We start from the raw sequence: 70253 nt of genomic DNA, 5'->3' as shown, positions 1-70253 counted from the left end.
CTGGAAACCTGCGTTGATGGTGGGGTGTTTAAATAAACTTCTGACACATCAAAAAAGGCAGGGGAAAAAAAAAAAAAAAAAAGACACACAATAACATAAAGGGATGAATAGGTAAGAGAATCCCTTGCAGGCCTGGAAGTGGTGACTGAAATGGCTGTGAAGGGATAGGAGATGCAGAGGTCATGCTGTGCCCCTGGCTGATGTTACAGCACTTAGACTGCAGTCTCTGCTCATTGCTGCAGCAACCACGGCAGTTTAGCATGTGACCAGAAAGCAAGGTTGTTGAGAAATACCGAGCACAAAAAGTAGAGAAGATTGCTGAGTAGGAGATAGCTTGTTTTCCTGTGGAGAGGAAGAACCCGATGGAACAACGCATGGTCTTGTTTGAAGAGGGACTCGGGTTGATCAAGTGATTTCATTGTAGGTTCTGTTCTCTGTTAAATTAGTATAAGCCTTGTAGAGCCATTCTAGAGAGCTGCTGTTATAAATTAAAACCCCCCTTAATTATCTAGTAGTATACCAGGAGATTTATTTGCATGTGTATGTGGAGGAGGTTTTTCCACTTTCTGTAGAGAGGTGAAAATGAGTGTTGTGTAACAACTTAGGCATTTTTCAGGGAATTATGCTCTTGACAACATAAGTATATTAAAAAGATTTTGGTTTTGTTCATGTTAGTACATTCTTTTAGAGCACAAGATTACTTACCCAGCAGGTAAAGTCTTCAGTCACTTAAAACCCAAACAACATACTTGCATTTATGCATAACATTTTTGTGTATTTAATATGGAATCTGGTGGTGTAGTACACAGCACAGGTACAAATACTGGACTATTTGGTGTGCAGTATCAGTAATATCCTAAGTAACGCTGTTTATTTTGAGATTCAGTTGCTGCTTCTGTAGAAATACTAAAAGTGAAGTCCTGAAAAACATAATGCTATTGAATTTCCTGCTGTGTTTTAATCTTTGAATGAGGCCCACCTGCACCTTGTTTTATAGCTGTGCTTGTACACAGAAAAGGCAGTAATTCCTCTTTTTAGTGTTTTCCAGGTTATTCAGAATTAATTCTCATGTCAGCAGAAAACTCAACTGTCACAGTTCGTCTTGTTCGCTCTTTTGAACACCGGAATTTCAGACCTGTGGTGTATCATGGAGTTAACTTGGATCAGACAGTAAAGCAGTTCATTACTTTTGTGCGGGAGGGTAAGAGGCTGTTGTCTTACTCATTTGCTTCAGTCCCATGTGTTACTGTCTGCGCAAGAAAGTGGAAGGGAGCAAATGAATCGGAATTCTGTGGCTTTCGTAAAGATGCCAGATTTGTTTTCACATCGCCTGCATGCTCTCCTCCCTTGGAGGAGCGGTCTGGAGTTAATAAGAGCTTCCATGGTCAGTGTGCCATGCCTAAATTTGGATAGACTGCTCCCCTGCCCCAATCCCCATGTTTAGTCAAAAAGAGCCAGGGGCATTGCTGCGTTTGGCTCAGTGCCTCAGGCTCCTTGAGAGGTGCTGTCAGGCAGCTATTCATAAATTAACAGGAGTAAATTAATAGAATGTAGAGAGCCTTTGATCCTTAGGAGCTACACCAATATATGGAATGTGGGGATGCAAGTCTGTTTGCTATTTGTGAGAAGAGAGGCTCTTGAAAAATTATTTTTGACACTGTGCATTGTTTGCTTCTGAGTTTCTGTCTCCATCTTGAGCTTTGTGGTGTGGATTTGCTCATCTACAGGCTTTATGTTGTAGAAGCCTGGTTGAAAGTGACACTGTATCTAAAGATAATTATTGAAGACCAGCCCACGCAGCACCTCAGCAGTGAGGGTGTTACCCTAATCTTGCAGGTGTGTTTCTACACATGTAAATGGAGACATTAAAAGGGTGCAGAATAACGTAATTTGTTTCATTTTTTTTTTTTTTTTTTTGCGTGAAATCAGGTCATCTTAAACAAGTCTGAAACTGTTACAGCTGATAACATTTGAGCAACTCCTAGGACACTGCCCTGGGCCTTATGGCTGTATTGTGTTCTCAGCAACTTCCATGCTTCTAGACAGTGATAGTCATGGCAAGATCTTAGGATGCTTTTAGAAAACTACAAGCACTTTCAGAACATATAGAATCGTAACTATAGAATCTGAGCCAAGGGTTGTGTTTTAGTATTTTATACTCAGACAAGTCTCCTGTGTTGAGGATTTATTTTAGTGCAAAGGATGTCCAGGATGCATACATTGCACAATAATGGAAAATAAAATATTGGAAATTAAAAAGGACAACTTTGTTTTCACTTGGTGTTTTTATTTTAATAGATGTGTCTTCAAGAACAGGACTTCCTCCCCCTTTTAAAAATTACAAGTATGGTAGGTGGTTTTTTCTCTTGTTTTAATTCCTGTAAAATGCAGACATTTTATACCAGTTTTTATGCAATTTAGAAGATAACTACTGTAGAATACTCAAGCTGGTGGCAGTTCCTGCAACTCTCTCTGGCTCTTGTAGCTGGGGTTATGCTGCCAGGATCACGTCTACAGAACTTGACCGTTATTTTGAAGTTCTGTATTAATCTTTGAATTAGGCTTCATGTTATACATTATTTGCTGATTCGTACCAGTGGTTTTTGGTATTAATTTTGTATTTCTTTTATAAGTACCTTTTAACTCTGTTTTTACTCTAGTGAGCTGTTTGTGGTCTCGGACAGTTTGAAATTGTAGTTCTCTATGTGCTTATGTGTTTCACTATCTATTTACTAATTGTGAAGTCAGAAATGATGGTGAAGTGGGAGCTGAAGGCAGTAAATAGAAAATGCTTAAGGCTTCTATACTTAAATAGTTTACATGATATAAGAGAAGCAGGGGAACTTTGCTCAAAGTAGATATGAAAGCTTTTAAATGCAAGCTGACAGTGAAATAGCCTGGTGTGAAATTCAGGCTGACTTCATCCTCCAGTGTAAAGCTATGTGTATATTTCTTTTTTGTGAAGATTGGCATGAACATGTGCAATTCATCTGTTTGGGAGAGAATATACTTCAAAATAGACTAAATTCCTTCCTTTCTTGGAGTTTAACTCGGATGTCAGTAACGTATCTTTTCTTAAATTTGGCAATTCTGAAAGTTCCCTTGGAGTTTTGCTGCAAGTGACCCTCTGTCTCCCATGTTCTTGAAGTTGACGAACTCCTTGCTCTACAGTGATTCAGAGTTCAATGAGGAACCTACTTAATACATGTGAATGGTAATAGACATTATTTGCCTATTCAAAAAAAAAAAAAAAGCCAAGCATTTAATTCTGTGTTCTTGCTGATGGTGAAACAGATAGTGCAAAATGAAAGAAGAAAGAGTAAGGGATTAAGATTTATGATATGTCAGTGGCAAGGACTTGAATGTTACTATTATTTTCAATATATTACTTAAGGTATTTAAATCTGGGTAGCTGTATGTTTGAATTTGGAGGTGCCCTTCCTCCCTCTAATATCTGTGGCTTTGGCTAGATGAGGGGGTCCTATCTAGAACTGCTGCTATCAGTGGTATTCCTGGTGTTGCCTATCCCTGCTGCTAGTTCTTTCATCACTTAGAGCATCAGTTTATTTTTTCCCAAGGCATATGTTGTGGCTGAGCACCTGATTGTGATGTGTAGGACTGAGCATAACATGGGTGAAAAACACTGCAGAACTTTAAAACCTGTTACACCAGTTAGTGGGGGCCTACTTTTAGTGGGATGGTGCTAGCTGCATGGAAATTTTCACACAGAAAAATCAAAGTCAAGTTCCTCACCTTCCCCTCAGGCTGTGAATCATCCAGGTTCATGTTTTTGGCATCTCTTGTGTGCTCTACTGTCTTTCTTGTATTTTGATGATGAAAGGGCAGTGAGACTTCTGCATGAATAGTACTAGTAGGAGTCAGATTTCTCCTCTGCTTTGTTTGGTAGTGCCAGAAATCTCAGCTGGACCTCGCTGTCTCTCACCTTGCCTGTTTCAGCTCCCTTCTTTCCAGAATTCTGCACCACTTTGTTCTCTCAATATCATAGATAATGCCATCACGTTTTTCCACTGGGCTTGGTGCTCCAACTCACATCTCAAAGCTTGTGACTTTCATTTTCTCATCATTCTTGTCCATGGTCTAGAACTCTTCTTTGCCAATACTCTTCCTACCTTGCAAAAACTCTTCCTACCTTGTCATTGCCATCTTTTCACTGATGATGGCAGCCTGGGTGCCAACTTGTCTCATAAGCTGCTTCTCAATTTATTTATTTTTTTTTTTCCTTCATGAATGTGGACCAATATTGTAGATACTTAACAGAATCAGACTTGGAAAATGATTTCTCATCTGTCGTCATGAGAGACCTATTACCAGAAAAGGAAAGATAAAAATTTGGGAATATGATTCGGTGGGACTAAATGGGGGTGAAATAGCAAAGGCTATTGAGAGGACATAAGGCTTTAGCTAGGATGAGAAGAGAATGCAGTTTCATATCTGTAACAGTTGGAGAAGCCATTTGATAGCTCAGATGAAGATACAAGAAACTGCTAGATGCCAGTGGTGGAGTTGTGAACAAGCAAAATTGAGACTGGGCAAAGACTAGAGAAAAGGGAATGTGACAAAGTAGATGGAGACTCTTAAAACTAACAGGCTGGGTTGTATTTACTGCCGTAGAAAGGTTTCATGATTGCAGTATATTTTTGCTGTGATAGCTTGGTCTTTTTTCAGTGCTTCTATGCAAGATGGATCCTGGCAATTGCAATTTAAAATGTATCTTGCTCCTAATACTGCAATTATCACAGCATGCTAAGGCTGCCTTCTCGGTGACCTCTGCAGTGGGAATACAGAATAGTTTTTACCTTATGTAATGTTTTAAATAAAATGTTCAAAGTGGGCCAGAGTGATAGGAAAGCAAACTTCTGAATGGGCATGTGACCTCTGTTATTCTGAACATCTGAATACTGAAGTGATGCTGTATATCTCAATACTAGCTTGAAAGTTGTTTTAGGCCGTATTTAACTTTCTTGCATCCTTCTCTTATGAGATTATTTCAACATATAGTGTTCTGCTAACGCACAAAACCAAACTAGAACAGAAAATGAGCAGAGAAGCAGAACTGGTTTTTGCTTCTTTTTGGGGAACGGATTGATGCGTTACTCTGAATTTGTTCAAACACAGAGGCTTTGGAGTTATATTTATTTATTTATTTATTTAAGCACTGCATGGGCATCTTCTGACTTCCATTCCCTCTGGATCTTTGTACCCATCTGGTTCCTTTAGTGACCACAGTATTTTCCCCTGTTTTTCCCTCCTGTTAAAGCCCTGCCCATGTTGTCAGAGGAAAGCAGTATTTCTTTTTTCTGTATAGCATAATTTCTTAAAGTGCTACACTACACAAACATAGCAGAGGTAAATATTATTGGAGAGGGTATAGCATTAAAGAGAGAAGAGGCTGTGCATATTCATTGAAGATGGACTTGCTTAACAAAATTTCTACTGCGGCATGGGTACCTCCTTCATGAGAAGGAAAATTTCAAGGAATGATCTGAAGTGGTCAGGTTACTGTGTCTTAGTCACTTGCTGTCTATCAATTTAAGTGTAGTAGTTGACAGTGCATAAATGCTGTTTGTCCTGCCCCAACTGCATGTGTAAAACCTGTTAGGTTAAAACACCCTAAGTGGCATTTAAATTGATGTGTTTTGACTGGCAATTGGGATGGTCATTAGTTAGTTATTGTAATTCAGCCAGCAGACAGAAGCCCAGTAGGATGTGGTACCTTAATGCTGGATTGACTGGTTTAAGAGTGTGGCTGCAGGACTGGGAAATTAAGATGTTTTCTCCTCTTTTAGGTTGAATACACAAAATTGTTCATAAGAAAAGATTTTGCACCTTACCCCTTTGTTTGTCTCTCTTTCCCCAAGTACTTCATTCAGTGTTACCTGCTTATTAAGGAAAACACTGCATTTTCTTTCAGATACAATGAAGATTATTCACCAAGCACACAAATCTAAGGTATGATTATTAGCTCTATTATTCCCCTTTGCATGCTTTAATGCAGGCAGATCTCTGCACTGTCAAACAAGACTGGGGCAGAGACAGTAAATTGTTATTCTCTTCTTTGTATTCTGGTTCTCTGGTTTGTAGACTGGTGAACTTGTAGTGAGTTTGGAAGATGATGACAAACTGATTTTGGAAGAAGACAGTACGCTGAAAGCAGCTGGAGTAGGTAGGAGAACATTTGTATTGACTGAAGGTGCTGTTCATTGTGATTGTCATTAAACTGATAACTGGCTGATTATGTTTGGATAGCCTGCTGAAAAGTAAATGCTATTCCTGATGCTCTTTACACTATTTGGTAATTATTCAGGGAAGAAGGGGGGATAATGTACATTCAGATCATTGGACTGAGGGCAGCAGGTATCTGCACTCAAAATGTTCAGAATGCAAATTGTGATTTTTAGAGGGTATGCTTATAATTCTGCTGAGAGTAATTTTAAATGATTGACAGATAGGTTATTAGTACCGTGTCTGCTTAGTCTTATCAGTAACATTTAAACTGATGTTTTGGTTAGAAATGTAAGTAGTGGAACCAGCATGGAATAATGAAATAAGATTAGATTTGTTTAATGTGCAGCATACAGTGCCTGATAGCCAGATTGCTCAGGAAATCTCAAGCAATATCATTTAGAGAATGTGCTGAACATTGCAAAGAGTTGAAACTTGACCTGATTTCTCACATTTTGACAGGGGACTACATATAGGGCATGTCTTTTGGTAGTGTAAAGAAATGTCTGTCATGATAAAATTGATGGTCTCTGGATGTCCTTTGGGCTTCTCATAAATGTGGCTGAGTGACTTTGTGGCAGCAGGGTACTTCAGGGATGTAGTTGCATTCCATCTTGATATGGACATTCACTCATTTGAATCTGATTTGCCTAGCTGGAATGCATAACTGCCTGGCTATAAGTGCAGGATTTTCACAGAGAAAGCTCCCTCCTGTTCCTGATGCCCTCTGATTGCTCCCTAGCTAGTGAATGGGATTTCTTTTTCATAGGTTTCTTGTCTCTTTTGTTTCTTTCCGTTTAATTTCTGGTTTTAAGTGACTTGGGATGTCTTTTTAATATTTTTCTCTGGGGTGCACTGCAATTGGCCTCAGTACACCTTTCCTAAAGGTCTTTGGGTATTCCTATAGTAAGATAGTTATTATCTGGCTGTTTGTACTAAGCCAGGTCCTTTTGTCTGGGGAAAAAAAAAAAAGGTTCCTCAGGAAGGAAGACTACTGGCACTTAAGTGTTATAGATTTGTAATTTAGTTAGCAGAGGATTCATTTAAGCATGATTTTTCATCTACCTGAGGTATAAGAGGCAACACAGTTCAGGAGAGGGACTGATGACAGTGCTAAATGTTGAATTAGAAATTACATTGTCCAGAGCTGCCTTCAAAGGTATTGATAAATATTTGTACATATTACCCATCTTTGAAACTAGGTTTGTAGCTACAGCAGTAGAACAGTTGGATGTGGTCTTGAAAATGGTGTCAAAGCATCAGAGTAAATGTTACAGTGAAAGGAATTTGGAATAGACCAGCCTGTTCTGTGTGTCTCCGTACAAACAGAGGGGTAGCTTATTCAGGGCAGAAAACAATTTAAAGCTGCTTTTTATTTTTTCAAAAACAACTAACAGCAGTTAGTCATTAGTATATAGTGGGTATTTGTGATAGAAAAGAAAAACTTTTGCTTTGTAAAATACAGTATGCCATTTTGAATTTTGATATGTTCCAGCATATCTTGATATGAAAATAAGCTAAATAAGGAGTGGGGTCTTTGTAGTAAAATCTTGAAGATTTTACTCTTCTTCAACAAGAAGTGGAAAACAGTAAACTAAGAAAGTAAAGTGTGATTGTATATACCACTAGTCCTCATATTGTAGGGTTTCATTTACATCAGTAGGAAGATTTGAAATCTCCTACTGACATATTACATTTTTCAGTATCTAGTCTGGACAAGACTTACTAGAATAAAGCAGAGAGTTGTTGTTAGAAAATCTGGGAAATTCTGAGACACACTGAACATTTTTTCTAAGCTGCAGTTGATTGCCCTTGGCACTTTGCAGGGTTGGGCTAGAGAGTTATAAATTATGAGGACATTAGATAAGTATCCTCGGGAAAGCCTCTGTGGTAGTGATTATTATTACAGTTATTATGTAGTCAGCAAAGTTAATGCTTGCCTGTTTTTTCTTAAGAGCAGGGTGTATGTTAATAAAGTGTTCAGTATTCATTGCAAACAGTCTTGTCTGTTTCCTAGTTGAAATTCTAAAACCCCTTCTGCTTTTTTTTTTTCTTTTTTACAAGACAGGCAGACTTCATTAACTTCAGGTTTAATTTAAAAAACGAATGTGGAACTTATTGGCTCAGCACCTTAAAGAATTCCATGTTTAATAATTGTGAAGGCTTTCCATCAGATTTGACTCTGTTCTGAATTAGTAATGTTGCTGACTTATTGTTTTAGAAGAGGAAGTCCTTGACCTACTGGGTTGAAAGAATTGTGACTGCTCTGAACCTTTGTGGGTCCTTTAGCTCTGCCATATCCCCTGTGAATAATTAGAGGTATTTGAAGGTATTGCTGGAGAAGCCAATTTGTGTCTTTCACTTTGCATATTGTTGAAGCCTCATGAATTAATCATCAGCAGGGCAAAAAAATTAACTTCTTCAGACACATATTTTGATGGGTCATGAGGGAGAATGTAAAGTGATCTGTAAAATATTCTACTGATCCTCTAAGTATTAAATTATTATACCTATAGGCTAATTTAATGGAAAAAACAGTTTATTCTTTTCTCTCCTAACAGAAAAATGCATAAAAAAAAAAAGAGAAAATCAAGCTTCATTATTTTTCCAGCATTTGAAGGAGTTAGATATACAATCACTTAATTTTCTGAATGCATATACAAACAATTCTGAAGGCTGCATTAAACAAATCTTGAGGGGTCTTGTGTACATATTTGCTTCTATATATTAAGGTTCCTGGGGTTTGTTTTGTTTTGTTTTAACAAGGTTAAATGACATCGTTAATACTGGATTTTTTTTTGCAAAAATATGAGGGGGGGGAAGGGGGGGAAGTGTGTGGTGATTTATAATCATCGTTGACCAAAAAGTTGCCAGTTGTCTTCTGAGATTCTAAATAGCTGACTGTTGAGCGATTCATTTACTAGTGTGCTAAATACTTAATTTTTTTATTCATTCTAGCAAATGAGACCGAATTAGCATTCTTCTGTGAGGAAGATTACAGAAACTACAAAGCTAATCCTGTTTCAGCCTGGTGAAGATCCCGAGAGATTGTTTTGTTTTCCCACACCTGTTGTAAATTTTACTTATTCTGCTTAATGAGATTTTTCTTAAAGATCAATAAATCCTAGAGGATTGCTTTGCAAACAGTGCAATTCCCTTCCTATAGAAATTTATTTCTGTCAATATGCTAAGACTGAGGGAAGGAAAACAGGGGGACATAAATGACTTCTTGCTCACATTTCTTTTTCCTTTGCTTGCCTCTTATGATGCAGAGAGTGCAATGTCTGACCTGTGACACATGTTCTTGGCGTGATCCTACAGCAGACATTAGCTACATATGAAGATTGTACAATGCACAGTAAGATCCCATCACTTCTAATGAAAATGGAAACATTTTATGACCAAATAACTGGGTATTTTAGAGAGCTTGAGAAGAGAGTCTCTCTGTTTCAAGGCATAGCTTCTCTCATTTTATGTTTGGTCTCTTTTGTTTAAATGGTGCAGACTGGCAAGTTTTTCATGCTCTTCACTGGTGAATGCCTTCCTTTATACTCTTGTCCAGCTCCCTTTAGCATGCTGAAAGGGACAAATGACTGTTGGGAGGCTTTTGTGTTCAAGGACCAGCTTGCCTGTTTCTAGCTTTACTTCATGGAGACACCTTCACGTAAGAGGTAGCAACCTAAGTTCTGCCACGACACTTGTGTGCATAAGTAGGAGTTGGGCATTTTTCCAAATGGAGTGAAAGCTCATGGTTTCAGTTTTATGAATAAAACCTGAATGATTGCATTTTTCTGAAGAGAGGCCACATGTCATCAAGACTGGAATTGATTCTTTCCTGCTTTCCAAGAGCCAAATACTCTGTTGCTATTTGTTAGTTCTTGGCAATTCCAAGCTTTCCTACTACATTAACAAAATCAAGAATATGAAAAAATAATCATGTATTCAGTAGAGTACGTTTAGATAGATACTGCTTATGAAACTGCTTTTCAGGGAGCACCAGGATGGGACACTGTGCCTTTAAGCCTCTCTTCTGAAATAGAAGTGATGCTGGCTCTCTGCCTTTTCAGGCTTTTTGAGCATAGGCTCTGCTAAATCAAATGGACCTTATGTGCAATTGCTTTTAGACCCACACATCTACCCTCAGCTCTGGGTGAGAGCTGACAACACCATTTCCACAGAGATTTTCCAGAAAAGTAAGCTTACCATTTCCCAGAGCTTTGATTTTTTTTTTTTCCTTTTTATTGACATGATAGTGAAAGCAGATGTGTGATTTTCAAAATATATAAATAAAAGTTCTCTTTACTTTAGAAGTAGAGCCAAAGAAACCTCTACGTATTGTTACCACCTCATTTTCTTCATCCTTCCTCACAACTCTTTGGTTTAGGCTGGTTTTGGTAGCTGGTGTTACTCAACCACAACTTTGCTTCAAACAGAGTTTTATTCTCTTGTGAAAGTAGTCTGCCACTTTGTCATCTGTGACTAAAAGGGTGATTTATCTTTATCTTGTAAGGAGGAGTCCTGTGCCACTGAAGTCACCTGTGTTGTCTTGGGATATAGATGCTGTTATGAATGCTCTGATGAATTTGTGAGGAGAACTTACTACTTGTCTCCTCTTTCTGTCCAAGCTGCCTTTCTGTTGCTGGTACCTTCTCTCCAAACATGGGCCCATGTCTCAGCTACCTTCGTACAGAGTCTGTCATGTTTACAGATTAATCTGGCTAATATGAGTTTGTAGTCATCTGCAAAGCAAATGCATTGCACTCCAGAATACACCAGCTTTGTTCAGCCAAACTTACAACAATGAAGGTAACTCTGTAAGAAGTAGATGGCACATCAGAGAGATCAATGGCTTAGACTGTCCTACCAAGGCATCTAGATGACATCTGTCAGCACGCTCAGGCTCTCAGACTGAGCAAACACTGTAATTCTTTTCCTCCTGTTCTGGGGATTTAAATTTGGTCTCTAGCCCTTTCAGACAGATTTGGATTGATTTTATGATCCCTCTTCTACAAGGCATTTGTGTTTGAAAGAGTCACCAAATTTTAACAACTATCCGTTCTGGGCTAGCTTGGTTACAAATATTCCGTGCCACATCGAGCGTGGCACAGTGAAAGAGCAATTCTACAGCATCAACAAGAAAACGGTAAATGTTTTAATGCAAATATTCAAGAATGATGTGTCTGGCATTCCAGATGAGCTCCTCTTTCCAAGGGAAGAATTAAACTACTGCTTTGTGAGCTCAGTTCACTCTGGCAATGGCACTTCATTGGCTCCTTTCTGCAGCAGCACAGTACAGCCTTTTGTAATGCTCTCAATGGCCATACTTGTAAACTGGTTTCTTCCTAAAGTGTTTTTCTACTGTGTGTTTCTTTAAATTGGACCTTTAATAATGCTTCTCTCAAATAAACCCCACAAAGCCTTAGATAATAATTGAGAGCTTAAGATAGATGCTGTCCCAACATTTTTTGGTGGGATATGTTATAGCCTTGTGTCAAAGTAGGTTTGATTCCAGGGTTGTTGAGTACTGAATGAAATCTATGAATACTGGCTAGTAAATTACTGAAGATTGAGACGTCTTTGTCCATGTTGTTACGAAATCCTCTTTCTATTGAAGGAAACCACCTGCAGAGTTGGTACTATGGTTTGTTATCCTAGCAGAGGTCGTGAACTGCATCTGCTTACAACTGCTGTTAATCAAAGGTGGCTTCTCCATAAAGTGTAGTGGAGTGAGTCATATAGCTTTGCTAGTGTTTGTAGACATCATGGGGTTAATAAGGATTCATCTTTCACTATGATGTCCTTGGAGTCTTTCACCAGCCTTCTTTTTTTTTAAACAAAAAGAAGCATCCAGAGTGGATGCTGAAATAAGATACAACTTCTCCTGGGTTATGGCACTGTGTCAGAAAAAGGCGGTCAAACTGGAAGCTGGGGGTGTGTGCAGGGCTTGTGCATTTCTTGGAGAAAAAGTCACTTCAGAGAGGCCAGAGTTTTGGTTAGGAGATGTGGAAGAATAGCTACTAAAGGAGAAGAGATTAGGAAAGGAATTGTCATGAAGACGAAGAAGAGGTAATTGTAACTGAATAAACATGAAAAATCTTGAATGTTCAATACTCTTGGCACAGAAATACTGTAGCGCTGCTTTTTACAGCACTGCAGGTATGAAAATGGTTCATTTTAATAATTTTTTTTAATTGAACTCATAAACTGCTGGAATAGGCATCTTGTGTTTTCTGACTTTGTCATGTTACGCCTTCTGCATGCAACAGTTTTTGTGTATTTTTCTGTCCAGAGGTAGTTATGTTGCCTTTTGAAGAAGCAAGAGCTAAGAAAACTGCTGACACGGGTAGCTGAGTTAAATGTTGATAGCTACCAATGGCATAAAGGAGATGTCAGAGGTCTGATATGCACCACCCTTAAAGCTGGGGAACTGCTTTATCTGATGTAAACATTCTGTCTTAAAAATGATCCAGAGATACAATGTAAGCTGTGGTGTTTCTCTTTCACCCCCTGGGAATATCCACCACATCCCCTGACAGATCATTTACTTAAAAATGAGCTTGCAAGTAACAGTCCAAGAGTTACCATAGCCATGACAGGACATCCATGGGTCCGGTCCTTGGAAACTAACAGCCACAGAAATCATAAGTGTCCAGAGATCAAGAATTCGAGGTCTCATAGGATCCTGGCTTCAGAGCAATGGCAGCCAGCTAGAGGCGTTGTAAATGCTTACGCCAAGTGCACACTTTTGCTTATTGAACGAATTGGACTGAGCTTACTGTTCCTGGTTGGCACCTGGTCCTCTTTCCATGGCTTCCTTTGTGTAGTACTACTTGGCACAGATTTGGAAATGATTAATGAGCCAAACAACAATGCCCAGTAGACAGCTTTGCTACTTTTCACAGTACCAGGACGTTGACTTTTCCCTACTACCTACTTTCCTATTGAGTTAGAGAAACAGACGCACCTTGGCGTGTTTTCCCAGCCACTTCCCTTTGCTTCTTGCTGCCACCTTTGCTGATTTGCAGTGCTTTAATGGTTAGGTTTGTACCTCATCTGATATGAAATAGCAGCATTTCCTGTGGCAGTGAATGTACATGTTTTTTCCTTTGTATTTATGGAGAAATATGCTTTGAAATAAAGAGGAGGCCTTTCCTACACAGTTACTAATAGTGCACAACAAAGGAGCCTTTCTTGCTTTACAGGAGGATTTGCATAGGATAGCACTGTCTGCTGGTCGTTGGAAACAAAAATACTTTATCGTAATGCTTTCTATCTTAGAAGGAAACAAGAGAAGTTACATCAGGAATACAAAAAAAAAAAAAAAAAAGCAGTAAAAAGCTAAGACCTATTGCCATAAACTCTCTTTGTCTGCAGAGAAAGCCACCAGATGTCAGCACAGCCTGTTCTTTCATTCTCCAGAACCTGTGTAAGCCAAGAAATATGTAATGTTTATGAAAAATGCTTATCTGTGAATTTGTTTAGCCTGCAAACTATGTACTAGGGTTTTGGTGATGAAAGCTGAATCTTTCCTTGCAGAAAGTATTTCTTTTTGTATTAAAATCAAAAAGCGGCAAATTGAACTGGTATCAGTGCTTAAATTCCTCTTGTTAGAGAGCATCCCTTGTGGAGCCAGTTTCAGCGTATCTAAATCTTTGCATGCTGTGAGGAGGCATTTGCAGACCATTCATTTGAAGAATGACTGTCTGGAAAAGATCAGAGTTAATTTGCTGAGGTTTTGTAAAGTAGATTTTAAGTATGCCTATTTTTTTTAAACACAAGGAAACCCACCCAGAACAGACGCACACGCAAAGCAGAGCAAAGCATCTTCAGCAACACAGCTTAAACACACAATAAATGTATCCTCCATGCTTCAGACCCTAAGCTCCTAATATTTCTTCCTTGTAGTGCAAATGCTGAGGAGAACCCAGTGCTGCGTTCTCTGGGCCATGCTTTCTGAACTGTGGTGAGCTGAGCTGGGATATGGGTTTCAGAGCCCAAACCCAAGCACTGTGCACAGCTTTATGCTGTCAGTGATTGAAGTGTGCATAGATGCTGCCTGGTTAAGAGGGTAAATTTGAACTGTTGCACAGGGACAAGGTATAAGGGAGCTTTCTGCTGACATTGCCGTCACTTTTCTTGCAGCAGCATGCAGATGCCAGGGAGACTATTGAAGAGAGGGAAGTTAAGTGGCAGGTAGAGCCTGAGCGACCTAAATTCTTCCTACCGTTTTGGGCTGGTTCTTTAGTTCCTTTCTTCTAGCCTCATAGCACTGGTGTCATGCTAGGGGTTTACCACAGCTTGCTGTGTATGAGAACTGCTTATGGATTCCAAACAATCACTATAACCCTCAAACACCGCTCACAATCTGGAGGTGATGCATGGGAGACTGCAGCTGTGCAGCTTGCGCTGTCTGCAGGGGAAGACTACTGTGTGCGTGGGTGCAGGTCGTTTGGAAGGTGCTATTCTTGTTTATCTTCCTTCTGCACAGCACCTGGTTCTGCTTTGCTGGGGACCAGGATCTTGTCTTGAAGTATGGCATGTGTGGCAGATAGCTGAGAGGTGGGTGATGCGGTGGGGGGAGAGGATGGGAGATAGAGCTTTCATCTTCCTGTAGATATATTTTTGATCAGGTATGGATTGTACCTTTTGTTTGCTAGCATCCTCTCTGACAGCAGTTGATTGTTTCCATTGTAGTGGGCCAAAAGCAGGTAGCCAAGAAGAGTTGGAGTTTCAACTGATAGTGAATACATTCAAGAGCTCAGTATGACAGATTAATATATGAATTTACCTTTGTATGTCCATTTCTGTTCTCTGGCAGGTGACTTATGATGTTGTGTACCAGGAATGTCAGCAAGTACTGTAAGAACTGCTGCTGCCTGCTCTCATTCCACTTGGGAAGATTTAATTCTGCTTTCTAACCTGAAACCCAGGGAACATATTCTTTAAGGCTAGTTTGGGAAGCCCCTTTTCTTCAGTGAACTGAGAATTTTTTAAATGGAAGGTGTGCTATCAGTCTGTTTTTCACACTACTTTGAGGTCACATCTTTGGATCTGTGCATGTATTTGTGTCTATGCACCTGGAGGACATCAGTTGGTTTTAGAGTCAAAGCAGCACTCTAGAAATGAAAGCTTTATGTCCTAGCAGTTAGTATCGTGGCCATTTCTTTACACTACTCCCCTGCTCCATCCCTCCCAAATCAAATAAACCTGTTTTTGAAGAAAGCAGGCTTGAATCTTGCACAGCAACTTTGTTTTCTAGAGCACTGAATGAGACGGCTACTTAAATGCAGACATCTCATTGTAGGTACCTCTTTAAGCCAGCAGGCTGGCTTGCAGCAGCACCTGAAGCTAGCTAATTGCAGATCAGATAAGGGAAACAGATAGCAAGAATAACTAACCAGCTGAACAGCAGCAGTAATGGATCCTTCAGTGCTGAGGTTTCTAAACCTAAAGCAGATTATCTTGGTAGGAGGACTGCAGTAGTGCCACTTTAAGTGTTTGAAAGGTTCTAGTAGTACTATGGCTTGTAATACGTGCTTCTCCTGACTGGCCACTCACAACAGTTATTTTTGGACTTTGATTATGAAAGTCCTGCACACGCTCTGCTAACAAGAACTGTCCCTAATCACAGTTGGTAACTTTCTGCTGCGTATTGTATGCTCTGCTTTAAAACAAACATGGTTCTGGCTTGCACTAAAAAACCTCATGCAGAAATTCTGCAAAACTGATGCTGTTTATTAAGGCACAATAAACAGATAAAATAAAACTAAAACTGTCCTGGTGTAACAAATCTCATTCCTCAAACCTGAGGCACAGTCGGCAGATCCCACTAGCTCAGCGTGTGAAATTTTGAGCTCAAGGATAATGCCAGACTTCTGTGGCTGATTGTAGCAGGTCATGCAGCTGCACTGGCCAACTTGGAGAGTCTGGAAGAAATATATTTCATAGAGGTGCTGAAGCAAGTGCATCCCCCTAAAGATTTAACTGTAGTTTGATATATCACTTTGTAAGTAAATCCCTGAAGAGCAAGAAACTAATTGCCCTGTTAAAAGCCTTGTATTATAAAACAGAAGGAATGAGAGAACTGTACCTGCAGAGGTTAATCTTCAGCACAGGAATTTAAATGAACTCATTAAAATCAACTTACAAATTAGCTTATTAAAATGCAATGCTGAAGATCCAGAAGTTGGTTGATCTGGCATGCCACTTCTGTGAAGAAGTGACTTAAGAAACAGAGAACAAAATGACAGTATTAAAACTCCATTTTTCTTTCCAGTCCCATAAACCCTCATCTGGAACTCTCTCTTCCTTGAACTCTGTGTCAACAGCACTTTTTGTTTAGTGAATTAAGCTTGTTTGATCCTGTGCTACAAGTCCTGTGTAATGTCACTAGCCTCTTGTAATGAAATTTATGTCAGTACACACTTGTGCCCTCCCACATGCATAGGAACTCTGTAATTGAGGCCCTGGCACTGTGGGTCACAGCAATTATTATTTTCACTTATTACCTTGATAACGAGACTCTACCAGATGCTGACTGTAGTGAGTTTTATTTCCTAGTGGTTAATTTCTAGATAATCACACTTCTACTGTCATTAAAGTAATAGTATCGTTTAGGCAGAGGAAGGAAAAAAAAGACTCAAATAAGTTCTGATATAATTATATAGACCCATTCAGAATATATTTTATATAATTATAGATGCAAATGGTTAGAACTGGCTTTACTCTTACAGCTTTTAAGTTGGTTCTTATGTATCCCAGAGGCACATAGTAGGCAATACAGAAAATAAAAATATAAAGAATTTACATTCCAGCCATATATTCTGCAATAATGTATATATGTGCCCATGTACATATGTACAGAGAGATAAACTTGAAGTACAAAACCAGTTAATTGATAAATTTTAAGCTAACCTCACTGAATCCCTTATCCACATCAAAAACTGCATAGGGAAAAGATAATTGAAAAATTCCTCAAACTACTTTCTGGCATTTCAGAATCAGAAGGAATTACTCAAACTGTTGTGTCAAAGGTTTTAAGGACCAGATGCCTACAGAGGGCACCATTTGAAATGCTTTCCTGCATTTATAGGAATTGGTTTGAGTCTTTAGGAGGGATGGTGACTGACTGGACAGTATGTTGGCACAGGTGTTGCCTGGAGACACTAGACCAGCCTTTTTTTAGATGCTGTGGAGCTGCAGTAGCTGTGGGGATTTTGAGCTGGCTCGTCTGTCCATCTGGGCTTGTGTCCATCTGAAGAGCACCATGCTGACTCATTAATGGAGCCAGCTCCTCGGGTAGGTCTGGTTGCCTGACTCTGCTTCTGCTTGTGAAAATTGTCCCTTTGCCATTGATGGGAAAGGGTGTATGAGCATGAAAGTCATGTAAGCAAAGCAAAGGTGCAAACCTTACTTCTGCTGGGCAGAAAGGTGAGTCTTTAGCCTTGCAGTGACTCACAAGAAAACCACACCTTTCCCCTTGAAGACAAAGTGTGCAATCCTGTGTAATGTTCTTTTCCTGCCTTCTAATCCCTTTTATTTTTTGCCACTAGGCAGTAGTCTTGCCTGACCTAAAGATGTGAAGAGGACTTTAGGTGGGATAAATACGCTATTGTAACCAGAAAATGTGTAAACCGGTGCTTTTATGTTGACTTTGCTTGATGATGAAATGTAAGAGAAGACTAACAGAACAAGCTTGCTGCATCCAGTTTCCCTCAAGGGTGAGTTAAACTGGAGAGGGTGGAATTATACTCAGGTGAAACTGTCTCAAATTCACGTGGAAACTTAACATACCATTCAAACAAAAAAAAAAAATAGTGCTGGGTAATCAATCTGCTTGGTGAGTGATTTGATCAGGTGCCGATCTGCGCTAGGTTGTGGAGATGGATGGGGAAATGTGAGTAACCACAGCTTTCTGATGGGAGAGTGGAAAAGAATGGTGCCCTCCCCATGTTGCCAAAAAAAAACAAAATAAAAAAATCAGCTGATTATGAAATCTAGGCATTTCCCTCATGTTGATTGCTTTCTATTCATTGAAAGGAAGTGGTGTTTGGAGACTTTACTGTAAGCCTTAAGCAAGAATTGAAATCCCTCAATATCATCACTGGCACCATGAGGAATATTTGGAGAATATTATGGTAGTTATTTGAGGCTAGACAGGGAATTCTTGAGATTCTCCGTCTGTAGAGAAATCATCCAGGTTACAGAAATGATGTTGGCTTGTAGAAGGGCCTATGTGCTTCAAAGTTGATGATTTCCCTCCCCATTTATATTAACTGGCCTAGTAACAAGTACTTTCTTGTCCCACAAACGGTACCTCATTTGTAGCTGGCAGATGTTGTTTGTCAAAGCAATACTGAAGACTGAGTGGTGTATTTTACTTAACTGTAGAAAATGAGGCTATTCTAGCCATGTCCTTGTGTCTGACCTTACTGAGGTAGTTTTCTTGTGTCATCCCGATCGCTTGCTTTTAAATGAGCTTTTGTGAATGCCTGTCCATTCTCTGTTTGGTGATTCGGATGTCTAAAATCTAAAGAATTATTCCGATAAAGAGCAAGAGCTTGAAGGGATAGAAAGTGACAGGTGGAAAATTAAATTAGGACAGAAATCTTCATTGCTCTGTACCTTGTCCAAAGTGGGCGTGAAGTCAGAAGAGCATTTGATATCTGCTTTGTAATCTTGCAAGTGACTTTTTAAGGTGCAAGGCAATGAAGGGCTGTGCCCAAAATGTACAGCTGCTGTATTTTCAGTCTGTGGTCAAGACTTGCTGCTCCCTTTGCAAGAGTGTTTGAAGTTCTTATTACTGCTAGTGAAACCGGTGGATTTAGAGCTGCTGTTTTGTCTGCATAAATGGGCATGTTCAGGTAACAATGATTTCTAAAAGCTTCACCCTATTATTTGATGTAAGGCCAGCTGGGAGGCCTTGGTTTTCTCCACGTAATTTTGTGAAGCAGCAGGTCTTTCCAAGAATTATCTTCACTCTATTTCCATCAAAAACTGATTGAAACTTTGGCTTAGTAAAACAGAGAACATGCAGCAGCAGCAGCTGTCATCTCAGAGCTAGCAGTGCAGACCAGATGTGTGATGTCAGGGACATCCCTCTCTTCAAATGCTTTTATACTGCTGGAAAAGGTGCTTTATTTCTGTAGCTTATAAACACGCACCAGGCACACCATACAGGACCAGAAGTGCTGTCTGTATTTGAGAGAACGGGGATACTTGGACTTGCTGTCAGGTTTGGACCTGCAGACACTACATAACATGGATATTGCTGTTCTTTTTTGTCCATAGAGTTCATTGAGGAGATCAAAACTAGAGACAATTCATCTTTCTAAACCTCACTTCCTTGATTGATCCAGACACTCAAGAGACAGGATATCTTTGCTGTCATAAAACCCAGAAAATCTGTGCTACTTCATATTAAAAAAAAAAAAAAAAAGAAAAAATGCATTGAAATTTATGAGAGCAGCTAGGAAAGCAACCAAGTGCTGGTCTGGGGAGCTGCCAGCCAGCACCTCAAGTAACTGATCTGACTAGCAGAGTCCATCAGTTTCCCATGTATATTAGTGCTGCTAGCGTGGCTTTCCTGTTCATTTTTAAGGCAATAATTGTCCTAGCAAATCAGCAATTTAATTTAACTACTATTGTCTAAACTAGTTTCATGGTCATCCATTTTTTAATGTCACCAAATTTTATTATTTACCCACAATATAATTATACCAAAACATACATATGTTTAAGAAAAAGAAACACCTTTATAGAAATGTTGATAGTGCTTTGAAATTCTCTGTCACAGCTGGGGCTCTATTAGACATTGCTAGAGGTCTCCCCGCTTGAATATTCCCCCGTTGCACTGGGCAGAACAAACTTCACGTATCTCCCCTTCTCCCAGCCCCTCCTGATTCGCAGAAGTCTTTGCTGGATGCAGGGCAAAATGAAGATGACTTTTGCTAGGATCACAGTACATGGGACGAGCAGTGTGAGGGTATAGGTTGGAGGCAGGTAGAATTTGTACTGGTTCTCATCGAAGGCCCTTGACCATCCGTATGTGAGTGTGTGCAGGGTGCTGATTACCAAGGCAATAAATCCAAGGGTGGACTAAAAGGAAGAGAAACACACACCTGTTAGCAGAGGACCTTGTGCCCGTCTATTTTCCTGTATGTTTTACACTATTTTTTAAGCGTACGTAGCACAAAGAAAGCAATGAGTATTCCTGCGTTTCTTGAACAGAACAAAACACCACTGGAAGCCTTTTGTGGGTAGCGCGCCAGACTGCATTTTTCTTTTTCTAATCGGAGGTTAAGTGTGATATTAGAAACCCAGCAGGACTCTCCCGGAAGATGCTGCCAACTCGGCTGAGGGGTGGGCTCCTGCCTCCGTGCGAAGCAGCAGCCCCCAGCCCCTGCCGAGCGCGTAGCGGCGGGCAGCTCACAAATGCTCCTCCCGAGCTGCAGCTGCCAGCCCCGCTGCTTGCCAGCCCCACTGCTTGCCAGCCCCACTGCTTGCCGGCCCCGCTGCTTGCCGGCCCACGGCGGGCGAGGGGCTGCTGGCCGGCGCGGGGAAGCGTCGGCGGCGTGGCTCCGGACCAGCAGCTGGCACCGTCAGAACTTGGTGAAGCCGCAGCTTCGCACAGAGCAAAGACACCTTCAGGTAAGCGCCATCCTCTACAGGAAAATGAGACTGTGGAGACAGAAGTGCTCTGCGCTGGAGTGAGCGACAGCCCCAAAGGGTTTTCTTCTTTGTTCTGGAGGTCTGTGTTGGTTCCTGAGCCAGACCGTCGGGCTGTACGATGGACTAAGTCCTTGAAATGGGGTGTCAAGAGCCCTCTATCCACTTAGGGAGGCAGCAAGAACCCAGCTCCTGTTCTGCAGACAAGAACTTCCCTCATTTTCAGCCAAGATCACGGCTCTCAAGAACCCAGAGAGTGGCATATTTCCAGCTCCTTCTGAGGGCTGCTCTCAAGAGGGGTTTTAGACTGTGGTCCCCTCACTGCCAGCATCAGAGGTGGTGGCTCCTGACCTTGCCAGCTCCCAGGGCCCGCTGGCACTCCGCAGGAGCTGGGTGCTCACTCCCGGAGGCATCTCAAGTCCAAGCCTTTGCTGCTGTATTTTCAAAGAACAGCGCAGGTGTAGCATATTGCTCTGCTGCCCTTTGAATGCTTGGTCTAAGCCTGCAATAACAACCAAATTTTAAGATGCCTAGACAGGGAAAATTTTGCTGCAGATGTCTCTAACTTAGGGAATGAATCCTTTACAAGTCAAAATAATATCAGGCTTGGTGCAGATGGTCAGAGATAAGCAAGAAGCAGTCTTCCTGAAAGTATGTACAGGGAAGAGGGCACAGCAGGGAAATAAAAGATCAGGGCAAGATGGGAGGAAGGACTCATCATATTCTCTTGAAAAAATAACTGCAGCTGGAATACTACTCAATTCAAAGCATCCCTATTTTTGATTGCTGGGAAACTTTAAAAACCCAGATGACTTTTAAAAATATACCATGTTGTCACCAACAAACTCGACCAACACCCCTCTATTGTTTAGAGCTAATCATTTAGGATCTGAGAGGACTGGGCAGGGGAGGGAAGGAGAGCTCTAAAACATGCTACCAGACCTAGGTATTTCATTTCTACAGCCCCTATCAGGTGTTCATGTGGGTGTCCCTGAGTCCTGCCAAGATTTCAGCCATATGACCCCCTGCCAAGGTAGGGAACTCTTCTCTGTGTTACAGCTGAACATTAACTCAAGGTTGTGCCAGGAGTTGGGAGCAGATCTGTGAACCGAACCTTGGTCCTACATGCATCCCCACACCCATCCTTTCTTTCAGGCACAGCCATCCTTCTTATCAGAAGCCGTGTCCAATTCCTAAACCAAAGTGGCAACAAGCAGCAGACCCGAACAGGGTCAACATCTTTGTTGGTGATGTGGACAGTGGGATCAAGGGCACCCTCAGCAAGTTCACCGACAGCATTGAGCTGTGTGGTGCGGTGACACGCCGGAGGGCAGGGATGCCATCCACAGGGACCTGGAGAGGCTGGAGAGGTCAAACCTCCAGGCAAACCCCACAAGGTTCAACAAGGCCAAGTGCAAGGTCCTGGCCATGGGTTGGGGAAATCCTAAGCACAAATCCAGGCTGGACAATGTGTGGATGGAGAGCAGCCCTGGGGAGAAGGACTTGGGGGTGTTAGTGGATGGAAAACTGTCTGTGAGCCAGCAATGTGCGCTCACAGCCCAGAAACCACCCGTGTGCTGGGCTGCAGCCAGAGCAGTGTGGGCAGCAGGGCGAGGGAGGGGATTCTCCCCCTCTGCTCTGCTCTTGTGAGACCCCAACTGCAGTGCTGTGTCCAGCTCTGGGGCCACCAACATCAGAAGGACACGGACCTGCTTGAGTGGGTCCAGAGGAGGCCACGAAGATGATGAGGGGGCTGGGGCACCTCCCTTACGAGGCCAGGCTGAGAGAGTTGGAGGTGTTCAGCCTCGAGAAGAGAAGGCTCTGGGGAGACCTTATAGGGGCCTTCCAGTGCTTAAAGGGGACCTACAGTAAAGGTGGGGAGGGACTCTTTATCAGGAAGTGTAGTGACGGGATGATGGGTAATGGTTTTAAATTGAAAGGTGGTAGATTTAGATTAGATGTAAGGAAGAAATTATTCCCTGTGAGGGTGGTGAGACACTGGCACAGGGTGCCCAGAGAAGCTGTGGCTGCCCCCTCCCTGGAAGGGTTCAAGGCTGGGTTGGATGGGGCTTGGAGCAACCTGCTCGAGTGGAAGGTGTCCCTGCCTGTGGCAGGGGGGTTGGAACTAGATGATCTTTAAGGTCCCTTCCAACCCAAACCATTCTATGATTCTAATATTGGTTTCACTTGGAAAATTAAGGACTGTGCTGCAATATGCTATGAGTGCAGTTGAACCTAAAAGCAGGACCCAACCCATAGCTCATCCATCATTTATCAACTGTGAGCATCTCTCCAAAGGGCAAAAAAATCCCTAAGTAGCAAAAGGTTGGAAGTACCAGCTTAAGACTCTTCTGGCAGAGCAGAGATGTAAAGCAGGGCAAGGGGAAAGGAGATGGAGTGAAGTCCAAGGGCAGCAGATGCTTTCTGCCCTGGGAGGAGTGTGCTTTCAGAGTCTGCCCAAGCAGGGCTTCATGCAGGGCAGAGATGTCAGACCTGGAGATAATTAGTTTGTTCCTCTACAGCTTCCCTTTAAAGTGCTGCTGGTACTGGGGAAGAGTAGGAGTGGAAATTAGTAGGACAGAAGGTGACAAACCATCGCAGGTGCTCAGTGACTCACCCTTGTGTGTGGATGGGCGGTGGGGCACATGAAACAAAAAAGCTAATTGGCAAAAAATGTGTGGATAAGCCACCGTTGGCTGGAAACAGCGCTGGCAGCTCCTCAGACAGCAGCAACGGGCTGATCGGCTCGTAACACTAACAAGGGGCTGTCTGGTGAGAACAGGGGGTGCCCGGGAGGGCCCCAGTGCTGATGCTGGCTGAAGGACCTGTGGTCAGCAGGGCCCCATGGCTGCACCCGCCAGACAAGCTGTCAGCTGGGTACAGGTTGGTCTCTAAATGCATGAAAAACAAAAGTTTTGCTGATCGCAGCCTGGCTCAGTATATACAGCTCAATATATACTCAGTATAGTACAACACAGCCTGCTGAGCACCCCGCAGGGGCTGATCCGCCAAAGTGCTTAGCTCTGATACCGCACTGAGTTTTGAAGCTCTGCTCTCATTTATCCTCTCAATGCAGTTTCTGGCTATGAAACATTTTTTTTTTTTTTTTTTTTTTTTTGTTTGTTTGTTTTGAACAGTGGCAGGGGTTTCCTTTGTGCTGTCACAGTATGGGGAATGTGGGGACACCACCCAGGTGAGGTGTTAAAGCCCTCTGGAAGACAGCTGTATGAAGATGCTATCTTCCTAATGCAGGCTTTGCATATGTTTTCTATTCTGTATTAACTCTTATATCTCCCCCATCTCCTTGGTGTCTGCGAGGCTCCTTGTAATGCATCAGCAAAGGTGAGTCAGTCACATGTGGCTCATTTAGAAATGTCTGGGCAGCATCCAAAGCAAACAGCCCCTTCCTGACCCAAATATGTTTCTGACTTCTGCTGCCGTCAGTCCCGTGAAGTTATTAGCTCCATGGAAGCAGCTCTGGCTCACACTTCATTGACAGGAGGGTGAGAAAAGGTCACATGACAGATTCTTTATATCTTGCGATACACGAGCTAAGAAAGAAACCAGGTCAATCCAACCTTCAAATTCCAGGAGGACTTCTCAGGAAGGGAAGGTAAAGACAATCATACACATTTTTAGTTCTCAGCCAATTAGAGTTGATTTGTAAATCACTGGGGAACATTAAAAATGTCTCCTATAAGTTGAATTACATACAAATCGTTCCTAATATCCAGTGTCTAGATCCTGTACATTTTCTGCTAATCAAAACTGGACATATAGGGGAACTGTGTATCAAATTTAATTATATTCAATTGAAAATTGTATGCATGCAGGAACTACTATAAAAATTCACTGGTTTTCTCCTAAAACTTTAGCAAAAATCCAAATGGGATTTTCGGCCTGTCAGGCAACAGATGTGTATTTTAAGAGCATGCCAGTATGCCATGGCACTAATACAGGTGCACACACTGCTGCTGGGAAATGTCAGACTTGGGAAGCTCTGGGCAAGGAGGGGACTAAAGAGGCTCCTGAATTTGTAACAAGCCTCAGCCTTTTCCCAAATGTGGTTTTTGGTACAGGGTCTCTCAAACATACCAGCCAGATCAACTGAAATGGCAACAAATTGCTGCATTTTCTGGGAGACATCTGGGAGACATCCACATTTTCCCCCTTGTTCACTTTTCCCAGGCATGAGAAGCCACGATGCTCCTGATGTCCTGTAAAAGGATCAAGTGCTAGACATCCCAAATATTTGAGAAAGCAGCCTCATGCTTCACCCTTCATACTGCTGTGCATTAATTCAGGGAGGATCACATTGCACTACGTGAACGTTAACCTCTGGAGCTTGGGAGCAATAGCTGTATATGCTCTTAATTTCCCCAAGAAGGGCATCACCAACTTATTGAAAAGTAAACAATTTAAAAGAGTCCTCAGTAAAAAAAAAAAAACAACAAACCTGGAAGCTAACATGCTATGAGATCTGTAAACTTGCTTGTTTTACATGATATTTCCACAGTAGGGCACAATACCAGCCGTGCCTCTCCTGCATGTGATCAGCTGGGAGCTCATGTCACACGGTCATGCTTTATCCCACACGGACAGAAATAGGTGTATCTTTCCATGAACTAAGCCAGCCAGTTCCCATTTGGGGCAGCCAAGAGCTATTTTGGAGCCGACCATCACGTATTTGTCTGGTCCCAGCGCTGACATACCCTTAGAAAGACGCGGGAAGGGTCCCACAGGGCAGACGCGACAGTCGTGTTACGTGCACTGGTAGGGGACGGCAGCACTATCTGCCGTGACAATGTATATATTACACAACATGACACCAGCACCCTCCGGGAGAGCTGCCAGGCTGCCTGGGGAGCCAAAGGGAAATGCAGGGGGCTTTAAAGCCTCCTTCCAAGCTGCAAGGAGATACTTCCCTTCATTTGGGATTCCTGGTATGAGATGCCTAAGCCAGGATTGATTTATCCAACATCCCAGTGGCTGCAGCCCTCCCCTGAGACATGGTGGTGAGAATTAATATGCTCCTGTTGTCTGATCTGAAAGAGAGGTTTAAAGCCAGGTTTCCCTTCTCCCTGAGGGACGATCTCCTGGGGTCAAGCTCTCCTGGTGAAGCTCTTCTATTCAGTGTAAATAATTACTCACTAGCCCATGGTAAGGAGTTAAAAAAAGACAACCTGACTTGCCCGTTTGGTGATCGGGGCACTTGTGGGGGAAGTGGGAGAGCAGGCTTCAAACTCCTGCTGTAATGAATATTGAATTATTTATATGCCGCTGAAGAGCTTCAGCAGGAACGGCTGGATGATAGATATTCACCTCCACATCCCTGAACCCTGCCCTCCCCTTCTGAAGGGTTAGGTGTGTGCCGGTGTCATGCACAGGGAGGCCCTGCAGGGGAGATGCAGGTGGGATGGGGTCCCACGGGGTCTCACACGTGTCAGGGTGCCACGTGGGTCACTGCAGTGAGACTTGAAACCTGGTGCACGCTAAGTAGCAGTGATGTAGGAGACACGAGTAACAAGGGGTTTTAGGGCTATGGGATATGACGGTGACATGGTGAATGGAATTTGGCCTCAAAATCAGCTCTAACGTGCAGGGGATACTTGAAGGTTCATTTTCTGCTACCCCCGTTGGCCACCCCCAAGCCTGGGCCCAGGCACAGCCCCAAGAACACTGCAGCCCCCAGGGTTGGGTTTGTGAATGTCCCACATGGTGGACCCAGGTCGCTAAGGGAACTTGGCCCTTGGGAGCTTGGACATCGCTGCAAGTGGGAAAAAGGCTCCTAAACCACTGAATGACTTTGGAGAAAGAAAAATTACATTCCTAATTACTTTTTAGCATCAGACGTGGACTCTTCATTGAAATAATACACAGTTCTCTGTGTTTCTTGGCATTTTTATAGATGAGTCTAAGCCTTTTTTGAACCTGTTGAATATTTGGGTGCATTCAAGCTCTGCCAGACCTGACTTCCCCTGCACTGTCCTCACAGGTGCTTTCCTTATCAGGAGCTCACTCCCCCTGAAATGCAAGGGCAGATCTGTGCCCCACAGCCAGCTGTCTCCACGATGGATTACCTGCCTGCCCTCCACAGCCTGGCACAAACTCCCCGCAGCAGCTCCGACATGTCGTGCAAGACTGACACGTGGCCTGCTCCAAGGGGGGATCTCGCCCACGGAAGCGAACAACCCTGCCATCTCAAAATGACCCTAAGGCGTTCTGCCTTTCTATCTTGTGTGACTTCAGGGGGTTTTTAGCTGTGAATGGCAGTGCTGCTCCCGGGCACCAAGCAAGGGGGGAAAGGACTTTGCAGGGCACTGTCACACAGGCAAAGCCAAGGCTGTTTTTTTCTCAGGATCTCTAACTAATGCTGCTAATGCAGGAGAGAAAGAATTTCAGTCAAGATATTAAAGACTGCCTCCTGCAAAGCCTGCCGCTAATCCTCACATGGAAGCCCATGACACATTACATTTTCCCTTCCCCCCAAGACAGCAGCACTCTCCGCAGACCAGCCGAGCCCTGCGTGAGAGCAGTGCAGCCCCCTGGGACCCACCACATCCCACTGCCCCGCCATCACCGCTCAGCGTCACCTCCTGCGTGGGGGGGTCCATGGCTCTGGGGTGCACGGGGAGGCATGGAGTGGCAGGGTTTGCCCTTGACACCAGTACACAGCTTGCCGTTGCTGTACCAGAGCAGGGATGAGCTGGGACGGCAGGTCAACCCCTGCCCTCCGTGGTCTGAGGTCCTGACTGACTGCAAAAACTCTCTGGTATTGGCAAATGTCAACTTTACCTGAATGAAACTGAATTCCCTCCAGTTGAGAGAGTTTGCGATGGATGGAAGTGAAGTGATGGCAAGTAACGACAGCAAGCCCAGGGCAATTATTCCAACAGAGATATAAATCTCCATCCTCCAGACTTCCTCCTCTACCCAGATATTCATCTTCTTCTCCACAGCCTGGCATGACAATGAAGGTTTGTTAAAACGGAGTGCTTAGGAATAGAGGAACTGAATTTTATCTGTATTTGTTTTGGTTTTGGAAGCAGCTTTCCTCGATGAACACTGGGTCCTATTCACACCTCCAGCACTATTTGCCTATTTGGGAGGTGTGGAAATGCTCTTTTATCCCACCACCATTTGGCCAAAGCTAGACCTGATTTGAAGCTTGCTGGGAAGAACTGCTGAATGCTCCCAGCTCCCACAGCCTGTAACCACAGCAGCAAGCCCCAAAGTGGCATTTGGGAAGATAATTAGAATGAGAAGTCAGTTTAAAGCCATGAAAACAAATACTGATGCTTGAATATGCAGTAGTCTCCTAATAACCTTTGTTTTAAGTGCATTTAGGAGGGAAATTGTTCATGCTAATGGAAGGGAAGATGGGTTTTATGCTGCAAGGCAAAGAGGAACATTTAGAACTGTCCTCTTTAGCCCATTAAATGGGTTTAATTTACTAAACAAAGATGTTGCTAGAAAACAGGAGGTAGAAGGGAAATGAATACAGGATGCTTGCCCAAGATTAATGTGCAACTGTGGCAATCGAGAAGGATCTGCTGAAGGCTGGAGCTGGGAGGCTGAGGATGTTTGATGGATGCTTTGAACAGGCAGTTTCAAATGCCGAAATCAGCCATCCTGTTCCCCTCTGCCCCCACGGCCCCATCCCTCCTCTCTGTTGGGACAAGCATTTGGGAACATTCGGGCAAATATCCCAGTGCAGAAAGCAGACTGGTTGCAGGGCAACTCCTTGAATGGGTTCCCCACTCAGCTGCATGAAGCTTGTGCCATCCCAGGAGGGAGCGGGGTGCAGCAGTGAGAAGCCATGGGCAGAAGGACAGAATCACATTTTCCCATGGCACTGCTGAGTTACAGAGCTGGCTGAATTCCCTGAAGGGAGCAATCTCACACTAATCACTGCAGAGAGTCTCAATAAGGCAATAAAGTCCTTTTCCATTTCCTTGTTCTCTTAGACTATGACCAGTTCTTCACCATTATTTTGTTAAATTCCTGGAGGCACATTGTGATGGAGGCACACCTTCTACAAAACAATCCCCACCCTGGGTTATGACTTGGTCACTCCAGCAGGTACCTACTGTGAACGTCAGTGCGAGCAAACAGGGATCTCCCAAAATCTAGGGAGAAAAGTTGAAGGGAACTCTGCTCCCTCCACCACTGGATTCTCCTCTCCTAGCATTTTTCCTGCCTCTGCCCTAGTGTCAGACATGCCAGGTGCCGGGCAAGGCTGGTTTCAAAGGCTTGCCTGTGCTTCTGGGGAGCAATAGCACAGGGGAGTTTGATCCTAACCCTGGCTGTAAATGCATGATCGCTGGTCTTCAATGTGGATGGGTGCATGACCAGTATGTGGTGTGTGGTTGCCCCGTGGAGGAACTGCTTGTATGGATAACAGCTGATTCCCACTGTCCCACACGTGCTTTGGAAAGTGAACGCAAAAGCCAAGATATTAAGCCTGCCACCCAACATCTGGATGTGTGTAGAAGATTCCTACAGGTGCCAACCTGAACGAGTACCCCCATTACCTGCTTGACAGCCGCCTCAATTAACTGGTAGCGGTGGGAGCGGCGCATGGGCAGACAGAGGCTGTACACGGCATGCAAAGCTGCACAGAAGAAGCTGAGGAGACCAATCTGCTTTCGGTGCTGGAGCCACTGGTCAAGCCAATCTGGAAAGCGCCTGTATTTGGTGCCATAGTAGAGCTGTGAGCAGGCTGCCAGCACCCCGGGCAGGTAGACGAGAGACAGCATGACGTAGGCCACACAAGGCAGCGTTGTGTTGACCACCTCGATAGGGATCTTGTACAACTTGTTCTTCTGCTCCCTGATGTAAGGGTGGATGACCTGCCGGATCAGGTTGTAAGTGAAGAAGCAAAGGAAGAGCCCCAGAGCCAAAAGGATGGGGATTTTCCAGGCTGGCAGGAGGCGCAGGGGAATGTTCTCAATCTCACAGGCTGATGATATGCAGCCCATGTCCACAGGGGTGAATCCCATCACTTGAGCAATTTCTGCTACGGTGCGCTTGGCTTCTTGGTTATTTGAGCAAATCAGAACCTGCAATGAACAGATAGACAGACAACAGGGCAAAGAGAGATCAGGCTACGAGATCGGGGAACAAGTTCTTTGAGAAGGATGCTGTGCTAAGGGGAGCCTGCGTTATCCACTGAGCATCATGCTTCCTGGCAGGCTTTCTGACAGGGATTTACTATGGCTGCCAAAGACCTCTCTGCTGGACAGGTTTCCTTTCATGTGTGCACCAGCAGTTTGTTTTACTGGCTGTGTTTAGATAAACAGACAATTAAATAATATTTTTCGCTTAGTCAGAGGCTCCAAAAACTACAAAGCATGAAGTAAGTGAGGGTACCTCATTTCTGAGCAGAGAAACACAGGTGGTCTCGCCAGGGACAGCACTTAGATCCCTTCTCTTGGAGCCTAAGGCCATTTCTGATGCTGTCAGACCTCAGCTGCTGAAACAGCTGGGATTTGGCCCTTGTCAGAAGAAAACAATACCTGCTTATTTCCATCCCTGGCACCTGACTGCAGTGTCCACGCAGAAACCACGTTAAACCCCTTGACCACAGTGCAGGCTGGGAACAGGGAAGCCAAGTATTCGGCGTTGGATTCTTTGTGATGGTTGATCTCCGTGTTGTTACTAACGTCCACCAGGATCTTGCCTGCCAGCACATCAGCCAGGTCACAGAGGGTGGAGTAATGTTCCCTGAAAACCGCCACAAAAATGACATCTGTCTTCTTCACCGCTTCAGCCTGGAAGGTGACTTCTGCTGCGGAAGGGAAGAGGCCGGCTTTTCGCTTTGGGTTGCGACTGCCGACCACCACCTTGAACCCAGAGCACACCAGCCGGATGGCCAACGACCGCGCAAAGTCCCCGCTCCCCAGCACCCCGATGGTGCGACTGGCTGCAGGCGTGGTGCTGGGGTCACCCTCCATGCTCCGATGGCCCAGGAGGGGTTTGGCCATGTCTCCTCTGGACATCCTGGCAGGAAAAAAAAGGGGAAATGCAAGTTCATTGTGAAGCTCTTGCAGAGACCCAGACCACATCCACAGTCACGGGGAAAAATGCCATTTAGGCCACTTGAACAGAAGTGCACATGGGTTTTGTCCCAGTAGCCCAGGACCCATCTGCCAAATCCACCAGCAAGCGTGCAGTAATGTACAAGCACAGTTGGAGGGGGACAAAACACCACGCTGGGTTGGAAGGCGAAGAGTTTTAGGAAGGTTTCCCAGGTTTGTGTGATCCAACAACTGCTGGATGCACTTATCCATCCTTTGCTGTTCTTCATGATGGCTTCCCACCCTGCAAAGCTAGGGCAATGCTAACAGCAACCAGGACCTGCAGCTCTCAGACCCCCATGGAACCACCAGGCATCTTCTGAAAAACCCAGGGCCAGGAGTCCATGGGGATCCCTGAGCCTACATTTAGAAAAGCCAGGGACGGTGGGGTGGAGTGGGGGGTGTCCTTCTGATTTGCAGGAGCAGAATCAAGGCAGGAAGTTTAAGCTGAAATTAAAGTGTCCTAGAAGTGGTAAACAAAGAGTGTTGCAGCGTTTGCTTGTTCCAATATTTGGGTCGGGCAAGTGCTGTTTGCTTAAGCTCTTCAATGAGTAATGAGAACTTACTCATGACATTTAAAAAATATATTAAAACATGATGGGATTTGCTCATGAAAGATCTTGATGAGCTTTACAAACGTTAATGAATTTTGCCCTGTAACACACTGTGCTCTGTAACAGATTACATATTGAGGCCATGGAGAGGTTTTAAGCAGATCAATAAATTCAGAGGCAGCACACCAGCCGGCCCCAGAGGTCAGAATAAACTCAGAGAGGGAACTGCTAGGCTGATCACAGGCTGTGCCACTGGCAGCTCAAATCTGCCTCCCGATTTAAGGAATGGCAAATTTGTCCTTAGGGAATGGCATATTCCTTAGAGGCAGATTTTTAAAGGGTTCAGGAAGTGGGCCAGGGAATTTACACACTAGGACATCTGGCATTTGTATTGGCCACACCGGTAGAGATTATAATAAAGACCACAATTAACAAACTCATGATATAGTGGGGACTGAGACAACTTGGTTTTGGCAGAGTACAGTCTTGCCTTATAGGTAGTCAAGTTCTTACAAAGTGAAGGTGACCACTCCGACCAGGGGTGACCTGTCCCTGGTATAGGCTGTGTTTTTAAAAGGCTTTTGGAAATATCCTTCACTCAAGGCTTTTCTGGGATTGGCACAGTAGTGATGCAAAGCAGAAGGGCACTTCTGCATGAATAATTACCAATGGAAAACAAAGGGTAAGAAGAAATAAATAATTTTCATAATGGGAATAGGATATTAAGGGGTTTCCCTGAGGAGCTGTGTTGTTCAACATGCTCATAAGTGGTCTGAGAAAGGGAGTGAATATTGAGAAGATAGAGCTTGTGTGAGATGATCATTTAGGACAGTCAATCTTTACTGTGAAAAATCTGCAGGAGGATCTCCTCATTCGAAGTGCTTGAGCACCAAAATTCACTACTGACACATAGCAAGAGCCGCCTATGGGCATAAACCTCTCTAACTATATGTACACTTTAATGAGCTGTAAATTTATTAAAACCACTCAGAAAAATGATCTGAGGGTCACAGTAATATGAAAATACCAGTTTGGTGCTTCCTGCCAGGCACATGTCAAACTGAGCCTGAGTTACGGGGGGAGAAGATCTCTGACACAGCAACCACGATCTCTCAGTCCCGCTTCCCATGGAAAGCCTACAAAATACTTTTAGCAGGTGGACCTTGAAACTGTAATTCACTGTCCTGGATACAAAAAATTCATGGCTTCAGTGACAACACTGTTTCTGCAGCAGAGGTTTGTCTGTTTTCCTTGATTCTCACCAAGCACCCCCTTGTCCCAGAGACCAGAGACGTGTGTACATGGAAGAAGTGCTCTGAGGAGAAAACAAGTGCCAAAGAGCGGCATGCTGACTTCTCCCCTTTAGTAACACCTTTCCTCTGCTCCCCACATATCACAGAGACTTTCTTTCATGCTCTAGGTAAGCAAGAGAGTCCTGTTAAACTCAGAATAACTCATACTTCACTCTGAAGGTTTCTGCTGCTGTTCCAGACCTGCAGAAGGGTTTGTGTGCCGCAAGGCTGATTTGTTGATGCTGGCTGTGTCAGCTGGGTTAACCCAGGCTGCTGCCTCTGCACACACCCCTGCCTTAGGTATATCCCATGTGTATCACAGTCACCAGGATGTTTCATCCAGGAATTAGTGGGAAAGACATACAAAACAACACAGAAAACACTACTATACCACTGTATAAATCTGTAGAGTGAACAGCACACTGCGTTTCTGCTGACTCCACTGCAAAAAAAGGGAACAAACCTAGAAAAGGGCCATAGGGAAAGAGTGAGAGAGATGACAAGGGCTCTCAGCTTGGAAAAGAAACACATGGGTGAGGAGGGCGAAGGGAGCACCTGGGATTTCTCAGGGTGAAGAGCAACCTCACAAACGGAGCTCATATCAAGGGGAATGCTGGAGAACAACATGGAAGCACCAGACCTCTTCATCCACAACCAGCTGTGCTTCAAAACCCCTAGTGTAAAGTTAAGCAGCTCTATCTGAAAATATGTTGGTTTTTTTTTTTTTCTTCTTTTTCTTTCCCTTGGCCCCTTCTTATCAGATGCTTTATTAAAAGCTCACTGCTTTACTTTTTAGAAACCTTCTTGTTCCACCTGAATTTATTCATGGACAGAACTATTTGTTCTAGGGCCAATGCTATTGTTCAGCCTAATGAGCTTTCTTTTCTACACCCCTCCCCCCCTCCTTTCCACCACCTGTATGCACAAAATGTTATCCTGAAATAGAGAGACGCATCTCTGGCTCCCAGCCAAGGGGAGAGAAATCAGCATTCAGGGTGACAAAGCTGTTGTTAACCGCAAACTCATTTTATAATCAATCTAAAGCACCTCAAAAGCTCTCTCTGTGCTCCCACGGGGACATGAATTTTGCTGCAAGCAAATTTTCTTGTAGTGTGTTTTCTCTGTCCTGTAACTGCCACTGAACATGTAGAGAGATGTTAGCAATGTTTGGAGATAAACAGCTTTGCTGTCTCCAGTTATTTTGATTAAAAAGAATGACAGAATTAAATGGTCTTTGAAGTCAGCAGGATAGTTAAAAAGTAAGACGCCTCAAAATCTCTTCTGTGGATTTTAGTGTGATTATTTCAGTCACGCTCTGACTGGCAGGGCTTTGGATCAGCACCCGTCTGTGCTGCACAGCCCTTGGTGGGATGGCAGCTTGGTCCCCACCGCCGGCTGCTGTCTGCCACCGCAGGTCGCATTGCCATCACTGCCACGCACCGAAATCCTCTCAAGGAACGAGGAGAAAATCCCTCTTTCACTCTAAACGCATTTCGTGAAGACAAACACCGTGGTTTCTGCCTATCAGATGCCTGGAAGTGGAGTGTCTGATTAGGCAACAGTTTTTTTCTCGCTTCTGTATCTCTGTGGAGCACACAGACCCCCGCCCCCCCCGCCTCTCCCACCACCGCCTCTGACTTACCCTGTTCATGCTGCTTTTTCTGCACCTATGGACAATGTGTCACCTGCGTAAAACTCTCCCTTCCAAAGCTAATTCTTCACAGCAAGGTCAACCCATCCAAAGTCAGTGCAAATCACCATGGCCAGGATGCTGTGGAGTCACCAGGAGGCAGAGGAGGCCAAGAGTCAATACCACGGTGCTTGGACACATCTTTAGCATGCTGCAACCTTAGATCAACCTCATTTATTGATATTCTCTATCAAGGAAACTGCATCCCTGCTGAGTTATGGCACGTGCAATTCAAGGAGATTGGTTTCTTACCAAAGAAGCTACAAGATGATTTAAAGCACAGCCTAGTGGAAGTAAACTATCTTAAATCCTAACGAAGAAGCAGTTCTCTAATTAAAATACCTAATACAAGGTAAAACTTCCCTTCAGCTAGACTATTAATGACACCCTTATATCACTGTGTGTGGATGCTATGTCCAGCTCTAGCATGCTTGTTCCTGTGTGCAGTTCACCCACAGCATTGCAATTACTACTATTATTTGCAGGACAATAGCAGTGATGGGCAATGAGCAAGATGGGGAGCTCTTCTCTGCCAGGCACCCTACCAAAACTGGACAGAAGGCCGCTCCTGCACCAAAGATTGGGATCAGACAGACAAAAACCGGGTGAAACGAAGCAGTCAAATCTCTGTTGCCCAGGCAGAGGGAGGGAGGCGCTCTCACAGAAGAAAAACACGGATAATTCAATGTATTTTGCACCTGAGGCTTGGCAGAGGCTGTTAGCTTAGGCTCAGTGCCAGGCAAACAAGGTTTTTCTGCCTCTCTGCCCACACTGAGTGGCCTTGCTCAGGTTTTGCAGCAGGACAGCCGTTCTGGATGGAGCCAGGCTGCAGGAGCCCACTCAGGTGTCTCTGGGCTCACAGCAGAGTCAATCTGCCAAGCAGATCATCCCCCACTGCCAACGGTGAGCCAGCTCAGCCGTTATCCTCTTTCAGCAGACATGGGGGACCGAGATACTAACGATAACGGGACACCAGCAAGTTTGCCTGGGAAGACCCTGATATCCTTGACTATGTCTTTAACAATGAGACCATCTTTTGGGGCCCCTTTCACTTCCTCTGGTACAGGAGGATAGCCTAGTTGGTTCCCGTAACTCCCAGTCTGGCCGTGTTTGAGTTGCAAACCCTGACCCCTGGACCTGTGGTGGCAATGCATGAGTCCAGTTCTGGCCAAAAAAAATCAAGACTTATTTCACTGCCTTGGTATTCAGATTTATCAGATTTATTTTTACAATAACTCTAATAAAAAAAAGCACCATCTTAAACATATCGCTGAGTCAAACTGAGCTGAAGAACAGGGCAGCAATCTCATAAGGAGCTCCAAGTAATTGTCCTGTCCAGTGCAACCAAACTGGTTCCTGTTTGAACAGAAGCTCACCTCTGAGCTCAGCCTCACATATGAAGCCAGAGCCAGCAGTACCTTGGCTAAAACAACTGCTTTTGTGTCTTCCCCTGAGGTCAGGTTTTGTTTAGACCAACCACAACTGAATCTCAAGTCGCTGTGGATTCAACCCAGTGCAAGTCAGCACAGAGCCTGCTCTGTGTTCCAGCTTCTGCATTGGGGGTTATTTGAGATAAAGCACATGATTATTATCTACGTCCCCTAATGAGCACATGGCTTGAAAGACCAGCAAGCTGCAGGAGGAATCAACGAATGTAGCAGAGCCCTTGGTCAAGTAATTGAAGAGGAATGTCCTGCTTTCTGCACCAGGATGGTTCTTTTGGTCTCCGCTGGCTGTGGCCGGCACCTGGCTCCATGGAGCATGGTCCCACAAACAGACACCGGAGGGACAGGGGTGATCTCTGCCCCCAAGGGACTTTCAATCTGCATGGAAGAACCTTTGAACCATGAAGCTGAATGCCTAGGCTTCTGTTTGCAGAGCCCTCTGGCATCTCCTGCTGCATTAACCCTCGAGAAGCCCCAGCTAGAGAGGAGCATTCAGCACCTGAGGTCTCCATTCAGGTCTTGATGTGAGCAGAAATACTCACTTTTTGGCCATATCCATTTTGTTTCCAGGGTAAACAAAATATTTAAGTCTTTCCCACACCCAGAGTGTCTCTCTGAGGAGCACAGCAAGTACCATGTACCTGTTGGGACTGGAACAGATTTAAGTAAGAAAAGAGCTTATCCAAAGCTGCTTTAACCCCAGCTTGGATGCACATTTCAGGAGAACTTTCAGTCCTGCCCATGCTGACTGGAAATAACCCCTCTGCTCTGCAGGCAAGGGAAGGATGGGTGGAACCAGGCTCACTGCCTCTTTTCCTCTTTTTCCTTCCAAAGCAGAGTTAACTCCCCAACAGCACAAACCAGGAACTGGCAAACGGAATAAATCACCCGTTGGTGATTTCTTCAGCCAGAAAAGCCATGTTGCAAACCTATCCGGGCTGCCAGCCAGGCCATCAGAATAAGGAAATGCTGGGAGCTGGGCTTCCCCTGCACCGTCCCTTGGATCTTTTGCCCACGGGGCACATGGGGCAGGGAGCACTGATGGGGAGCAGGGGGGCTGTTCACCCCACACCTCTACTGCTGGGGTGGGGAGGTGGGACAGGGACCTGTCCTGGGGGAAACGGTCCTGGCCCAAGCAGGCATCACTGGGTGCTGAAGCTGTCCCCTGTGGTATGGTGGGAAGAGACCTGCTGTGGGACCTGGAAGGTTGTTGTGACCTCAAACCTGCCATAGATTCCCCTGGGATTGCTGCACATTCCCCTGCCACTGCTTTCCACCCCACTGCACTTCGCATTCGTAAGTCCTCATTCCTTCCCCTGCCCCAGGGCAGGTGTTTATCTGATTATCTCATTTATCAAGTGTTTATCTGTTAAAACCACTTCCATAAGCTCCTGCAGAGCCCAGCTTTCTCCCCTCTATCTCTCGGTCCAATTAACCTCACCACTTCCTCTCTTAGCCCCAAAGAACACAGCAATCGATTTGCCCCCTTTCTCTGCAGACACATTCTGCATTTTGAGAACGGGTTTCACTTCTCCCTTCAGTGTTTCCTGCAAAACTGAAACCCAACTCTTTCCTCAGAGCTGTTATTTACTGAAAGTCTGACAACTCAGCCTCTCTTGCTTGCTCTCATTTTTCTTGGAGGATTCCCAGAACTGCATTTTCCAGCTGAGCCCCTAAAAGGCACCGGCTGGAGCAGAGACGCCACTTCCCCACTGTGTCACTTCTTTTTTTTTTCACCCAAACAGGCTGTTTGCTTTTGCACAACTTCATGACACTGTTGACTCATGGGTTGTGGTGCCCATCACTCTGTCCTCTGGCTCTCCACGGCTGCTGCCTGGCCGGTCGCTCACCTGGTGTCCACGCGGTCAGTCAGTCCTACCACACAGGACATAACACATGCCCTGTTTTTTTTAGATCAGCTCTCCAATTTGTCACAATCTTTAATTCTTAGTCTCTCCTCTCAAATGTTTCCAGTCCCTCCCAGCTCAGTGTCACCTACAAATTCAGTCAGTGCTTCCCTACTCCATCACCCGCTAATGAAAACATGGGCTGGCAGGCACTGACCCTCCCTTCTCTTTCAACTTTGATAAATATTGAGGATGTTGGTTTTGGAAGCCAGCGGTGAAGCCAAAGGCATGTCCCTGACCACGAGATGTTCTTCACCATGACCAAAATTCAAAAACATCTTTCAAAACACGGGAAAGCAAAGGAGAAAGGGCTACCAGAATTTCCCACAGAGGCAAAATTGTCTCTTTTTCCCACACAAGCTCAGACATTTTGGCTACAGTTTTCTACAGAAATACGTCAGCCTGTGGTCACTTTGGAGGGACAATTTCCCTTCCCAAGGTTAAATGGGTGATGTTAACGCTGAGCAGAAAACTCACCCGCCTATGATATGGAACTGGAAAATGAACTTTTGGCCCGTTCTTTTCATCAAAACTATATACTTTTAAGAACAGTTATCAATAGGTTCTCCCATAGATATCCCCTAACTCTCCACTCCCAATTTTGTCTCCAAAGCCAGGGGGCACCCCTTTGCAGTACCTCTTCTCTGCAGCAAAGTCCTTGTCTGAAAAGCTTCCTCTGCTCTTCTGCAAAAAAAATCTTGCTGCCTCTGCCTGCTGGGTCAATAGAGTAATAAGAAGCCTGTTAAGGACCTGCCCTGTAATAAAATTTCATAAAATTGGAATCTGATAGTCTGGGAAGCCCGGAGGTTTCGTGGTAAGACGGTGGAAAGCACAGACCTGAAGCAAGATGGGGGGCAGTGCTGATGCTGACATAGCACACAGGACTTTATCTGACTGATGTGACTCCAAATGAGAAGGTTATTTTCCCTGCTTATCATCTCACACTTCTGAAGTGACATAAAGGGGTGGTTTACAACAACTTCAGTTGCCGTATGTAAGTCTTACGTGGCTTCTCTTAATTTCTTTTGAGGTCTTAATTCGCTTGCTGCTCTTACCAAGTTAACAACTATCTCACAGTGACTCACCCATTTCTGAGCCTTTCCCTCCCCGAAGTGCAGGGAGAGCAGGGAAGCAGCCAAAATCCGGGATGGTGGAAGCCTCTCAGGTAAATCTAATAATGCCCTGCAGCCACATACGATGGGAGGTGCTCCTGCCCGAACGGGGCTGGGGAGAATCTCCTCCGCTCTTCTCCGGGCACCATGTGCCGTTCTGCTGGGAGCTTGAGGGCTTTGGGGATGGTGAGACCTGACTTCAGCAGTCACTGCAGGGAGCTGGCAGGCTCCAACTGTTTAAAACCTCTATTTCTTTCCAGGAAAGATGCAGAAGAATTGCGCTGTGTGTGCATGAAAATATTTGGATTGGCTATTCCCATGCTGCAGTGCTTGTTAGAAGGGTCTCCAAGATCAGCACTCCCTTGCCTTTCTGATTTTGCCTCTCCCGGTGACTCAGAGGATGCACAGGATCACATGGGGGGAAAAGACGGCCTGGGAGGCAGTGTGGGGTGGAGGGAGGACACAACTGATGGCATGGGATCAGCCCAGCTCCTGCTGAAAACGGGGCCCTCTGCCCAGGAAAGGTAACGAAGCTTGCGTAGGGCCACATTCTGCCTCTTCTGCCTTTCCCAGCAACAAAAAGCTGGGAAAGCTTCTCCTAGGAAGCTACCAGGTGAAGTGAGGCAAACACGATTGGCTGACCAGGTGGTCCTATTTGGGGATACAGATGGGTGGGAGGGAGATGCTTTCCACTGAAAGTCATCTCACTGCCCTGAGATGCTGGGACCCCACAGCGCCCTGCTTTCCCCTTCCTGCCCCTGGCTGTTTGACTGTGTCCAGCAGAAACGTGTCTTGGGTCCGACATCCTGGAGAGCAGAGCCAGGTCTCTTCACCCAGGGAGCATGGGGCTCTCGCTGGTCAGCATGGGGAGGTGAATTTACCTTGTCCCTTCTGTTCAGGGACACCTTGCTGCTAACGTCTTGCTGTGTGTGTGCCATTCTGGCCATCTATTTTACATTCGTCTCTATTATTTTCTTCACTTTTCTTCAAGTGGGTGATGAGACCAACAGAAAAGGAGGAAGGGAGTGTTACTGACCGGGTAGGAGTTGAATTCAAAAGCAAGAGAAGGCGGCAGGTGGCTTCACTAGGAAAGGACCATGGAAGGATGATGACTATGGCTATCACGCTGCCTTGTGAGTATAGCATTTGTCTTGCCTGAGCACCCTATATTCCTGGGGGCATGTTCAAGGCATGCCATGGACATACCTGCTGTGCTGAGCAGCTGTAATGGGCAGGAGAGGTGCCGTGGAAGGAGAACACTTCAGTATAAACAGCAGCAGAAGGTACCAACTCCATGGTGCCTCCTCCAGGATGAGGGAAGCCTGGTGCATGTGTGCACACACGTGCACGTGCAAGTGTGCACAGCATGCCTTCCGCCAAGGACCCCAGCAACTTAGCAAGACCCACGTGTGCTGGAAGAGTACAAACACCACATATTTCACCACGGCTCAGGAGACCCTTCCTGTGCCCAGCTACACTGGATGCTGCAGAGGGAACTGATGCTGTCTGCCTGGTCTGTTCCGTCCACCTGAGATCCCTCTTCGATGGTCTTTAACATGTTTTTTAAAGCCAGCTCTACTGGAGCACTGCCTCCCACACCCATCTTTGGCAAGGACACCCTTGCAGTGAGAAGTTAATCTAGTCCAAGTAACTGAAGAGATGCATGTTGGTATCTATTAGTTCTTGCACATGATTAATGTCACCATACTTTAGTGGTGGACATATCTACAGACCCTGATTCTTGAAGTCTATGGTCTGTGGGGAGCTCTTATGACATTTTTTCCAAAGACTACAGCGGCATATGAATACAAACTAAATGGAAATACGTATGCAAGTGTTACCACAATCAAGGCTTTAGAGAGACTCACTGAAAATCTGAAAACCTGGAAAAAGGATGGGAGGAATCTCTGCCTCAGTTCCTTAAACCCTGGGTAAAATTTTCAAAATGTTCAAGTGATTTAGGGCCTGAAGTACCTAAGGGCTTTGGAAATGAGACGTAAGCTCTCACATCACTGACATGCTTTCAAAGTGTTTTATCCTTTTGCTCAAGCTACATTTCACTTAAGTTCAGATGAAGATGGGAAGTTGCTTAATCCATCGTAGGGCTGCAGGGAAAACTACTCTGTGAAGAAGCAGTAACTTAACATTTGGAAATAATTAGCATTTGCCTCCATCATGGGCTTGACAAAAAGCTGATTCTAATCAGTGATCGTAAACTTAGAGATAACAAATTGGTGGGATTTAATTCTTGGTATGTGACATTTCTTACCACAGCTGCCAGTCTTTCCCACCTCTTGAGAGAGCTGGCGTGGCTGGCCTACTTCTTCCACCATCGGAAAAAATGTGTTTCCCCTGAATCTAAACCTGCTTCTATTTATGGGTGTGATGTTACAAGGTCACAGTTAAAGCATAGTTCCTAACAATAAAAAGCAAAACAAACAAAAAATAAAAGTAAAAAGCAAAGCAAACCAACAAACAAAAAAGATTATGCTTTCAAAAAGCATGTTTTCCTGGGGTTTGATGTGTTTTTTTTTAAACAAAGACTTGTTGAGTCATCAACATTTTATTTTTTACAATTATGGAGGAAATCAAATATGTGCAGTGACTATGGGATCTTGTATTACTGTACATTTGTTTCATTGCAAATGTGATTTTAAAAGAGGAGAAAACTTAAGCTTGATATAGTATTTAAATCTTGTTAGCCCTCCATCTCCTCAGCCCACAGGACTATTGATGCTATAGGTGATGGCCTTTCTCTCGCACTGTCTCTCAGTTTTGGTTTCTTGCCACGGGAGGCATTTTTCCATGCATTGGTTTTATTTAGACTATACTGAGTGAAATGATCTGGGATCCTCAGTACCCGTCCGTCCTCTGCTCAGCTCAGCGGGGCGCAGGCAGTACGAACATGAATGCTCACCCTTCGCTGCTCAGCAAAGGGACCTTCGTGGCCCCGTGCAGCCCCCCGAGCAGATGTTACACCCTTGCCAGGGTGACAGGACAGGGACAGTCCCACCCAGGTCACATCACCTGTGGGATGGTCCTACTAGAAAGTGACCTCTCTAACTCCTTCACAACTTTCATCCTTTGTTACTCCAACACGAATCAAAAGCTGAAGTCTCCCCCCACAGAGCAGCCAACCCTTGTTCCTTTTATAAACCCTGACACTGGTACAGAAACCACGCGGCTGCTCCCTGCTCACCTCTGAGGGACCGTGAGCCCTGGCCAAGATTTTCCCCAAGATTTTTTAATATCTCAGTGCTGATTTCTCCCTGGCTGGAAGAAGCCACCCATCTCCTCAAAGCATTTGGCGAGCTGAAAATGAAAAAGTGAAACCTAAGTGCAAACTGCTGTCCGAGGGACACAACCTGCCTTGTGCATCCATCTACACCACATCACGGCTCTACCTGGAACTGCAAAAACCGCCCCGTTCCAGGCGGGTTTGTGCCCGGTGCCAGGGAATTTCCCGCACTTGCACGAACGTGTCCGGCAGCCACGGGAAAGCGCTTCCAGCAGCAGCAGCAGCCCCCCCGCCTCGCAGCCCCGCGGGACCTGCCGGGGACGAGCATCCTGCCGGCCTCTTTCTAGTCATCACCCGGCTTTGGGACGCACCGGCCCCCACGGAAATTCCCCCTCGGCCCCAGCCCCAAAGCCGACACTCGCACCGAGGCTGCCACAGCCGAGACCACCCCGGGGGCCGCTCCTGCCGCCGGCACGGACCCCCACTGCCGAGCCGAGCCGAGCCGAGCCGAGCCGAGCCGAGCCGAGCGGAGCCGAGCCGAGCCGAGCCACCTGCGGCCCGCACTACACCTCCAGCGCGGACGCGGACCTGCGGGTTCGAGCCCCGCCGCCGCCGGGCTCCCGCCGTGGGGCAGCCCCGCAGCGCCGCGGCGTCCCCCCGCAAGGGCGAACCCCGCCGTGTCCGTGTTCCCCCCCCACCCCCCCGCCGGTGCTCACCTCTGCGCGGCGGCGGGAGGGCGAGCGGAGCCGTCCGGGAGCGGTGAGCCGGTAGCCGTGATGTCAGGCCGCGGGCTCCGCCCTCCCGCCCATGTGCCCGCCACACACCCGCGCCGCTCCGATCGGCACGGCTGGGCTCGGCACGGCACGGCACGGCACGGCCCAGCACATCCCGGCTCGGCGCTGCATGGCCCGGTACATCCCGGCTCGGCACGGCACGGCCCAGCCCGGCTCACCGCATGGCCTGGCCCGGCTTGGCATAACGTGGCCCGGCTCGGCACAGCCTGGCACGGCCCGGCATGGCCCAGCACAGCCCGGCCCAGGGGTGCGGGTGTGGGAGCGGGGAGCCTTCCAGCCCCGGCCCCGCTCCCCGCCGCACCCGCCCGGGCGGCACTGCCGTGCCGGGGTGGAACGCACACGGACGGGACGGCATCGCCGCCGGGGCTGCGGGCGACACCGCATCCATTACAGGCAGCAGCCAAAGGAAGGCAGACCTTAACTCTCTATTTATAAATGCATTTCAGAGCCAGCCAGTGTTTCATTTTAATGGAAGGGTGTGTCTTGGTGAGCCTCTCTCCGTGCTATCAGGGGCTGTGCACTTGCTCTTAAAAGCTGTGCCACGGGGTGTGGAGCAGATAATGGTTCTTACCCCCGCACCGGGAAAGTGTTGTCCTGTTGCAATCAACCCCTCACGTAGCCGTGTAGCCCCGCTCCAATAGACCAGCAGTCGTGTGCTCTCACGCTGCCGAGACCTGGCGCTAAAAGCAGTGTCTTCAGGCAAAAACATCTGGTCAAACCCAGAGTGGTTTGAAAAAAAAAAAAAAAAGTCCCTCTGGAGCTTTGGTTCCCTCAGTCAGTAAAGGAGAGGAGCGCAGAGGGGGGGGACCCAAAGGGATTGTCTCATCCATCCCCAAACTGTGGCATAGCTGGGGAGATGCTGGTGCCATCCGTTTTTGAAGCCTGCATGGAGGGATGTGCAGATCCTCTGACTGAGCCTGACGTGCTTCACTGCCTCTGCAGTTAGGAGGGTTTTCCTAATCTCCCGACTTTGCTGACTGCCATCCCCTCTGTGCCCACCATGGGATGTGTGTTCCTGGGGTGAAACAAGCCTCGCTTCTTTCCCCTCTCCTGGGCAGGCTGTGATTTAACCATCTCAGCCCATTCTCACTGCTGTCCTCCGTGGGTGTCCCACCTCTCCCACCCTTGTGCTGCCTGCAGACAGGGTCCCCTGCCAGCCGGGGCCGTCCCGGCTCGGGGGGGTACACACTGCCTCTCACATCCACTCTCACATCCATGGGGGGAGAGATACAGAAACCCGCTGATATGGGGAGGCTGCAGTGAAGACATGGGATTGCTGGGGAAGGGTCACGCTGGTGGCTTCCAGTGGCTGGACCGTGGATAAAGAAAGCTTCAGAGGCTTGGGATGTTCAAGCCACAAACTTAAGAGTTGCTGTGAGTTTCCTGAGTCTTGGGGAATACTGGAGAGGCGAGAAACCCTGTTGGCACGGTTAGGAGGAGGAGGATCGTTGGGATATCTGTACTTTATCATGTCTCTGTGAAGTCCATCTGTGACTCAGTGCAGCTGAGAGACCCAGACCAGTCCTTACCCCCTTCTTCCTTGCTGTAGCCCCTGCCTCCTCATGTGTCTCTTACTGATACTTAATCTATATGTCACAATCAGACCTTTGTGAAGACTGAAGGAAAGAAATTGTTGAACTTTCCGTATCTAGTTACCTGCACACCAGCATTATGTAAAGGATGAGTTTTGCCTTTTAATTTATTTATAGAACCTGTAGTCATTACCTTGTTTGCCTTGGTCATTGCAATTCATTTTCCATGATTCCTCTTTGATCTTTCAGGTTTCTGTAAAGCCATGGTTGCATTGTGTGGGTCTCACTCTGTACCTTTTCTTTGCTTGGGGAAAGGTTACTGCTATGGGTTTATGATAATTTCCTTTAATTTCCTTGGATCGTAACCAGCTTTCTGGGGTTCCTTTATCCTGAAGCACTGGAATCTAATTTTTTTTTTTTGAGGTTTCACTTCCTTTTTGTAAAATAGCAAACTTTGGAGGTTTTTTTCTCCATCATTTTCATCAAAATATCCTCCGCTTTTCCAACTTCCTGTCACAAAGAAGCACCTCAAAATGAACACTCATTTTATACCTGTCTTCCTCTTTTCAAACCTGTGTCCAGCTCTGTCCAGGCCACCTGTTTGCTGGATGGTTTGAGTCTTGCAGCTTCATCTTTCCTGCAGCTGTCTCGGTAGGTAGCTAAAGCCTCCCCAGCTCCTGGTCCTTGACTGACTTTATTGGTTGCTCAAGAAATGCTCTTGGGAACATTGGGAACCTGTCTTTGTGATGAAGTGACCTGATGTGGGCTTGAAAGGTGGCTTTATTTCTCTTCTACCCAGAGATACTCCATGTGCCGGGATCATGCTGGACTTGGCCAATATCTCTGTGTATTTATCCGTTTCTTTTCCCTTTTCTCCTCACTGGTCCTGAGTAAGGGTCTTGCCTGTGTGAGCTGGACCCTTCTTCTCCCAGCAGTCATCTTTCCTGGCCCATCACTTGGTGGCCGCAGCCACGGCTCTCTGGCAGCACCATCTGTGTCCCCGTGCCCCGCTGGCCATGCCCCCGCCGTTCCCTCAGCCATGGTGCCACCTGCGCCCCCTCCTCCCCATCCTTGCCCCCCGCGGGGCCAGGCAGTTGCTTTGGATCTTGCTCAGGGCTGGGGCTGGCAGCTCCGCCGGTGCCCATGTGCCAGCACAGCATGGCACGGGCGAGCAGATGAAGCTTGGCAGCTCCTGGCTGCCGGGCCAGGGAGCCGTGAGGAGCCCCCACCTCCCACGCTGTGTCTTGGGGTTCTTGCTGGGACACTCAAGCCATCCGAGGTGGCTGCGTGGAGGGGTGCACCAAGCCAGCTCACCTCCTGCTTCACACCTTGATTAGGTGGGTGGCCCTGCTCTGCCCCAGGGCATGCCCAGGTTTTGCTGTACCCAGACACCAAGGCGGGGGTCCCTGAGACCCCCTGGGCTGCTTCCCCCTCACCAGCTCCCTTGGGCGCATCACGGAGATGTATGTGCCAGCCCAAGGGCTGGTGTGCACCAGAGGCCACGGGGGATGGTGCAGCGCTGGGCAGCAGCGGCTGCACCTGAGAAATACTGTGACAAAAGCAGAGCTTGGGGACACCGTTCTCACCCTGCCACCCACGATGTCACAGCGAGGCAATGGCTCTGCTTTCCCCTGAAATCCAGGGGTAGGAAGTGGCAACCTTACTGTTTGCAAACCAAACCTATCTGGCAGGCCGGTCAGTAAACATAGCTCCTCCTCTGGCCCTTCCAGAGCTATGTTTTGGGCTGAAAGCTGTTTTTTTGGGGTCCAGTGATACAGTTTGAGTTGGGAAGTTGGGTTATGAGCACAACAGGAGCATCAGGTGGGTTTGCCACCCTGGTGCTCCAGACTGGCATGTGGCCTGGTGGTGCCGAAACTGCTGAGTCCAGAAAGGAGCTGAGGGGCTGGAAAAGTGTGTGTACAATGCAGGAAAAGTGGAATTGATAACATGTGGTTAATTATTGCCAGTGAGAGGAGGCCAGAAATTTTTTCGGTGCAGTTGTGAAACAGAGGGCAGGTACAGGGGGAATGAGCACAAATGGGCACAGGGGGAGCTGTGATGGCTCTGTGAAGCCAGAGTTGGGTAAACAGCATCTTTGCTGGGTGAAGAAGTAGTAGCTTGTGTTGTCCCTCAACTCTTCTGGGGTTATCTGGAAGTTTTGGGGGTGATGCTGAATCCTGATGATGCTGGGGAGAGACCTGGCTGTATCCTCATGGAGCTGCAAGGAGGGAGCAGGCAGAGGGGAGCAGCTTGTGGGCAGGTTGCAGGCAGGGCAAAGCACTGCCGTGTCCCTTCCATAGTATCCCAGATGGGGAGGGATGGGCTGTACCCCCACAGCCCTCCTCCCACCCGAGGGCTGTACAGGGGTGACGGTGGGTGTACTGTGCTAAAAGTCAATGGGGGTCTTCACCCACAGTGATCACCTGCTCCCCACTATTGGCTGCGTGTCTGCTGTGGGTGATCCAGAAATGTCAGTGAAATGCCTGGATTTTGGATCAGGCTATTGAGGGGTGATGTGGCCAAGTGTGGGTGGCATGTGCTGCCAGGGTGCTCAGGAGGATGCTCGGGCTGGAAGTGTCCATGCAGGGCTTATACACACCCAGGGTACTCTGGATTCTGTTTCTGGTCGGGCCCTGTGCCCCCCAGGGGTCTGGCAGCATCCCCTGGGGAACCTGGTTGGAAAGCACAGTTAAGGCAGTGCTATCAGAAAACGGCCTCCTGCTGCTGATCAGCTCCTGGCAGGTTATCATTTTTGCAGCTGCCTGGCTTTTCGGAGAAAAATGTCATTTATCAGCCGTTTATGGAGGAGATCTGGTAGAGATGATCCTCGCTGGCGCTGCTGGGGCTCATCTCCGTCTGTCATGCAGGCGCCATCTAGTAGGAAAAGGAGAAAAAGACCAAAACTGAAACAAGGTGGATGTTGAAATGCAGCTTCTTTCCGAGGGAAGAGTTTAATCCAACACAAAGCTGGGCTGGGGCACGGCTTTAATGTTGAGCCCGTGGTTTGGGAACCTGCAGCAGAATTCATTGCATGGGACGTGATGAGGCATGGAGGTGCCTCAAACTGGATCATGGCTTGTCCTGGATGGGTTCTGATTTATTGGATCTTAAAATAGAATTTGACATAAAGGATCATTTCCAGACAACTCCTTGATAACATTGACAGGGCTGGATTTGATTAATTATCTGTGTAGGTTAATTGCAAGAGACTGTCTTGGGTTGCTGTCTTCAGCTTCAGTAGGTGACAGATGCTCCTGTTTCCAGCACTGGGATCGTCCCATCAGCTGGAGGCTTTAATTGCAGCTAAAAAGCTCTCCCTGCCATCCGTGCATGTGTGATTTCATATCATGAAGGCATCCGCTTTGGTTATATCGCATGATTTTACCACAAATCCCATACTGCTGTCCTCATCTTCTAACAGTCACATGAATTTTCAGTGTGATTTCCCAGCCCTAAGGGCTTGCCAGAGAAAAACCTCCCCAGATCAACCTCTCCTAGGACAAAATAAAAAGGACCCATAACATTAATTTACTTTAAACAAAGCAAAAAAAAAATCATGGTTTTATACCAGTCCTATGATTTTTGCACAGCTTGACTCACCCATTCCAGTGTGGGGAGGTGATAATGCTGGGTGTCTGTTATCTGCTGTGCATGAATTCCCGCTGGCAGGCGGTCTGTCCTCTGCTGTGGATACACGGACACACATCCCTATGCAGAAGGTCCCTGCGATACAAGTGTGACGTGGCAAATCCTGCTTGGGACATGTCTCCCTCTGGCCTTTCCCTTTAATTTTCCCAAAATATCGAGAACCGGAGGCCAGGGATGCTGCAGCGTGAGGGACATTGCCCAAGTCCTAGGGTCCAGTGGCTTCACCCTGCCAGAGACTGAACAAGAACCATTGCACTTGCCCAGAGCAGAACCTTAATTCATCTCTACTTTCACAGATAAAAGCCTGAATTAATTAAAGAAGAGAATAGAAACCACTTTGATTTCCAGAACAGCAGAAACTCCTAATTACCACAGCTCCCACAAGCACTGCTATAATTAAGGGGCTGTTGCTGTTTCCACTGCAGACCCACTTTTTGCAGGGATTTACAAATGGCACCTAAATTTTTTTCTTTTGGTGAAGTACAGCGACTCAGGGCATAGATTCTGGCTCCAGGTGCATCCCTGTAAATCATCCACAACACCACTGAAACAGCATCTAATTCCCCCATGGTTTTCTTATTAGAAATCCAGAGTCCCCAGTGGCAGTATGCTACAGACAGCGTCTGTTCTCCAATTATACTCTGATTATACAAAAATAATAAAATTGGAGGCCTTTTTTCTCTGCCTTCTGGTCTTTCCGTCTTTGAAATACACTTGGGGGCTGCTTCTAGCTTTCTATCATAACCAGAGAGACTAAGCCTTTATTAGTATTTAAAAAAGATGGTAGAAACTGAATTTCTCACCTGATCACTGGTCCTCTGGTTCTTGTAACCTTTCTAGAAGCGCTGAAGGATCATGGCGATATGGATGGTGAAACAGCTAGCTTTTACTACTGCGTAAAATTGGCAAAACACCTCTAATGCAATAACCGAGTAAATCCCACAGGAGCAGCTCCCCTGCAAATGCCAGTCTGGTGGCCACTGGGCAGAGCAGGGTGCTCCCAGCTGCCTCTTACACTCTTGCGTTGGAAAAGTGGACAGATAAAAATGTAGCTGATAATATACGTCACCTCTGTATATGTTGAGGTTTATCCTTTGGCCGCCACAACTTTCCTAACTTTATCCCTTTTCTAACTGCTGTCTGATGTCTGCCCGCTGCCAACAGTTTTTTTGATGGATGGCAGCTTCACCACCTCCAAGGTGGCTCCTCTGCTCCCTGGGTGCTTCACAGATGTGAGCAAAGCTGTCCCAAAAATTCTTCTTCCTGCTGACAGCTGCTTTCCCTTCAGTTGAATGGCCCCAGTTTTCCCCATGTCCCCCCATCCTGACCAGGGGCAGGGTCTGGCTGCAGAGACCCATGTGGGACTTCAGAGTTGGTGCAGGGCTTGCAGGAGGGGTAAGTCTGGCGCCGATGTGGGGCAGTGGGCTGTGCTTGTGTGTCTGGAGTGCTGGGTGTCCTGGGGAAGGCTCTGTGAAAGGATTTCTTAAGAAAAAACATCTTATGAATAGCTTGGAGCTACCCTGCGGCTCCATTGCAGGCATTGCAATGCATTGAATATTGGACACTTGAAATCAGGAGGTTGACTTGGTCTGAACTCCCCTAGGTACTTGTAACCCATGTTTAACACCGTGCTTTTCATCAAACACTTCCTTTTATCCCTCTAGAAAGGCTAAAGAAATAAAGGCTGTGTTTTGAAGGGACATTTCAAAAAGCAGAGGGACGCTCCTTCTCCTCTGACCCAATGCTGGCTGATGAAGGTGGGAAGCCTGCCCCAGCCTCGCCGCCCCACGGCTCCGGGCTTCCTCCCTGCCCACGGGGAGCACAGACACCCTGATGTCAAGCAGAGGCAGCTGGCCTGTGGAAAACATATTCCTTCACAAGTGGTGTCATTTTAGTAGCCACCGCTTGTGTAAGGGCAATGCAGATGTGCTTCAGGATCAGACCAAGCCCGTGACTCTGCTCTTACCTGGTTGTCTCTGCCAAAAGATGGTTTCATTAAGCAAAACATCACCAGCTTGGAGAAAAAAAAAAAAAAAAATGGAAAGTGAAAGGAACAAATGCAAAATTTGTCTGTATTAGACATGCAGGGAAGCATAAGAAGTTAAGATCACAGACAATTGAATTTAATTGAAAAATAAGACTTGAATATGAAGACTAATTTGAATTAAAGAAACAAGTTGATTGGCTGAAGAACAAAGATAGAGAATGAAAATGATTTATTTTATATCTGGGTTCCAGCTCTATTTATATCAGGATGGCTTAAAAAAAGCCCCCAACAACCACCCCCCAAGGTGGTTTTACACTTCAAATTCTTATTTTTTTGGAGACGAACACAATGCACAGGGAAATGGGACTCTCACCTGATCTCATGGGCTTAAGGAGACTTGAACTATGTACGGTAAAGTGGAAGAGCTTGATCCAAGGCTTACAGCTTCCCAGAAACATCTCAGGTTTGGTGGTGAGGGCTGCAGCTCCCCCCTTACAGGGAGGGGAGCAAACCCAAAGCCTGGGGGCAAACCAGGGGGTCAGTGACAAGCAGGCCCTTGCTTTGGGAATGTTTCCAGGACTGTAAAATGTAAAAGCCTGGTGCAAACGGCTCTGAGCAGAAGCTGTGGAGGCAGGGAGCACTGGCAGCTCATGCATGGTGGTTGTGGCTGGGCTCTGCTCCTGTGCTAGCTTTTGAAAGCAAAACGGGTAAGAAAATGGTTTTAGGGAAAATGAATAGTCTGTATTCACAGCACAAACAGGAAAATTATATACATGCAAGTGACACAAATGGGAAAAATAAGAGCTTCATTTACAGCATTTTTTAGAGTTAGAGTCATCTTTATTCCAAGGGAGTTCTGAAGGCGGCGAAATGGTTTAGTGCATCCCCCCCAGCTTGCTTAATTTCCACTTGACTGCTGCACCCTCTGCTACAGCATATCCAGCCACCGGCATCCTCCTCCCCACCAAATGGTCCCATCAGCCATGGTGCCGTTCTCAAGGCCACGTCCCCCCACTCCCCACGGATGGGCAGGTTCTGGCCGGGACCCCACGCGATGCCACCGGCCGGCTATTGTGCTGGGAGCAGCCAAGCGTGCCGGGCGCTGTGGCCGAGCAGCAAAAGTCACTTCCAAGTCGCCCTGTGGCACGCCTGGCCGGGGAGAGAGCCACGGGCACGCGAGCCGGCACGGCTCGGCACAGAGCTCGGCTGCACCCCGTGGGGCACGAGCCGAGGGGGCTGCCGGAGCCCTTGTGCTGGGGAAGAGGGGGGTCCCGGGAGGGTGGTGAGTATGCTGGCCCTTTTCCAGATGATAATGTTGACATTTTGTTGTCACTTGAAAATTTTGAAGTAGGAATAAATGCAGCGGCAGTGCTCATTTGTACTGATTCTCGCTGCCAGACTGGGGGCTGACCGAAATGTGCTTTTCATGTGTATTTACTGTATGCACAGGTAGCTTGTCAACGTCTTTAACTGCTGCACACCTGCACTTTGCATGTGTGTGAGCTGATCACAGCCTATCTACTGCTTACCCCTTCTCGCCCATCCCTTCCATGTGCTTCATCCCCAGCTTCCCCTCATCTCCTCTGGTTCCTGCCCAACTGGCATCTCCTCCATCCCTCTCCCATCCCAAGAAAACTCGGACAGGGATGTATTTCCTCCAGCACTCCATGTGAGAATGTGAGCAGGGTGGTGCACATCCCGCAAGCCGGTCCGGTAGCACATCCCAGAGCAGAGCGATAACCTGCCCCGCACCCCGGAGAGTATCATCTGCCCCAATAGTGTGTGAGGATCTCATTTCTGAGCAAAATCCAGCTGTGATTTCATTAAAGAGGGTCTTGTTCCTTGTGCTCAATATTTAATTTAACACATGTGTGTTGAATTCGGGGTGTTGATTAACCGTGACTCCAAGATAGAGGGAAATTACTAATATGGGGAAGTGCAGTCAGTATTTCATGGCAAAGAGTAATTGAGCTAACAGTTGACATATGGAGTTGTGTGGGCAAACTAATTAAATTTTACATCTTCCCAAGCATTTGTGAGTTTTATAAGTGTTTGATTTATATATTAATTAAACTTCAGAGTAAAATAAAGAGGACATAACTATTTATACTGCAAATGTGTCCATCAAGAGGAAGGGCTTTAATGCATTTTCAAATAGATACCAAAGTACCTATGCAAGTCCCCAGCTCAGCTCAGTGATGGCAGATCAGGCTGGGACCATGTTCCAGCCTGTGAGGCTGGTCCTGCACTGACACAGTGCTGAGCACCCAGCTCTCAGCACACTGCTGGACATCTTTTCATCCTCTACAGTGCCTGCTCCTCCTCTTCACCATCAGGAATGAGCTCTGTGCTGCCCAGTGGGTTGATATCTCCCTGGTGGGCTGCACAGTCCAAGTTTCCTGTTGATCTGGGTGCTTTGAAAGTAGCCAGTGAGAAAGCTAATGATTTAAATATTTATCCAACCCATTAGCAAGTCACTAGAAGTGGTTATGTTGTATCTTGGGATGATCTTGCTGAGGATTTCTGGAGTTGTCTTATTTGCGTGATTTCGTCTCTAAAGGGAACTTGCATTGTGTGTATTTGCAGCTGCACATAGGGACACCTGGGGCATTTATGGTGGTCACCATTGTTTTCAGCCTTGTTGATGCTCTGACAGAAGAGAGTTCCTGAAGTTTTGGGATCAGTCCTGCTCCTCGAGGTTTGCACTCTGGGATCTTGGTCCTTTAGGTTCACAGTTCACTCCCCATTGCTGACACATCTCTCTGGGGGTCAGCGCACATCTCATGGGTCTGTTTGGGTGAGCCCAGAGGTCTGTGCTGGGTTGATGTTGGGGCAGTTCTGGGGGGTGCAGGGCTGGCTGAGTGTTTCTGGATGTGCTGGGATGGGTTGGGAGTCTTTTTGGAACAGGAGTGCTGAGTTTTGTTCCAGGGCTGAGTGCTTGGGCTGCTCTGCCTGGGGCGGTCTGTCTTGCTGCTCCAGCAAGCATCCCTGCTTCTCTCCAGGGCTGCTTGGGCTGAGTCACCAAACTGTCCTGTATGGTTTATTCCCAGTGGTTAAGATGCCTGTAAAACCCTCTGATTCCAAAGTAAATAAATAAATAAATAAATAAAAGTTTCTATTCTGCTCTGCAGCGATGCCTCCCAGCAGCACAGGCGGTGGGGCCGTGCCACAACTCTCACATCTGTTTCTATATCCTGGCTCTGGCATCCTGATGATGCTGAAAAATGAATCTACCCTTTATATTCCTTGTTATTGATGGGTTATTTTTGCCTCTTTTGAATGGAGAAACAGGAGCTCTTTATGTCATCAGTGACACAGGATTCAGAAGACATTAGATTTTGGTAGGAAAGTGGAATTACAGCTAAAACGGGGGTATTAAAAGTCCCTTAAATTTTGTAAACTATTCATAACGGATACACAGTCAATATTAAAATCTATCAATACTATGACATAGATGGTAGCTATATTTTAAGAGTCATTCTGTGTGCCACCTCGCCGTCCCACCTACCCTCTGGGGACTCCATCAATCTTGTGGTGGCCAATGAGTCTTGTTCGCAGTGTCAGTGATTAATATCTTGACCCACTGGAGAGGAAGGATTACAAAAGCTTAGTGTTTGTGTGCAGTGTAAGTTAGAGGTTGTGGGGGCAGGAGCTACCAGGACCAGGCTGGAATTAAACTGAGAGGGAAAATAGGGGCTGGTGCTTGGCTTCAACTGCTTTTAAAATTTGGTGCTTTGCAGAGCATCCTTCCCAGAAACCATGGGGGAGACGAGATGCATATGGCACATATGCTCTATGTCATATGCCACAGGGGAAATCGTGGTGGCTTCTGCAATATTGCATGTCAAACTGGTCCCTCAGCTCAACGTATACACAAGTGATCTCTCAAATCCTGCAAAAATGCAGTCCACTGCTGAATATTTCCTGTGGGCTCTGCCCTGGCTCTGAAGAAGGTTTTAATATGTGAGAAGCAAACACCTACTGAAGCGTGTGCCTATCTACCTGGATGTGATTGAAAGGTATTCATCGTGCAGGGACAACCTTATCGGAAATCGAAGCTACCTGTGAGCTCACTGCCTGGGTTCTGAAACTCAGATTTTGCTGCATGTACATGTGTGTGTTTGAAGGAGACCAGGGGCTAATCCACCACCAGTGATTAAGCACCCATAATGAAATGGTAGACAGCATCTGACTCATGGTATTGACGATCCCTGGAAAACCTTGGGACAAGCACGCTCTCAGTAAGGAATAACGTCACCCGTGGTCAAACAAACCGGCATCACTTCACCACACAGGATCTCAAGAACATTCAGCAACAAACACTTCAACACCTTTTCCCCCCATTTCAGCCTGACTATCAATGCACTGGGGAATAACTCACGTCTCTCTACACAGCATTACATTTCATTGGCATTTTCGTTATAATGTTAGAGTACAGTGTGCCACCAGTTTGTGCATTCCTCATCTACAAATCAATGTAGCTAATACAACACATGGCATCTTGCGTTCAGTGGGCTCTTGCTGTTTTGCTAGCAGTGCCAATATGTTAAACCTAGAAATGTAACCAGCACAATGAATTTTAATTTCATATAATAACAGGACCTGCAGTTCTCCTCTGTGCACGGTATTAAAGTGGAGTATTAGAATAGGGTGCTTTGGAAACAGCCATGCGCTGTGTGATGGAGAGGCATAGCTGGCAGATCACCTTGAAGCAGATCTAATTTGATGCTGCTGTAGTATCAGAAATCATCCTAAATGGTCCTGTAGTCGATGGGGGCTTTTGCATAATGTCACAGGTGGAATCAATAACGAACCTGGGGGACTAAATAGATGAAGCAATGTAAAATCTAAGCAGCCTCTGTCCTCTGCTGCCACTGATTTTGAATGGGTATATGCAAGGCTGCTCTTGGATGCCCTTCATAAGTCTGTTTGTCCTGCTGGAGCAGGTACCCAGGCCGGTGCTGCAGCCGGCCCCAGGGCAGGGGCTCTGCAGGAGGTGGGGATGCCCGTCCTGGGACGGCTCCGCTCCTCAGCATCCCTCAGCCTCTGGTGACATTGCTTGCCTTTCCCTGCATAGCCCCTCTGCCTCCAGCTGGTTTCAGAGAAATGAGGACTGGAAGAGATCCGTTGCTCCAAAATAACATATAAATAGGAAGTGAAAGGTCAAGGCTTCCTGCAGAGTAATTTTGCCCACAGCAGCAGAAAACATAAAGGAAGAAAGACTTGTGTGATGAAGCCACTGATCAGCTCCAGGTAGCGCGGCCGTGGCCTCGGGCAACCTTCTGGTTTCTGTTTCCTCTCTGGTTTTTGCAAACTGGCCTGCCAGTCCTCACTTACTGAGAAGACCCATGTACAATTTTAAAGATGCCATTAGCTGCCCCTATTCCTTGTCTGTCCTAATGCGAAATCTGTCATTGTACTCTATCAGTGTGCCTTACGACCTGGATTGTACATGAGCCCCAGATTGCTACTGATAGGCTGGGTAGCCACGACAATCTTTAAGAAATTTGTGATCTGGTCCTGGCATATTTGACAGATAACACTCGAAATACAAATGTCAAAACACATTTAGTTTTTTTCCCTTTTCTAACTCGCCCTGAAGAAAATGCAAACGCTTTTTGACAGAATCAGTTCAGGAGCCTCCTCTAAGCCAGGCCCTGAGTGTTAGGAGAATCTGCCTCTTAAAGCCATATAGATCCATCGCTGTTGTATAAAAAAAGTACTCTTTACCCTGAGGCAGAATTACTTAAGAAAATCCTGACATGATTAGACACCACTCTCTTCTGAGAAAAAAGTAAGTATACTATTAAAGGATAACTGAGATGCTGCATAAACTGTCAGTATTTAAATGACTTGATATCGCAGTTCTGAAATGTCAGTTTGGCATGAGGGCACAAAGAAGTTCTTGAATATTTTCTGGATGCAGCTGTCTGTAGCCTGAATATGTTCTGCTGGAAGCACCTGCAGGTGCTGCAACTGCCCTCGACCTGCTGACATGGGGTATATTTAGGCTCTGTATTGGTAAGGTTCATAAACACAGGCTTGAACAATTGATAACAATTAATAAATAAATTGACAGCAATTTATGAACATGCTTTAGCATGCAAGAAGTCCTTTTGCCTTAAATCAGTATGATGATGTCGGTTAAACAATTATCTTACTTGTAGTGCCTAAGCGCCTGGCCCTACCATTCTGTTTGATGATATACAAATTAGAAACAAAGTCAGGATCTGCCCCCAGAAGTGCACAGGGTGAGTGTGAGCAGAATAGGTTACACGTGCTGTCTGCACTAGTCAGCAATAAATAATTGCACATATTTAATTTTATTAAGTCAATAGATTTAAGCATAGCCTTAAACACTGAGCCCCATCAGGGCCTTAATTAAGAGTATTAGTGAACTGTAGGCCTGCCAGCAGTGGTAAGCTGAGAATTTTATATGTAAATATCATCAGGTTCAAGCTTAAATTTTAATATTGTTGAAGTCAAGATAGCGTGTTAAATAAAATTCCATGCATGTATATAATTATACATCAATAGTGTAGAAGCCTTCAGGCTTCAACCTTTAACTGTATCAGGCAGAAAGGCTAATCCTATAGCAGGGGGATAACTGCAGCCCTCACTGGCTTGTGAAGGTTTTGGGGGACAGTGTAAGTATTTTGTGTTAGATCAGATCTTGGATCCAACCAGCTTTGATAGCTCTTGGGAATACATGTGATTAGCCAGCCCAGCCACAATATGTCACCAGCACTCCACACAAGCAGCTCCACTACTGCAGGCGAATGGAGCCTCTGTGCCAGAGAAGAGGGAGATCATCACATCCCATGGCTGGGAGAGGGAAAAAGAGGATCAAAGGACACGGAAGAGACGCCATGGGAAGATGACAAGGGAGGAAATGAAAATTCCTGGAATAATGATCGCAGAGAAGATCAGGTGGGACCTGCCCCACTTGCTCATGGAGCTGCATGGGCATGAGGAGAGGAGCTGTCCTGGTGCCCGGGGTGCCCTGGCACCCCAACACTGGGCTTTGCAGGCTGCAACTTAAAAGCACTCACTTCTTCATCTTTGCTTTCAACTTTAAAGGATTATTGCTCCTTCTGAGTGCTTGTATTGAGCCCCACCTGCTCAGAACCGAAACCACTCAGTACACTGATGAGTTCCCCTCCCCAGCACTAGATCAAGCAAACAGTCCCAGCAAATGATAGGGTCAAGTGCACGTGCTGCCTGTATTGAATGCTGCATCTGAGAATGGGCTGAACTCCTGTGGGTCCTTTCCTCTGAGGTCCAGAGGTCCCCGGTGCCTGTGGAAACCACCCCATCAGGTGGCTGGATGTGGATTTATCTGATTCCTCTCCTCTCCCATAGCTGCAGGGAGGGTGGCGGAAAGCTGTGCTCAGCAGCAAGCAGTGGGTATTTACCAGCAGAAATGCCTTGTCAGAAATAAAATGTATGGAAATAACAGACCCTTGGCAGCTACATGCAAGTGTAAAGAAAACACATCCCAATGCAACAACAAGCAAGGAGCCCTGATAGAGCATGACCTTTGTCAGGGGCTAGTGATCATTCCTGGCAGAGTTTACTCATAAGGCTTAGGAAATGTGGGCAGCCCATTAACCTGTGCTGTCTGGGATCTCCATGGATGAGCATCCTGAGCCCGGGGCAGCTGAGCCTGCCCTCACAGCTCTCGGCTGCCCACGCCAGCTCTCACAGCATGGATGGGGATTGGGGAGTTGTTCAAGGTCCTGATGGGTTTGGAAGTGACGGGATGTGATGCAGCCCTTTCCAGCCCTATAGTGTTTCTCCCTCCTTCCCTCCATGGCCCTGGCAGAGTCACCTGGTCCCGTTGCTGCTTGGCCAAGTGTCAGGGGAGTCGGTCAGTCCTTCTGCTGACATCTGGATCTCTGGGGAACCCAGCTCTGCAGGTTTGTATGGTCACATTGTACATGCTGGTATGACTGGAAACATGGCTGGGGTGATTACCAGGAATTGTCTGGGATTTAAGCAGGCAAAATATATGGAGAGACAGAAAAGAGGATGCATCTCTTCATGGATTTGTTGCCTTGGTGCTACTGGGTTAGAGTTCTTTAATTCCCAATTTAGAGGATAATATACAGGGCACTCATTTGTTCAAAATGTACCATGTTGTGCCTTAATGTGGGGGATCAAAGCTGAGGGCAGAGAGGAGGAAACCATTTCTATCAGACACTTAAAAGCTTAAGCTAGCTTGCTTGGCACTATATGGATTTGGGGACACTGAGGAAACTGAGTGTGATTTGGTGAGAGATGTGATGTCAAAGTACAGCACTCAGTGTGTGTGATGCCAAGAGGGTCTCACTGGGCAGTGAGGACCCTGGCAGCCCACCCCAGGAAGGGTGTAATTCCCCTGGGCAAACCCCAAGAGACCCAGCAGTGAGCCTGTGTGTGGGTTGGGGTCTCTCTGTACCTGGAGGTGAAGGCTTGGGCAGCCAAATTTATCATGCAATGTGTAAAGAGGTGTTCTGGCTCTACTTTTGTATAAAACTCTTTTTCTCTAATATGAGCTACTAAATAAAAGTATTTACAGAATAACAAAGTGGCAGGCACAGTAAATAAAAACATAGGAGCTATTCATGCTGTCTGATTTCAGGCGCCTGATTTAAAGGTTTGGTTTTTGAATCTCTGGATAGATAATGTAGACAGATGTTCCCCCAGAGCACAGCAGTGATGCGGGTGCTCTGAATTATCCTCCATCTCCCCCTGATTCTGCAGAGACACTGGTTGCATGTGATCCCTGGAAGGAAGAAAGTCGCTTCCTTGGTGTCCAGATGGATGCCCTGTTTTTGCAGTTTCTGAACTATTTTTAGCTGTGTGGACTTATCCCGACACCCAGCCCTCCAGGCTGCCTCTGCTGTGTCAGGCTTTGTTGGTGCAAATGAGCCAGGGTGTCTGACATGAGCTTGGGAGGCTCCACGCTGCAGGTGTAAGGACATCAGCCCACGAGCAAAGCCGGCTTCTGCTTCACGCTGCTGCAGAGGTAAAACCAGAGCTTTATGCAATGGGGTGTGCAGCACGCCTGGGCCAATTAACTTGGAAAAGGATTACTGGTATGACACTGGGATGCAGCTGTGACAAGTTCAACCTCTGATGTCCACTGTGTGAGGAAGTGCTGATGCTAATATGCAAAGCATCCCAAATTGTCGGTGGATTAATAAAACCAAGAGGAGGAACTCCATACTGGTGATTAAAGCATTTAAATCAGCCTTGATTTAAGGCCAACATCTCCTTTGGGAAATGGGGAGGAGGAGAGAAGGATTTGGGGCCAGGGTCCGTGCAGTGGCTCTGCCGTGGGCACTGGGGACATGGGGTGGGAACGGCTGCGATGCAGGAGGCACGGCTCCCTGGAGAGGCTTATAAGGAGCTAAAGGAAAGCGTGAGCTGGATTGCACAGGTGAAGAACAGGCAATGACAAATTTGAAGTGCTTTGTTTCTCTTTTTATATCTGTGTCGAGGACGGGCTGTGCAGCTTGGCTCTCGCTGCAGAGCTGTCGCTCAGAAGGAGCCTCGCGCAGCCCTGCGTACGGGCTGAGTGATGTGCGACCGGAGCCGCTGCCAGCCTTCGGACACATCACCATCTCCTCAGCAGTGATTCTGGGGTTTTGCTTTCTTAGAACAACGTTAAAGTCCAGGAGTTCTCCAGTGCTGGCTCGACAGCAGGATTTTGTCTTTTTGTGGCATCTTGCAACCGCTGCTGGTGAATTGTGCTTACCTGTGCTCAGCTCCCTCACACCTGGAGCAGCCTTTTGTGTGCCCTGTGCCCCTCAGTCACCTCGCTGACAACCAGTGTGCTAGGAGGATGAAATACAGGGGGGTATGGGCAATAAAACCTCCTTTCCTTTCCTCCTCAAGCTCCTCCTGTCAGCTGAGTCCCAGCTCTGTGTCCTGTGTTTGCCTGGCCGTGGGGCTGAGCATGAACTCATGAAACTGAAGTGGCCAGTGAAGTGTCTTGTTGCTGCAGCAGCATTTTTTTTTTTTTAATTAATTATTTTATTTCAACTTCCTATTTTTTTATTATTGCAAGATATTTGCAAAGGGAGTGGCTATCTGAATGATCAAGCACTTAAACTTGGCCTTGATCCCTTCCAGGGATAAGTGATAGGATGATGGGTAATGGTTTTAAATTGAAAGGTGGTAGATTTAGATTAGATCTAAGGAAGAAATTCTACAATGTGAGGGTGGTGAGACGCTGGCCCAGGGTGCCCAGAGCAGCTGTGGCTGCCCCCTCCCTGGAAGGGTTCAAGGCCAGGTTGGACAGGGCTGGGAGCACCCTGGGCTGGGGGAAGGGGGCCCTGCCCGTGGCAGGGGGGTTGGAACTGGATGATCTTTAAGGTCTCTTCCAACCCAAACCATTCTATGATTCTATGATTCCAGCTGCTGGTGCAAGCTCTGCTGTCATGCTCACATTTTGTGTTGATACTTTTTCCCCTCAAGTTCCTTGGGAAACTCCACTCTGAGTCAGGAGAGGGATTTGGCTTGTTGTTTTTGGGAGACATCTTCATCAACACCGTCGTTGGGAGCAGTGACAGGTGGAGGCAGGACACATGCCTTGCTGTGGAGGCTGAAGTGGGCTAGGTAATTCATGCGTGGGTGAATAAGACAATATGAATATACAGTATATATATTCATACAATATATGTGAATATAGAATAGGAATGTGAGGAGGGGTCAGGGAGTCAGGTCCTTGTGCTGTAGAGCCTTTATCCATAATGTCACCTGCCTATCTCCTTTTGGAGTCAATGAGCAATGGGATTTGGTGTTCTCAGGGTCATGGCCCCTGCCTTAACTGGGGCAGACCCCCTGCCTTGGCTTTACATGTCCTGTAAAACACTGCCTAAGTATAAAACTGTGCATAATGAATGACAAGGACGATACTGAGACCATCCAAGAGGTCTCCATGGACTCCACCAGGCTGTCAGCAAATGAGCAAGACATCGAATGAATGTGGGAGCAGAGCAGCTGGGGCAAGATGGACTTGACTTAAAGATCTGATCCTGCATCCTTGAAATAGCTGAACTTCATTTTTACACCATGTAGTACACAACCCCTCTGACAGGTCAACAAGGAAAGCCCACTATATCCTTTCAGCACCTTTGTGCTACATATTTTGCTGCTAGTGGGGATGGGAATTAAGGTGGGATTGCGTGGTGGCTCTGCAGGGCTCAGCGATGGTGCTTCTGCAGCAACAAGCCTCCTCTGTCCCCATGCGGGGCTGTACCACTGCACCAGATGCAATGCACAAGCAAATAAAACTTCTCAGTAACGCAGATGGATCACTTATTACATTTTCCACCCTCTTCTTTTCCATTTTTATAACTGTTAAGCAGGCAATTGCAGCTTTTGCAGGAGTCCTGGCTGTGAGTTCGTAAAAGCTGTCCTGCACACCCATCTGTCTAAATGTGTTTGTAGTGAAATGCTGGCGATGTTGGCAAACTCAGAGAATGGGAATCCTCCAGGCATCTCCCCTAAATGACACTTTCAAAGGCAGATCTACATATGCACCACATCAGATACTGTTTAGAGAGCACACATAATATCCTGGTTAAAATAATCACATTTACTAGTATTTCCCTCTATTTATTCTGGGTTGATGTGCATTACAGAAGAGGCAGAAGTGACCATGTTGCACAGTTTGATGAGATATTGGCAAAGGGAAAACAGATGAGTTCAGAGAGATGGGAGATGGGATATGATGAAGCAGTTTTGCAGCATGAGGTAGGATTTGCAAGGCAACATTCAAAATAATTGTGAAAAGTGTGACTGAAGTGATGGAAGCAGAACAAATCTGAAGATCCTTTTTTTGTGGCAAAACATTACTTTCAGATAACATTGATTTAATGTGAAAGGGAGTTTTGGTGGAGTGAAGAATAAATGAAATATGAACATTGTTTTCAGACTTCTCTATGATATAGAATGATGTAGAAATTAGTCCTTATCCTCCTGTAAGTAATACAGACTGTGGTGTCTACAGCTAAGATTTCTAAACATTTTTCATTATGAGATTATGATTTTCATTTGATTATAACTTTATCAAATATTAGCTCTTTGCACAGAAGTTTTTCAGTTTGTGGCTGGCACATACACATCATCATCTTACATTTGCTTGTATGTAGCAGTGCATATTGTCAGCTAACAGAATGCAGCTATTCTTGGGAATAAATTTAGAGAAAAGCAGATGAATTATCTGTATTATAGAAATTTCTATAGGTGTTTTGCCTAGAAGAAACTCCATGCTTTGGTGTGGAAGCTCTAGATTTGATGGCAGAGATGCTCTTCAGGCTGTATCACCCCTTTTTAAAATCCTAGACTGTGTGAAGTGATAAACCTGAAAAGTCTCAGTTCGGATGTGCATAGCAGAGAGACAGGGAGGCCCAGCAGCTCCTTTCCCAGCGCCCAGCACAGCCCCTGTGCGTTGTGTGCACTGCTCCAGAGGGTGATGGGCGAGACCTTTGCTGAGCAGGCTTTCCCCATCCCTTCCCATCCCTCTGAGATACTGGGCACAGCCTCGCGACTCTCCCCTGCTGCGCTCTGTGCTCCCGGGGTGGATGCAGGAGGGAAGATGTATCATGCTGGGACGCTGCCATAGGGAGGTGTGTGGAGTGGATGGATGAAAGTGTTAAAAGAGAGTTGGGGGTTAGATTTGGTGTAGGGGACAGACCTTGGTGGATTTGGACACGGTGGGGAGATTCGCGGAGCCTGAAGAGCTGGGATGGGAATTGAGGTATGAGAGAACTGAGGTGGAGATGAAGAAGGGGATGGAGAAGGGAGTACAGGGGTGACACACAAGTCAGGTGGGGAAAATGGCACCAGATGGTGGGGTCAAAAACAAAGCAGAAGTGGTGCTGCTGAGGGTGGAAGAGATGGTCCGAAAACCTGGTAGAGAACGCTCCTCCTAAGCCTGGAGATGATACTAATTTGCTTTGGCTGGAGAGAGCAGAGAAACCTGCTGAGAAAGCCTGGGTCCATGCCTCCCTCGGGGGCTAGCTCTCTGTCAGGATGCACCGAGTGCTGCTCACCATCACCCAGAGCGGCAAAATCTGGGCTCTGAGGCCCAAATTCCCCGTCCTGCTAGCTGCCCCACCCTGGACTCTCCCCTGTCCCATGGGACGAAGACAGCTCCACATCAGAGAACTTTAAAAATCCTTTGCATTTAAAAATGAGAAGAAAAGACACACTGTTTCATTTGCAACTCATTTCCAAGGCAAGGCCTCCGAAGGCCAGGCCAGAGACTCTCTGCCCGATGTCATTTGATTTCCTCCTGCATTCGCATTACACGCTGTGCTCTGGGGACACTGACTTACAAGTTTCTTTTACAAGAAGCCAACCTCCATTGGTGCTGTTTCACCTGGTTTTGGGATGTGGGCTGGGAAGGCAGAGGCACTGGGGAACCAGCCCTGGTTCCCCTCTGCCAGCTGCACGGTGATGACTTTGGGGAGAATTTGAAGCACATGAGTGGGGTGTTGGTGTCAGAAGTCACCAGAACAAGATTTGCGGGAGATCATTTTTGTCACCTCCAGTTAATAGCCCCGACTGACCTCAGGGGGAGTATTCTAAGGTTGCATTCACTAATACCTCTAAGAAATTAAGATGCGTCAGTGATACAGCTGTGGAAAAGCACAGGGTGAAATTTTTGCAGGATTTAGATGCACAGAATAAGATGTGTTGGCTGATGAAGAACAGAGAACTGTTTTCCAATGGATTTGTGCATTTTTTTCCCATCCATCCACCTCCTCCCTCTGTACAATAAATGCTGCCCTGTGTGTGACACTCTTGGTGGCTGGCTGAGTGTGTCCTGCTGGGCTGACCAGTCCTGCCAGAGATGGTGTAACTCTTGGGGAGACTGTCTCCTCTCACCAGAGCACCAATTTATGCCTCTGATTTTCATTACACTTGTAGGAACATAATTTTTTGAAGGACGTTGTCACAGTTTGGTTGAAACTGTGGGTATGGGGTAAACACTGATGGAGAGATGGTGTGATGACTGAAGTGTCATCTTTTCTTTAGTAACCTGGTTAAAGATCCGCCTCACCACTAAGGAGTAAGCACCATCCTGTCCTGGGAACTTCAGAGAAACCCCATTGTCCTCAACAAGTCCTGCATCTTACTGCTTGCACACAGGCAAGGATGGAAGAGTGTTACTTTGATGTATATTTAATGATACAAAGCAATTTTTTGTTAATGTTCTTAGTTACTGACATTATTTTCTTCACATTTTTTGCTCATTATTAGTGTCATTTTGGAGTTGACTGATACCGTAGTGCTGGTATCCATTCAAGAGTCATGTAGAAGATTTTGGATTGTGCCCAGTGACTTCAAATAAATTTACTCCTGATGTAAACAAGAGTAGAATACAGCTGTGCAAGTCTATAAATAGCAAGAGATAGGTTCTGACTAAATCTATAGCATTTTTTCTGGCATTCACCTTGCATAAATTAAAACATTTCCATAAATAAAGAGAAAACTTAATAAGCCTCAGAAAGGTTAGACTGTTTCCACTGGATTTTATGTCTGTTGCATAAATCCTCCCAAGTAATTCCATACTTTGTGCGGAGATAATTTTTTTACAGTATAAATTCCATTAACACTCTCATGCCGTATGTGCCATATATTAAAGCAGGCAGCCTCCTGTACTCCCAGTAAATCACTGGCATCCATTCCTGCTTCCCGATTCCATCAGCGTGGATCTGCTGGGGCAGTGTGGTGGTGGGAGGTCCCACGTGGAGCCTCAGGGGATGTGTTCAGCTGCAAAAGAAGCCTGCCTGGGCTTCATCCCTGGCTGTAGTGTGGTCCTTCCATGATAAAAGATGATATACTTGCTGTGATCTCATGATGAAGATGCTGGACTCATTCTCCTCTCCTCTCCTTGTCCCACAGAGAAGTAAAATGTTTTAGTATTATTAATGGAAGTGTGTGCTTCATGTACCATGAAGGTCTGGCTAGAGGAGAGGTTTCAGAGCTGTGGATGTGCCAGCAAAGGTGAGCAAGGCACTGTGGGGCCACCCACATTGGCCAGTTTCTGGGCTGATGACCTTCACCTCTTCTCTGGAGCTGGGTTTTGCCAGCTGCTAAAGCAGTGAGCTCCATCTTCAGGCAGGCTGGGATCCACCTTCAGCAAAGTGCCACCAAAACAAGTGGAGGGCCCTGAACGGCCGCCTATAAAGGCATGATTTAATAGAACTGTGAGGCAGATGGAGAGTGAGCTGCATTTCACGGGCACCTGCTACGCCGAGCCAGAACAGATCCCCATTCCCTGCCGGCACCAGCCAGGGCTGACAGCAGGCTCAGGAGCACTTCATCTCAAGAGGGCTGCTGTGTGAGAGAAGGCAAGTTAGACAGGTAAAATAAATGTTTCCAGTTTGGACTTTTTGTCACTCTGGCCTCTAAGCACTCAGAAGCTGGGCAAATGTGCATGGTTGAGCAACAGATAGTGTCTGTCTACTGTAGGGAAAGGTTTGCATGTCCAGCCATTCCCGTGGCAGCAAGGTCCCAGGTCATCCATGTCATACCAGAGGCCTCAGTCATTCCCCACTCATGGAGAATTTTCTGTTGAAATGTTGATGTTTACACTAATAATCTGGTGTGCAAAGCATTGCTTTAGTTTCCAGATGTTCTGAATATCCTGAGAATTGGTAAAAGAAAATGATCCTCTTTATCCTAATCAAAAGTAATTAAAAGTACACTTAAATAGGACACAAAACTGCAATTAATTCCAAATGCTTTGCACATATAAACAACATTAGTTGCTACTAGCTCTTTGGTTCTATAAGCCCACGTTTTGCTGTCACAGGTGCTCTACAAACATACAGTCAGAGACGATCTGGCTGGAATACTTTAGCTTGAGAACAGCCTTCCTTGTGTCTGTGAAGATCAGAACTCCATAGCATAAGAGCAAGTTTCATTGCTTGCCACAACCAGTGCCATGATTGAGCACTTTTTAAAACTGGTTTACTTTGCACAGCAGGAGCAGTGCAAAATGCCCCGTTTTCAGTTACTGTGCCTTGCAGTCTTGGAGTTGATGCCTTTTACTCATTCACTTCACATAACTATATCCTTGCCATTTTTCCTTCCTTTGGACAGAGCTCTTGGCTTTCAGACAATTCCTGCAGACCCTGCAGCAGTTGTGTCACCATAAGATGTGTCACTCATACTGGAAGCAGTCAGGTTTGAAAACTGAAGAACTGCCTGACTTGCATCCTAGGTGGAGCAGACAGTGAGTGAGCAGACAGTGAGGGGGATGCAGACAGATGATGTCTTTTAGCCTTGAGCAAGGCTTAATGCAGTTAAAATCAAGACTTAGATATGGCTCTTGATGATGCCAGTAATAACTGTTTGGGTCTCTTTGGAAAGAAGTGGTTGTCTCTTTTTGTGATAAAACAGGTTTACAGAATGAGTATTCTCATTTTCTTAGATGTTTCAGTCCTTCCTGATAAGGAAGGAGCTGGCATTTTCTTTGCGGGAAAATATTAAGATTAATTAGATTGTGAGTTTCTTGGTACAGGATCCATCTTTTGGTTCTGAGTTTGCATAGCACTTTGCACAAGAGGCTGCCAATGCCTGACAAGCTTCCTGGCAGCTACCAAAACATGCAATACTCATATAAAAAAGGGATAAATGATAGCCAGCACACTTTTTTTTTTTTTTTCTGTCAAGAATTGGTTGTGTCACACTAATATAATTTTCTTCTTTGTGTGTGTAGCAAAGCAGAAGGTACCGTATATCTCGATTTTTGAAAAGCTTTTAACACTTTTACACAGGATATTCTTGTAAGGGAACTAGGGAAGATGATTGTTCCTAACATTGCAGGATCATTCAAAACATTGTAGGATGGCTACAAAACAGGCGGGCAGAGAAGGTATCAGCTGGTCATTGCCAAAAGAGAAGGTGGGACTCTCCAGGGGTCTGGTGCTATTTATATTGCTATTAAAGACACCCACGATGAGATAGGGAACACTTTTTAAACTTACAAGCAGGTAGTGACAGCTGGCAGGATGAAGGAGGGTCTGAGAAGTCCAAATAACAGTAGCAAGTCAAAGATCGCGTGGGAAGAGCAGAATGTCATTCAGCAGGGACAATGGGGAGGTGACACATTCAGGGGTGTAAAGGGCACTGACTGCTCTTTAGAGAAGGATTTGTGGGTGACGGGGATCACAAGCTGGGTACGAGTCAACAATGATGTACTGCAATGAAATAGATGAATAGAAAGTTTTGGCCAGAGACTCCTGTGCACAGTGTTGAGCAATGCACATCAACAAACATGTGGACCATGGGAAAAAGCAGTGAGAATGGGAGCAGTGAGGATGACCAGAGTGCTAGAACAACAGTGATGAAGAAAGGTGGAATGGACTGAGCTTCTGGACAGACTGACCAGGGAGGCAAGGTAGCAGCTGTCAGGTGTGTGAAAGGCTACCACCAAAAGGGAGGGAATCACCTGCTCTCTCTGTCTGTAATGGATAAGACAAGGAGTTAGAGGCTTAAACTGCAGCAGAGAAGTTGGAAAATGTTTTTGTGAATGGTAGAGATTATGAAGTATTGCAACAGGTTTCTTGAGGAGGTTATGAAGTTTCCAATCCTGGAGAGATTTCCATATATTAGACGTTGATCTTGTCCAAAAACAGAGGCAGCAGTTGAGTACCCGCCTTTTAGAGATGACACTGATCTTCTCCTACTGTGAATTATAAGAGGTTGGCCTTGCAATCAAGCCAGTGGCAAAAAAAAAAAATAAAATAGTTTCAGGTTTAGATCTCAGGTATGGCAGATTTTCTTTGTGAACCTTCCCAGACAAACAGCAGTGCCTCAGAAGCCACCTGAACCTAGGAGCCTGCCTTCAAGGGGTCCTGTTTCTTGCTTCTGTCTCCTAGAACTTCTTGGCTTTTCAGAGAAAGTGTCTGTTGTCACAGTTACTAGCACACTGAGGATCCATTCTCAGAACAGGATTTAGGGTGTCACTTGAAATCAGATCCATAATAGTAAACTTTGTATTGGTGAAAATATATGGCCAGGCATCTGTTATGTTACCTTTTCTGTCTAGCATGGACTAAACTAAATGGATTCAATATTTACTTCATCTACAGCTTTGCCTATGGAGCATAGTTACAAGAGACAGCGGGCCTCAGACCTACCCCATAGGGTGGACACTTCTGGCTCGCAGAAGCCCATTAACTCACACCAGGCTTTTCTTCCACACCATGTAAGGCGTGGAGAATAGCTTGCAACCCCGCTGCCCTTGGAGGAAGGTGACCAGCCGTTCCTGCTGTCATTGCCTCTCCTTCTTCCGTGTCCCTGTGGTCTGCAGTTGGCCCCTCTCGCGTGGCGAGCGGTGGCTGGAGGTGAACACTTCGGGAGGGCTCTCCTCCTCCTTCCACCTGCTTTTCATTCCTTGACTCACTGGCTTTAAGCTGTAAGCAGTGACGTGACAGCTGAGTCATGGACGCACCACCTGGATGCTGTCAGCATCAATCTCTCTTAAAAGGATCATACAAGAACAAAATAGAGAAGACTGTTAGGGCTTCTCATTCGTCTTCCTGCCAGCGGGGCACTGAGCCCTGCAGTGCGGTCTCTGGCTTTGCCCAACCTTGCTCTCAAAATCCCGAGCAATGGGCTTCCACTGCTCTCCCCCAGGAACGTTCAGTGATTTAATAAACACCATTACCAAGGAGAGCACTGATTTTTTTGTGATTATTATTTAGCCTAACTGTTACTTATGTGAGCAAATAACTTCTTACTAATATCCACACTCGATGTTTTATTTTTCTCTTGCAAACAAATTCAGCAAAGTTGCAAAGTTGGAGATTAAATGTTTTATTTGTGCTTTGTTTAACAATTTTAAGAGTCTCCCTGCTGCATGCATTGTTGTACAGAGAGGATGAAAAAGAAAAAAGAGATGCAGTACTATGCCCTGGAGAGCTTACACTTTTCATTTAAGCAAGATACAGTGACTGAGAATGACAAGTAAGAAGAAGGCAGGACAAGAGTCATACGAGAAAGGTCAGGATATTTCTAAATAAAGCCCATTGTCATGCTTTTAATTTGAGTTTATATTGAGGAGTCATCATAAATGACTACGTATTTGGGGACAATTTCATTATGTTTTACTCAAACATATTTTTTTTTTAAATCTCACAAAGCCATCTTGCCTACTTTCATTTAGTGCTTATTTAAAGCTTCTTTCTTACAGAAATCCATGGTTTTCCCTCATGGTTTCTCTCTCCATCAGGTTAACCAGGCTTTTTAAAAAACAGTTGTCACAATTAGTCTGGTTGTTAATTCCCCGAGTATCCCAGAGGTAGAGGATCTTGTCCAGCAGATCCATGCCACTGCATCGGAACTGATTCTCCTTGATCTTTGTCTCCAGCTCTCTGTCTCCTCTCTAGCAGCACCCCAAATTACACTTATACCAGAAATGTCAATCAGACCTCTTCATCTGGGGCTGTTTGTCTGAGTGTAACAAAGCAACTTGTCTCTGTACAAACCTTAAAGCTGCCTCTGCTCAGCAGAACGACTCCTCTCCACTGGGCACCAGAAAACCAGAGCAAAGCATCACGGAGCTGGACCATCTGCCCCACCTCATCCATATGCCTTCCTCCGGCTTTTACACCCTTCTCGCTGTGTTTCCTATACTCGATGGAGGTGTAAAGCCAATTTCTGATATCCTTAGCTTTGGGTCTCCAATTCTCACATCTTCCTCTTCATGCTATATGATTAACAGAGGAACACATTTAATTCTGGGGGATGTAGGGTGAAAGTTTATCATAGTAACCGAATGTTATTCCAACAGATGTCCATTCAGTGCCATCTGTCACACCTGTGGGTTTGGCTATTATTTCTTACTAATTTTATTCTTGTCTTTGCCTTCAGGGGACAAAGTCTCTCTGGTACCTGACTGCAGGTTTACTAAACTCCCAGAGGGAAGCCCAAATGCACTTCAAAAGCATTTTTAATGTGTGTCTTTCTTCCTGTTGAAACCAGCTGCCCATGCACATCAATTCCCTGCAGCAATTTTTCCCTTCACAGAATAGAAATAATCAGCCTCATGGTT

General features: G+C 45.9%; 2 protein-coding genes across 6 annotated transcripts in view; one reads left to right on the top strand and one right to left on the bottom strand.

Moving 5' to 3' along the window:
* CUNH2orf76 (chromosome unknown C2orf76 homolog) overlaps positions 1-13823 on the top strand; it is a 14500-nt gene extending 677 nt beyond the window's left edge. For 2 of the 4 annotated variants that reach the window (XM_033003499.2, XM_033003500.2), the window contains exons 2-6: positions 1049-1201; positions 2299-2349; positions 5933-5970; positions 6103-6184; positions 9202-13823. In XM_033003499.2, coding sequence (XP_032859390.1) covers positions 1069-1201; positions 2299-2349; positions 5933-5970; positions 6103-6184; positions 9202-9278 — 381 coding nt within the window. In that variant the 5' untranslated portion in view covers positions 1049-1068 and the 3' untranslated portion in view covers positions 9279-13823. Of the gene's footprint in view, positions 1-242; positions 421-1038; positions 1202-2298; positions 2350-5932; positions 5971-6102; positions 6185-9201 lie in introns of all 4 variants that reach the window. The other 2 variants (XM_033003498.2, XM_033003497.2) reach the window with 2 other exon arrangements.
* Positions 13824-16899: 3076 nt separating this feature from the next.
* Positions 16900-43318, bottom strand: STEAP3 (STEAP3 metalloreductase). 2 transcript variants are annotated; one of them, XM_042784309.1, is made up of 5 exons: positions 42944-43316; positions 30429-30912; positions 29445-29972; positions 27706-27870; positions 16900-20340 (listed from the first exon to the last, which is right to left on the bottom strand). In XM_042784309.1, exons 2-5 carry the CDS (start codon positions 30909-30911, stop codon positions 20050-20052), a joined length of 1467 nt encoding a protein of 488 aa, XP_042640243.1. In that variant the 5' UTR covers position 30912; positions 42944-43316; the 3' UTR covers positions 16900-20049. The 2 variants fall into 2 exon arrangements, with proteins under 2 accessions (XP_042640243.1, XP_042640244.1); XM_042784310.1 differs by lacking the exon at positions 27706-27870 and having other exon boundaries at positions 42944-43318.
* Positions 43319-70253: the final 26935 nt, after the last annotated feature.

The sequence above is a fragment of the Tyto alba genome, unplaced genomic scaffold (genome assembly GCF_018691265.1).
Source record: "Tyto alba isolate M040663 unplaced genomic scaffold, T.alba_DEE_v4.0 Super-Scaffold_7, whole genome shotgun sequence".
Classification (NCBI taxonomy): Eukaryota; Metazoa; Chordata; class Aves; order Strigiformes; family Tytonidae; genus Tyto; species Tyto alba.
This window is presented reverse-complemented; position numbering and strand designations above follow the sequence as displayed.

What these genes read in the sequence shown, in the direction of transcription:
- STEAP3 (XM_042784309.1), bottom strand. Translation starts at nt 30,911, where the DNA reads ATGTCCAGAGGAGACATGGCCAAACCCCTCCTGGGCCATCGGAGCATG. An exon ending in CCAGGGATGGAAATAAGCAG is followed by an intron (nt 29,973 to 30,428) that starts GTATTGTTTTCT and finishes TGTTCATTGCAG; the next exon opens with GTTCTGATTTGCTCAAATAA. An exon ending in GGGAATTCAGTTTCATTCAG is followed by an intron (nt 20,341 to 27,705) that starts GTAAAGTTGACA and finishes TCTTCCTTTTAG; the next exon opens with TCCACCCTTGGATTTATTGC.